The sequence below is a fragment of the Neoarius graeffei genome, chromosome 18 (assembly GCF_027579695.1).
Source record: "Neoarius graeffei isolate fNeoGra1 chromosome 18, fNeoGra1.pri, whole genome shotgun sequence".
NCBI lineage: Eukaryota > Metazoa > Chordata > Actinopteri > Siluriformes > Ariidae > Neoarius > Neoarius graeffei.
The window spans coordinates 20458710-20530239 of NC_083586.1; the positions used below are offsets into that span (position 1 = coordinate 20458710).

General features: G+C 44.7%; 4 protein-coding genes and 1 long non-coding RNA gene across 6 annotated transcripts; 2 read left to right on the top strand and 3 right to left on the bottom strand.

Moving 5' to 3' along the window:
• Positions 1-14835: 14835 nt before the first annotated feature.
• Positions 14836-19810, bottom strand: LOC132866644 (uncharacterized). 2 transcript variants are annotated; one of them, XR_009650608.1, is made up of 6 exons: positions 19434-19810; positions 19276-19330; positions 18995-19030; positions 16881-17020; positions 15513-15619; positions 14836-15113 (listed from the first exon to the last, which is right to left on the bottom strand). It is a non-coding gene; the product is annotated as an uncharacterized LOC132866644 (long non-coding RNA). The 2 variants fall into 2 exon arrangements; XR_009650607.1 differs by having other exon boundaries at positions 19276-19808.
• Positions 19811-22620: 2810 nt separating this feature from the next.
• Positions 22621-25580, top strand: LOC132866645 (histone-lysine N-methyltransferase 2B-like). Its single transcript, XM_060899432.1, has 7 exons — positions 22621-22697; positions 23075-23214; positions 23387-23491; positions 23674-23757; positions 24254-24456; positions 24756-24915; positions 25439-25580. The coding sequence occupies exons 1-7, from the start codon at positions 22630-22632 to the stop codon at positions 25576-25578; spliced, it is 900 nt and encodes a 299-aa protein (XP_060755415.1). The 5' UTR covers positions 22621-22629; the 3' UTR covers positions 25579-25580.
• A 6538-nt stretch (positions 25581-32118) lies between these two features.
• Positions 32119-38644, top strand: LOC132865728 (interferon-induced protein 44-like). Its single transcript, XM_060898256.1, has 7 exons — positions 32119-32129; positions 32403-32598; positions 33444-33593; positions 33802-33967; positions 34340-34440; positions 36573-36758; positions 38342-38644. Exons 1-6 carry the CDS (start codon positions 32119-32121, stop codon positions 36735-36737), a joined length of 789 nt encoding a protein of 262 aa, XP_060754239.1. The 3' UTR covers positions 36738-36758; positions 38342-38644.
• Positions 38645-44428: 5784 nt separating this feature from the next.
• On the bottom strand, positions 44429-54407 carry LOC132866646 (interferon-induced protein 44-like). Its single transcript, XM_060899433.1, has 8 exons — positions 54318-54407; positions 54055-54142; positions 53524-53557; positions 53056-53251; positions 52072-52221; positions 51697-51862; positions 51224-51324; positions 44429-45367 (listed from the first exon to the last, which is right to left on the bottom strand). The coding sequence occupies exons 2-8, from the start codon at positions 54107-54109 to the stop codon at positions 45188-45190; spliced, it is 882 nt and encodes a 293-aa protein (XP_060755416.1). The 5' UTR covers positions 54110-54142; positions 54318-54407; the 3' UTR covers positions 44429-45187.
• Positions 54408-61882: 7475 nt separating this feature from the next.
• On the bottom strand, positions 61883-63697 carry LOC132865729 (general transcription factor II-I repeat domain-containing protein 2A-like). Its single transcript, XM_060898257.1, has one exon. It carries the CDS (start codon positions 63695-63697, stop codon positions 61883-61885), a length of 1815 nt encoding a protein of 604 aa, XP_060754240.1.
• Positions 63698-71530: the final 7833 nt, after the last annotated feature.

Genomic DNA, 71530 nt, shown 5'->3' on the forward strand with positions numbered 1-71530 from the left:
AATCACCAGGAACTCTGGTGAATGAATCAGATGCAGGGATATTTCTTCTTTGTGAGCTTGAGACTGGAGAAAGACTGGAGAAGTAACTTGGGTGACTCTTCCGTCACCTAAAGCTTGGCCATCGAGGGCAGACACAGACTGGGGGATTTCAAGAGGAGCAGTAGGGACATTGATACTTTGGGCGAAGTGGATATCCATAAAGTTTCCCGCCGCACTGGAGTCTAACAAGGCCTGACAAGAGTGGACGGACTCACCCCAGGAGATGGAGACCGGGATGTAGACTCCTTGGCCAGGGAGAGAGGGTAGGCCCCGTCACAACCCTCCCTCGGCTGGACAGGGCGGTCCTTTTCCCGAGAGCTCGGGACATGATGCTCGGAAATGGCCAGGCTTGCCACAGTAGATGCAGCACTTGTCCCTCCTTCCGCGCTCCCTGTCAGCTGCAGAGAGATGAGTACGGCCAACTTGCATGGGCTCTGGACAGTCACTTGAAGAGGTAGACGGGCTCCAGGTCGAGGCAGTGAGGCCAGGGAAGCTCAGGACTCGGCGGCGCTCTCTAATCCTGTTGTCAAGATGAATAGCATGTGAGATCAGGGTTTCGGGTCACTTGGGCATCTGATAGAGGCCAGGCTGTCTTTGATGGGGTCAGACAAACCATGGTGAAAGGCTGAAACCAGGGCAGCCTCGTTCCATCCACTTACTGCTGCGAGCGTCCGGAACGAGATGGCATAGTCTGCAATGCTTCCTCCTTGCCGGATGGACATGAGCTTTCTGGCTGCGTATTTACTGATGTCCGCCTCATTGAAGACACGAAGCATCTCTTCTGTAAACAGCTTGAAATCAGAGCACTCGCGTCCCTGTCTCTGCCAGATGGCCGTGGCCCAAGCTCGTGCCTTACCAGCTAACAAGGTTATCACAAAGGCGATCTTGCGGCGATCCGTAGTGTAGGTGGTAGGCTGGAGCTCAAAGGTGAGTTGGCACTGGGTAAGGAACTCCCGGCACTCACCATGCTTGCCGTCATACCTCTGTGGTGCAGGAAGGCTGGGTTCACGAGGTGAAGGAGGCAGCGTGGCGGAAGGCACTGGAGCAGATGGTGGAGCAGGAGCCGGATCAGGATGAGGAGATGCGGGCAGAGGAGTCAGCTGTGCCAGGGTTTTCCCAATTTGTTGAAGCAGTACCTCGTGGCAAGCAAGGGCCTCACGTTGGCTTGCAAGTGTTCGTCCATGAGTGTCCATGGTAGCTCTGAAGTGTGTTAAAGAAGCCATAATTCCCTGAAGGTTAGCTAGGTAGACTGTTGAAGACGCCTCTGCTGAGTCGGTCATGACAGAGTCTTTCTGTTAGGGTTTTGCTGGGAATCGAACCCGGATCGCTGGTGTAGTGATCCAGCAAACCCCCACTAGGCCACCAGGGGAATGACTCAAGTGCAGAGGCGTGAGGCGAAAGCAGAGTATCAAAAAACAGTTTATTTACAATATATACAATCCAGGGCAAAAAAACAAAAAGTATAATCCAAAGGTTCAAAGTCCAAAAAATGAGAAAAGAAGAGGCCAAATGCAAAATGCTCAGAAGATCCAAAAAGGTAGTACAAAGTCCAAAGAAAAGAAAAGGCAAAATGCAAAATGCTCGGAAGATCCAAAAGGGTAGAACAAATCCAAAGAAAACAAAATACCAAAAAATACAAGAGCATAAGCAATAGGGCTGTAACGATACACCCAACTCACGATTCGATTCGTATCGAGATTTTTGACCCACGATTCGATACACCCACGATTTTTTTAAAATGTATTTTTAAAGTAGTAAATTTGACTTATTAACATTTACTTACTTACATTAACTATTTAATAACAAATAATTCAGACCACTGCAGAGAATGAGTAATATGTATGCAAAAATGAACAAATGTATATCCAAAGACTGTTTTATTTCTCAAAATAATACTGTTGAGCCGGAAGCTCTGTTTTTTTCGGTTCTGAAAAAGTAATTTTTGAGCAATTCCAGCGTTATGGACGTGACACTTGAACTCAAAATGGCAACAAATGACCCAGTGCATGTTTTATTGTCTCCCAGTATTTAAACAGGTGTTGCATATTTTAAGGCTGTACCATACTGGAGAAGTGATAGAACAAGAACAATTCCCATAGTACAGGGGTGCCCAAACTGATCCATAAAGGGCCATGTGGCTGCAGGTTTTCATTCCAGCCATGCAGCAGCACACCTGATTTGGCTCATTCAATCAACTGAACTGTCTTCACACAGTCAAATACTTGCAGCCACACCCACCCTTGATTAAAGGGTGGGTGTGTCAGTTGATTGAATAAGCCAAATCAGGTGTGCTGCTGCATGGCTGGAATGAAAACCTGCAGCCACACGGCCCTTTATGGATCAATTTGGACACCCCTGCCATAGTACATCTAGGGCATGCCAGAAAACGCCAATAAAAGATGCGTTATGGATGTGACAGAAAAAGTATCACTTTTCTTGGGTGACTGTACATTTTTATCAAACTCTGTGAAATTGTAAACCTAATGTCGAAATGGAGATATCCATTTGATAGAGGGGTCCAAGGTGAATATTAAAAAATCTTTGTTTAAAATATTTTGTATTTCATGCAGAGTTTCGGAAGGAAAAGTCAGCGTTATGGATGTGACGAAATTCCGTTATGGATGTGACGCGTCTGAAATAGACATGGCATATGTTTAGAAAATCAGCAATTTAACCACCATAACCCTTTGAAAAACTCTCTAAATATCAGCTAAAACTATCAAAGTTCTTAAATAATATTTAGGATGGCTATTGTTTTGCTGTTTTGTGGATTTTAGCATACATTTCTGTGGCTTGTGGCAATAATATAGAATTGTACATGATCAACGTTGATTTTAGCTTGGGTTTTACATTATAAGAAAGAAAGACTGACAGTGACATATTAGGTTGGTTACAGATTGGTTCAACTTATTCACATCTGTAAAATACAGGCCGAGGTGATATCTCTGAGTGGTTTTGATGTATTACATGTTGCTTTATTTTTGCACGGTGAGGTTGACATTTACATGGAATTGCCCTTTTCCAAATCGTGTAAATCCGTTAAGATTTTTTTTGGGGGGGGGTGGCTCTCTCACTGTCTCACTCTCATAGGGCCAATGATTTTCTGTGATTGCGGAAAACAGATAGAAATTACGGAATTTTTATAGTGAAACATTGCTCGCGTGTCAAAATGTAACTACCGCAGAAGGCTTCCGCCCAAGCAGGCATGCCTTCAGTGTTGCCAGATATTGCTAACGTTTTCCACCCCAAAATATGTTCAAAACCAGCCAAAAAGCACCTAAACCCACCCAATCTGGCAACACTGCATGCCTTTCCGGTCAAGTGATTGTGATTGGCTTGTGGCACACCTAGCCAGCCAATGAGCTGCTTGTTTACAAATTCGCTCCCTGCGTCGCAACCAGAATGGCGACCGCTTAAAAGAAATGAATGCTCTGCCAGTGGCGAGTGTGGACGTTGCGTGACTCGCAGAAGATTGTCGCAGGTCGGCGAAAAAATTACTTACTAATAGATATAAAAAATAAAAGTAATTTAAGTAAGTTTAAAATGTAATTTAAATAAAAAGTAAAGTATTCATAAATTAAAGTTTGGAAGCACCTCTGTTTTTGGGCTGAGGAGGTTTGAAAGGGTGTACCGCGATTCTGCCTTCTTGTATCGCGACACGGATCGTGGCTCTGCGTATCACGATTTCGATTTCGATACGCATATTGTTACAGCCCTAATAAGCAAGGTACACGGGAAAGAGGAAACAAACCATAGGTAGCACAAAGACTCTGACTAGGGACCAAACTGAGGGGGTATATATACACAAAACTAAATGGGAAACAGGTGACACTAATGAGAACAAACAGGCAATCAACACAAACACAAAACACAGGAACAGTGGCGGCCTCTAGAGGCCAAAACAAACAAGACAAGATAAGGAAATAACAGCGGCCTCTAGAGGCCAAAACAGTCCCAGTCCTAACAACTACAAGCGTGGCCCGTATCATGGCGGCATAATTACCGTTGCTATGGGGTCACTTGACTGTGCAAAACCTCTATTCTGGAGATTTTCAAACCAAGCTAAAGGGTGTGCCCCCCGCTTTCTCCTCACACAAGATTAACCCTTCATCTTCAGCGCAGTTATCACTTATGCCAGTGTTTCTCAAACACGGGGCCGTGGCCCATTAGTGGTCCGCAAAGCGCCATTTAGTGAGCCGTGAATTTTTTTCAAGTTGAAGTTAATTTTTTATTCGTAGTCGAGTATAATTGCTGGGTTGCCTTCAATGTCACATCCACCTCATTAAGCTACGGTCACACTGCAGGTCGTGATGCTTTGCAGTGGGTTATCAGTGAAAATGAGGCATTTTGGTGACAATATACAGGTGAGCTAAAAGTTGTGGTCACACAGTAGGTGAATACTTTACTGTCACGCCTTTGCGCGCTTGAGTCTGGCACAGCTCGAGCTGCTGCGCACATTCACGGAGTGTTTCGTGCATGCGCTTGGGACCCGATCATTATGGGAAAAAGCTGGTACTTATTTGAGTGCAATCAGCAGATACGTACGCTGTTTTCACAGAGGCTTTGCAAAGCATCATCACTGTCATGTTTGTTTCTTGCCATGTTTATTAGATTAGATAACTTTATCGATCCCTTTGGGAGGGTTCCCTCAAAGAAATTAAGATTCCAGCAGCATCATTACAGATAAACTGAGAAAAGAAATAGAGAAAAACTTCTAGATAAATTAAAATAAATTTAGTAGTTAAGTATTAACGCTGTTTAAATATTTTGCTTTCTGTTTTGCTTTTGTAAATATCATGCCTGCTAATAAACACTCTTCCTGCACTTAGATCTATCTACCGCCATCTATCTTGTAGTGTCCTGATCTCCAGATCTTTACCCCAGCACCATTTAAAAAGTTGTACACTTCTTCCAGGTTTTCATTTGTTTATTCATGTAGAATGATTTCTGCAGCACCAGGTACCATAGTTTGAGATATAAGGGAACTCAACGGATGGATAATTTTCCAACTCATAGGAAAAATCCTTCTTTGTTAGCATGTAAGGATCTATCCCACTGAGGGTCTTCTATATTCACTTCTTTTAAGTGTACTTCTTGGCTTTAATAACTTGCTTGTTTGTTGTACACAAATATGGCAACAAATTCTTGTGTTAATGGACCAGACTCCACTTCTGGATCATTAATCCCTTTTGATTGAGAATGCCCTGCATGCATGGTTTTATGTTGGCTTCTGGCACATCCATACAGTTTTAAATACAATACCTACAAAAAAAAGTTTGTTTTTATTACATTTATTCAATTCCTGGGCTCCCATCTGTAAATGGGACTGATGGTGCATTCCATTAATACATTTAACAGTAGATTATTAGATTCTAATAGAATAGATGAGCCAATTTTTTTTTAAATGGGCCCTGACTCGTTACAAGAATGAATAGGTGGGCCTCAAAGTGGAAAAGGTTGAGAACCCCTGACCTATGCAACTTTACATTGTTATGCAAATGTTGAGTACAGGTCACTTTTCCATTATCCATAACCACTTATCCTGTGCTGGGTTGCGGGCAAGCTGGAGCCTATCCCAGCTGACCATGGGCAAGAGGCAGGGTACACCCTGGACAAGTCACCAAATCATCACAGGGCTGACACAGTGAGACAAACAACAATTCACATTCACACGTACAATCAGTTTAGTCACCAATTAGCCTAACCTGCATGTCTTTGGACTGTGGAGGAAACCAGAACACCCCCATGCAGACACGGGGAGAACATGCAAACTCCACACAGAAAGGCCCTCATTGGCCACTGGGCTCGAATCCAAAACCTTCTTACTGTGAGGCAACAGTGCTAACCACTACATCACTGTGGCACCCAGGCTAACAGCAGTCAGCTAAAACTAATATGATATATAAATGAGCAGGAATTGCACTAAAGACAAATATAACTACATAATATATTGCAGGATATTATCTAAATAATCACTGGTTTAATTTAACAATACAGCTTATACACTCATTATTCAGCAGCGCATAAAATAGCACTTGATCCAGCACATGCTTTTATTATTATTATTATTATTATTATTATTATTATTATTATACTTTATTAACATGAGGTCATAAAATTGTAATGTGTGCCTGTGATGTTGGTTAAATTATAGCTAATTATTTGACTATTATTATAAATGATATATCTCATTATATATATTATAAATCATTTGCTATGCTAGAGCTCACATCTTCATAATTGTATTCATAAATAAGTTTTGTGAGAAAAGCAATGTCTCTGATCAAGATACAGCCTAATATCCCTTCTATCACTGCATCCTGCATGATAAACATATTTTTGTGGACTTTAAAGTGATGATATTAATAATGAATGAATGAGTTAGCATTATGTTTGGCTTTGATTAGCCATTCATGTTTTTGTTTTATTGTATTTACAACAAAAACTTTTTTTTCAGGAGAATTTATTCTGGTATCATGTTACATTTTTTTCCTTTTCTTTTTCATTGTCACACCTTGTACAATTCAGCAGTGTCTTATGTAATTTGATATTTTGCTTATTCTTCTGTGAGCTGGAATTATTACATCAAAACATTTTAACAGATTTTTGTACTCTTTTAAATTTATATTAAACTAAATATGCAACATTTATAGTACATCTGTAAAAGCCCAACTGTTTTTTTTTTTTGTAGTAATAATATATCACCATTAATACAGTATGTGACATGGAGGTTGTTAGTATATCACCACCAATATATAACATGGAGGTTGTTAGTATATCACCACCAATATGCAATGTGGAGTTTGTTCTGAGCAAGAAAAGAGGAGAATTGGTTAGCAATAGCATGTTCAAGCATCTTGGATAGATGACAGAGGGGTGAAAGGTGTTTTTTTTCAGCAGTGGGGTGATGTGGGTCCATTTAAAGCTGGAGGGAAAGTATCCGGAGGACAAGGAGGAGTTGACAAGTCGGCTTTTTTTTCATATCATTGTGTTATGAATGATAGAGTTCTTGAGTGATGGTTATAGTCAGGTGTATATTTGTACATTTAACATTTGTCTCTGAAACTTATAATCTTCTGTAAAGATACCTTGTGACAATGTCCTTTGTCAAATGCACAAATAAAATAAAATTGAGGTGTCCATTTACTTTTGGCCACATAGTGAAGCTGCCTGTCGTCCTACTACAAGTACTACTTCAGTCTTCTCAGAATTAAGTAAGTTAAATTTACTCAGCATTCGGTGTCTAATGTCCTTACACATTCCTCAACATTATTAACACTGGAGCAGAGGCTTTTCACCATCACGTCACCCCCATAGCAATGGTAACTACGCCACCATGACAGGAGGCAAACTTGTAGTGCTTCATTCAGATGAGTTAGTTGTTATTAATCAATATGGGAAGGTTTTGCTGCATTTTTGGATGTACAAGTTGTTTTGAACGAAACAAAGCCATCAGATTTTTTATTTACCAAAAGTAATTGATCACTGGAGAAAAAAGCTAGAGAGATTTCTAAACGTAGAAGGGAAAAAAATGGGGGAAAAAAACATTCAGTGGGACTTGGTGTCAAACGGAGAGGTCAAATACCCAATGGTATGCTCAATTAATTTCCACATAGGTAAGAATAATAAAAAAAAAAAATTATTTCACAACTGCAGCAAGGTGCTCATTCTTATACAATGAAGTGAACATGAGCCTAAACACAGCAGCTCAGCAGAGCCTCACTTTCACCGAGATTTAAAGTGCATTTCCATTTGGGGATCCTTCGGACCACGTTGTGCATGTGCTTGGGACCCAGTCGTTATGGGAAACACTGATGCTGATTTTAGCACGATTAGCACGCGCATATAAGGACGCAATTTTCACAGAAACTTTGCAAGTATTGTGTCAGGTATGCAGCAGTAGACAGATCTAAGTGCAGGAAGCATGTTTATTAGCAGGCATGATATTTACAAAAACAAAACACAAACAAAACTGCAAGTAGAGTCATAAACATGGCTCGAAACAAATGTGACAGTGGTAATGATAATACTTCAAAAACCCTCTGTTTTCTTTCTTTGTGCGTGCTGATTGCTCTCAAATCATCATCAGGTGTTTCCCATAATGACTGGGTCTCAAACATGTGCATAACGCACTCTGAAGGATCCCTGAATGTAAATGCACTTTTTAAGTCTCTGTGAAGGTGAGGCTCTGCTGAGCCGCTGTGTTGCTCCTGTTCACTTCACTGTATAAGAATGAGCACCTTGCTGCAGTTGTGAAATTATTTTTTTTAATTCTTACCTTTGTGGAAATGAAGAAGAAGAAGAAGAGGAAGAACAGCAACAAGAACTTCATTCATCACATGCTAGTGAAATTCGTCTCTGCATTTAACCCATCTGTACATCAGTATTGCAGATACTGAGATATGCCTGCCATTTTTTTGTTTCATTAATAAGGTTTCAAAAATCAACAAAATAAATCATTATATGGGATTGAGCTGAAGAGTTTGTCATAAATTTATATTTGATTGTAAGTCTTAGCTTCGTTTTTTTTCACTCGTGAAATGAACGCAGTGAACAGCAAGCTGGGCGAGTCCTGTTGGATTTTAATGGGGCACAGGAACTTCGTACATCGACTTAATAACATACTGTATTCCTGGACTGCACTGTAGGCTACATGTAAAGGGTGTGTGCCATCCTTTTATGTTTATGGTATCATTAACATGCATGTTCACAAGCAAAAATGAGAAGATGCTGAAGCAGGTTTACACACGTGTTGGCTGTCTGGCTACTGCTCGTATTCATTAATAGGGTATCCCTGTACTCACTATACCTTGTGTATGTACATGGTACACATGCCGTTTTGGGAGTGAACCTCACTTTGATTTTTACAACAGTGGCTGGATAGGTCTGTGAGAGATGTTGATTTTTGCAACAGCTCTGAAGAAAATCTGTTTGAAATCCCCGGAGTCTTGGAAACTAAAACTTATGATAGGACTTATTCACATGCAACTCACACAATCATTGGTTAGTTATCTCAGTCTATTAGACTCAGGAGCTCAGACTGCAGTTACTGACTTTGTATTATAGACATGCAACACTTGCAGTCTTTGTTTAAAGTTATCTTGGTATTAAGCTCTGTCTTAAGTGGCCACTGACATTCCCTCAGTTTGCTTGGATATATTCACTGTCTTATATGTAGATTGACTGTTCTGAGCAGGAGCTCAGATTGCAGTTGCTAAAATAGGAATAATTTATTGATATAAGGTGTTTTGTGGTCAGCGTGCTATACTGTAGTGTGTCATGTGGTAATGCATAATATGACAATGCAACTTTCATAAATACAGTGGTGCTTGAAAGTTTGTGAACCCTTTAGAATTTACTATATTTCTGCATAAATATGACCTAAAACAACATCAGATTTTCACACAAGTCCTAAAAGTAGATAAAGAGACCCCAGTTAAACAAATGAGACAAAAATATTATACTTGTTCATTTATTTCTTGAGGAAAATGATCCAATATTACATATCTGTGAGTGGCAAAAGTATGTGAACCTCTAGGATGAGCAGTTAATTTGAATGTGAAATTAGAGTCAGGTGTTTACAATCAATGGGATGACAATCAGATGTGAGAGGGCACCCTGTTTTATTGAAAGAACAGGTATCTATCAAAGCCTGATCTTCACAACACATGTTTGTTGAAGTGTATCATGGCATGAACAAAGGAGATTTCTGAGGACCTCAGAAAAAGCGTTGTTGATGCTCATCAGGCTGGAAAAGGTGACAAAACCATCTTTAAAAAGTTTGGACTCCACCAATCCACAGTCAGACAGATTGTGTACAAATGGAGGAAATTCAAGACTACTGTCACCCTCCCCAGGAGTGGTCAGCCAACAAAGATCACTCCAAGAGCAAAGTGTGTAATAGTTGGCGAGGTCACAAAGGACCCCAGGGTAACTTCTAAGCAACTGAAGGCCTCTCTCACATTGGCTAATTTTAATGGTCATGAGTCCACCAACAGGAGAACACTGAACAACAAAAGTGTGCATAGCAGGGTTGCAAAGAGAAAGCCACTGCTTTCCAAAAGGAACATTGCTGCTTGTCTGCAGTTTGCTAAAGATCACGTGGACAAGCCAGAAGGCTATTGGAAAAATGTTTTCTGGATGGATGAGATCAAAATAGAACTTTTTGGTTTAAATGAGAAGTGTTATGTTTGGCAAAAGGAAAACATTGAATTCCAGCATAAGAACCTTATCCCATCTGTGAAAAATGGTGGTGGTAGTATCATGGTTTGGGCCTGTTTTGCTGCATCTGGGCCAAGACGGGTTACCATCATTGACGGAACAATGAATTCTGAATTATAACAGTGAATTCTAAAGGAAAATGTCAGGACATCTGTCCATGAACTGAATCTCAAGAGAAGGTTGGTCATGCAGCAAGACAACGACCCTAAGCACACAAGTCATTCTACCAAAGAATGGTTAAAGAAGAATAAAGTTAATGTTTTGGAATGGCCAAGTCAAAGTCCTGACCTTAATCCAATCGAAATGTTGTGGAAGGACCTGAAGCGAGCAGTTCATGTGAGGAAACCCACCAACATCCCAGAGTTGAAGCTGTTCTGTATGGAGGAATGGGCTAAAATTCCTCCAAGCCAGTGTGCAGGACTGACCAACAGTTACCGGAAATGTTTAGTTGCAGTTATTGCTGCACAAGTGTGTCACAGCATATACTGAAAGCAAAGGTTCACATACTTTTGTCATTCACAGATATGTAATACTGGATCATTTTCCTCAATAAATAAATGACCAAGTATAATATTTTTGTCTCATTTGTTGAACTGGGTTCTCTTTATCTTCTTTTAGGACTTGTGTGAAAAGCTGATGATGTTTTTGGTGATTGTGGCGGTGAGGGCGTGGTCAAGCGTCGGTCTGTGACCGGAGGGCGGAGTCAGGGAAGGTAAGTGGCAGAATCGTGCCTCAAAGGCACCACCATCATCCCGGTCCCAAAGAAGCCGTCTCCCTCCTGCTTCAATGACTACTGTCCTGTCGCACTCACTCCCATCCTTATGAAGTGCTTCGAGCGGCTAGTCATGCGGCATATCAAGTCTGCCCTCCCCCCTGCCCTGGATCCTTTCCAGTTTGCCTATCAGTCCAACCGTTCGACCGATGACGCCATCTCCATTGCCCTCCACTCAGCCCTCACCCACCTGGAGACAAAAGATTCGTATGTTAGAATGCTGTTCATAGACTTTAGCTCAGCATTCAACACAATCATTCCTCAGCAGCTCATTCATAAACTGGACCAGCTGGGACTCAACACCTCCCTGTGCAACTGGCTGCTGGACTTCCTGACGGGGAGACCACAGGCTATACAGGTCGGCAGCAACTTCTCCAGCACCATCACATTGAACACGGGGGGCCCCCCCCCAAGGATGTGTGCTGAGCCCCCTCCTCTTCACTCTGCTGACCCACGACTGCACACCAACATCCAGCTCTAATCTCTTCATTAAGTTTGTGGATGACACGACTGTGGTGGGTCTCATCAACAATAGCGATGAGACAATCTACAGGAGTGAGGTGAGCCGCTTGGCCATGTGGTGCAAGGACAACAGTCTCCGCCTGAAAGTGGAGAAGACGAAGGAGATTGTTGTGGACTTCAGGAGAGCGCACACCCAGCATGCTCCACTATCTATCGATGGTGCTGCAGTGGAGAGGGTGAGCAGCACCAAGTTTCTGGGTGTGCACATCTCTGAAGACCTGTCCTGGAGCAACAACACCACATCACCTGCCAAAAAAGCCCAACAGCGTCTGTACTTCCTCCACAAACTGAGGAGAGCAAGAGTCCCGGCCCCCATCATGCACACATTCTACAGAGGCACCATCGAGAACATCCTGACCAGCTGCATCACCGTGTGGTACGGCGCCTGCACCGTGTCCTGCTGCAAGACTCTGCAGTGCATTGTGAGAGCAGCTGAGAGGATCATTGGTGTCTCTCTCTCTCTTCTCTAATGGATATCTATAACTCCCGCCTCACCCGCAAAGCCATCAGGATTACAGGTGACCCCACCAACCCATCTCACAGCCTCTTCAGTCTGCTGCCGTTGGGGAGGAGACTGCGGAGTCTCCGGGCCAAAACCAGCAGACTCAAGGACAGTTTCTTTCACCAGGCGGTCAGGAGGCTCAACTCCCTCCCTGTTCTGCCCCTCCTCCCCCCTCTGCCCCCTGCCACAGATTCTGTTCGCACAACCCCCTAGCAAACAAGCCTGTACGGGGCCCGTGTGGGCTTTCCTCGGGCAGTGTGGGCTAGGGCCAGCCCTAACCTAGCCCACACAGGGCCGGCGAGGGCTTGCCCACGTCAGAACCCCAGCCACGGGCTAGCTGTGGGCTGCCCGCAATTACCCGATTGCCCCAGGAATACCACTACTGGCCCAATGCGGGCTAGCCCATTTGGGCCCATATGTCGTTTCTTAATTGGGCCGATGTGGGCTTTCTGTGGGCAGCCCACAGGCGAATCGTTTGTGACGCCATTGTTTACATTTTGACACATTCCATCACAGACAAGAAGCAGAATACAGACTGACTTATGATTTTACATAGCATAGCAGCTACATCGATTGTTTTGCAAGTTTAACTATGTCGACTGTTCACTGTTGCTGTGTGGTTTGGTATACACCCCTCCTGACATCAACAACCTTCAGACAACGATTAGAGCGGTATTCACAAACAGCCTGATTATGGCCGCTATGCAACACAAAGGCGCCCAGACAATTCAGTAAGCCTCATTAAATCAATTTCCAAGTAAAACCAGTGATGGCTTTCTGAAATAAAATACTTACATTTGCTTCAACTGATAATGCCACAGCAAGAATTTCAGCACTATAGGACATTGCACACTAGGCTACGCGGTTTCTTCAAGTAGTCCTAGCTGAAGAAATGTAGTCCTAATCCCTATAACCATTGATGCCGATGTATAACATATTCTCACCCTTTAACGGTGTCTTCGCTCCTTTCTTGCAACCAGAACCCGTGAATGCCTCCCATTTATTTCTTTCCATAGAACAGACTGATATCTATAGAAAAAATGTCACCAAACTAAGTCATACTAATTGCAATTTGTTTCACCTTACTGGTAGCGTAATAGGCATCATTTGTGGACGTGAATGGGCTGCAGGTTAACCCTTTTGGTGGCTATCAATATATCACCTTGGTAAATTATTGCCGTGTTTAGTAGTGTGCAAGTAGGCTTTTATCTCTGAGCTACGTCATCAAATGGTTCAAACATTTTCAAACTCATAATAATGAACCAAAATGACATGTGTTTAGACAGTACCAATAAAATCCATTTTAGATGAAGATTTGAATGGAGTGAAATTAAATCACATGACTTCACCACACTAATGGTCATCTTCCAGAATATAAAAAGCATGGTCATTAAACTTACATTTTCAGGTGAGTGAATAAGCCTTTTCAGACTGCCTTAAAGTGTCTGAAATTTCCATACCTGTAAACCTTGCTTTGATGCTACCCACTATTTCAGTTTTTCTACTTAAAATAATTTCAAATAACCTCTTGAAGGTACAACACAATACAAAAATAGTTGTGCATGGGTTTTTATTATTAAATGTGAAATTGTGTGTTGAAGGGGAAGATGAGTATGTCTTTCTGCTGGCCTGAGGGATCCTTAAAAAAAAAAAAAAAAACTGACTTTTGAGAAAACATTTGATTACTAACAATAAGAGGGTTGATGGTATGACCTCAGATGGTGACTATGAAAACAGTGACTCAGAGGATGTTTGTGAAACTGATGAAGATAGTGAAGATGAATGTTCAAAATTGACAAATGTTCTTTGTGACTGGGATCTGAGGAACGATGCGCCACAGAACACCTCTGATCTTCTTAGTGTGCTACAGGAGTTCCATCCAAGCCTGCCAAAGCAAGCTCGAACCCTGCTAAAAACAGCTAAAATAGCAGCCTATGGAGCGGAATATTTACACATTTGCATTCCTAAACACCTCCAGACAATACCAACAGATGCCCTCCACAATGTTAGCGAGTTGATTGGTTTACAAGTTAATGTGGATGCTTTGCCCTTGTATAAGAGCTCAGCTTTGCAGTTGTAGCCAATCTTCGGCAAAGTGCCATTTGATACACAACCATATGACTTTCCCTAAGACAGCTGTGCCCCGCACAGATGACCAGTTTTTGAGAAAAGTGGATGAGGACCACCACAAGGGCGACTCCCCCCTTACTCGAATTAATCTAGGCATGATAACAATGTTCATCCTGGATTACATGCATCTCGTTTGTCTAGGCGTCACTCGAAAACTGATGCGTTTTTGGATGAAAGGAGATCTGTTTTGTAAGCTGGTTTCTCAGGCAGTGATGGCTATGTCTGCAAGACTGGTGCAGCTAAGATAACACATCCTAATTGAATTTCAAAGCCAAGACGTTTGTCAGAAATTGAGTTCCTTCTGTGCCCAATTGTTTTGTAAGGCATCGTTCCATCTTCCCAATGCACCAATTTCCTCAATCTCTTTATTACCAATCTCAGTCCCATTTTTTGAATGAATTTGAACAATTATATGGAGCAAATGAATTGGTGTATAATGTGCATAATTTATGCCATCTAGCTTATGATGTCAGGAGATATGGAACATTGAATGGAGTATCAGCCTTTCCATTTGAAAACTACACGAAATTAAAAAAAGTTTGCAGGAAACCCCAATTGGTTTTACAACAACCGGCACATCACATTGGAAAGAGCCTTCATGAAACCCAGAAAACTCAGACAATATTGAAAATCAAACATACATGTGGACCAACAATTGCCACCTTGCCTCACTCGCGATGAGGGAACACAAAAAAAACGTACATAACTTTTTAGGAGGTTTTTGAAACTAGTCACTGTTCTTCAGCCCCATGGACTCAAAGGACATTGGATTTTATAAAGCCAGTCATCTAGAAAATACAGATCAAATGTATCACTTGTCAGATGTCGCCAAAAATATGTTTTGATACCAATGACATCAGATATGGAGCAATTACTGTCTTAGGTGAGTAAAAAACAAAGCGTGGCAAATCCAGCGAAGACCAGCACCTGTGAAACGAAGCACAAAGAGGGGATTGCTTTTCCATCATTTCCTTTCTTGGACAACGTTGGATAAAAAGGCACACAAGGGAGGGTAAGTGTAAGTTTCAACCATTCTTTTTCGTTGTCATTACATCATTAAAGATAATCATTTCTAACTTTCTTAATCCTATTTTAAGAGGAAACAATGCAGTTTTAAGCCTGTGTACTTTGATTAAACACACATGCTCCTCACACCACACACACACAATAAGAGCTCTTCCTGCAGGTAACAGGATTTACAGAAGAGCTGATTCAGCCTCCTACAGAAACAAGCAAGTGAACAAAGACTGCACAAGTGTGGCCTTGAAACAGGAAGTAGATTAGTCAGCCTCCAGGTTAAATCACATGGCTGTGCGTGTTACCTACCATGGCACTGCTGCTGCCGTTTGCCCAGCAGGAGCCACAATACTGGGGGATGTGCTGACGTAGTTGGTGCCGTTTATGTTCTACTAGTCCCACGCCTTAGGTACGTCCTGAGAGAGAGAGGAGGAGAGTGCAAATTGAATGAACACACGTGAAATCAGATATGAAGTAAGAGTCATAACTACATAAACCAGAAAGGTAGAGCAAGCCAGGTGGTGATGGGCGATTCACTGAATTTCTCTTAAAAGAGGATTACGTTGGCGACAGTCGGACACGAACCTGTTTTTAAAGTGAGAATTAACTTTTCACCAGCCATTAACTCCTTTGATGCCAATGACTCAAAAATGCGTCATTACGAATGGTAACGCCCCGTGCTAATGACGCGTTATCGAGTCAATTGCGTTTTTTTATAGGGGAGGTGGGGTAATCATCTGATCTAGCTTGTGTCAAAAAAATCCAAGTTGTAATCACAAGGGAACCCATTCTGTGGGCCGCAGTAGCAGTATGAGTGTGAATATGTGATCATCTAACCTTGTCTGAAAGATGTCTGATTGACATAAACAGCCTAGAGACTGGACCTGGCTTGCTGCTGGGTTGCTCACAGATAGTTAACACACTGCTAGCCCGATACAAAAAACAAGTCAGCGTGTATGTTGACAATCAGCTCACACTGGATCAGCAGAACATAGTGTAAATTTCGTTCCGCGACGTTAGTTTTTTTTACTATCCCTCCTGCCCCCCATGGAATACATAGCTTCTCCCTCCGCCACTTGATCAGAAAGTTTATATTACGCAGCAACAATCAAGGCGGCATTTGTTTTAGTGCGAGTGGCATGTGATCAGAGAAAAGGCGAAGAAGACGCACTGTCTATATAAGGAAAACACAAACAGCATATGTGTCAGACAGCATGACAAGATAACGCGCTAATAAGGGTGAGCCATCGAGCTACCTAAAACAATTAGGCCTATAATCAAAGACAGTTTCTGCTTGAAATGTTGCTTGTTACAAAAGGCCGATTTTCTCAGCATTTTGGTCAGAAATCAGCGTTTAGTTAAACCCACCCATGTTCTCCAGGCAATTACTAAAGAATGGAAAGAGGTACAAACAAACGTTTTTTTTTTTTCTGGTGATAAGGAAAGTCTGAAGTTTAGTTTGGTATGTTTGTTGTTGACATGAACATAGAACTGAATTTTCTGTGGGTCTTGGAAAAACACTGAAATGCTCAAAAAACCCTGGCACTGGGACGTGACCAAATTTGAAAATGGCTGGCACTGAATGAGTTAAGGGGAAAAAGAAATTACAAACTGTTCGGATTGATGTTTGCATTCAGCATTATTTTCAATTCTTGAAAAAAAGAAGTAAAGTCCTACCTGCAGTGCCCAAAATTACAATGGTGTGGGTGGTCCACGATGGTCCAAGGACTTCATGCATCAGTAATGCCATTTTGATTGGGATCTGCATAAGATGGCCAGAAGGCCATGGAATGGTCATCAGTAGTCCAGGCAACATTCTAAATGCAGAAGGATAAAATACATATTATATAAAATTAATTTTGTACTCCATGAACTTTAAAACTCAAGACAATTATTTAATTATTTAAATACATCTATGCAGCCTAACACACCCAGGACCCCCAGGGGTTGAGAGGAGAAGAGACCTTATGAACGTTGAATGCTTCCACATAATGTAACCATTCCATTCCATAAATTGATAACCTATTTATGGGTAATGACTGTTTACATTAACTGTGATTTTCACATCAAAATTTAGCAATAATTCTGCTTTGGGTGCCTTATAGATCTTTCCCATACATAACTGGAGCAACCGATGGAACATGTTCATGATAGAAAACAGACAACTAATTATAAGTGATATAAATTCACTGAATTGTAAATTTCTCTCTCCCTCACTCCCTCATCCCCCCCCTCTCTTTCTCTCCCTCCCTTCCCGTGGTTCGTTAAAATGCACTTGTAGATGAGCTCTGTATCCTTACTGCATTGTATGCCATTGCTTATGTCCTTGATTGTAAGTCGCTTTGGGTTTAAAAAGCATCTGCCAAATGCCATGTAATGTAATGTTAATGTAATGCTATGTACACATATTTTGCATCTCTGACTTTGATCTTAAACGCCAACATTAACATATAGAATGGACAACATGAATATAACCTAGATCATATGAATAGCTCTGTCAGGTAAGTAACATAAGGCCACATACACAGCACACCACATGTGTCTCTCTCTCCCCCTTGTTTGCTCCTCCTTCCTGCCCCTGTGCCTCCCATCTCTCCCCTCTCTTTCTCTCCCTCTCTTTCCGTGGTGCGTTTAAATGCACTTGTAGATCAACTATTTTCACATAATTTAATATACCATTGAATGCCCTATGTAAGCTCTACAATGGTACCAAACGTACGTTGTACATGCTCTGTCCACCAGACATTTTAACACGGTAAAGGACGTCTGAAAGCACTTTCACTGCCCCGTCATGACGTAAAATAACAGAAAAAGGGCTCGTGCTCACCTGTACAGTTTAAGACTCGTAACCAGGTGATAGTTTAACTGTTGGGTATCCAGAGTCGAGACGGAGACGGTCGATTTGTTAGTGCGTTAGTTAGCGGTTTTGATACATTTCATAATTTCACTGTATATATTTAGAATTAGTTTTAATCACTAGTAATCATTTAGTTCTTAGATTTAGTAAATAGGTTAGTTTTTTTGTATTTCATAGTGTAGTTTTGTCACAGTGTTTAGTTTTAGATAGTTGTACAGTTGTAAATAATAGTAGTTCTAGTGATTCAGTTGTTGTAATAATAGTAGTAATCGTAGTTTTAGTGTAATATAAGGCGAATAGTTAGGTGTAGCTTTCCATCGATTCGTCTCTGAGGTGAGTAAAAAATTAAACTATTTTTTTATCTCATTATAAAGAATGAGTTGACGTTGTTGTCAAAGTGAAGGTTTTGAAAACCTACGTTTAGACGGAGGATAAAACTATTGTGTTCAGCTTGGATTTCAATAATTGCCAACTATATTTATTCACAGCGATCCGATATTGTCTCTATAAACATTTAAGATGTCCACAGCGATAACCACCATTGTATCAACGCATTCGTTGGCGGTTAGCCAACTCTGTTACTGTATGCTAGCCTGACTAGCTAATGTCCAGCAAAGAGGGCACGCGCGCACCCCACCTTTCACCCGTAGTTACATTCGATCCAAGCCGTAGTAACCTACTGAGAATATTGACGGCTGTGAGTTCAACAAATCTGCTTGTTAAGTAGTCACCCTGCCTGGCTCCCTTAAAATGAAAAACCATTTGAATTTAAAACCCTAAATAAGTGGTAGCCCTACACAACAGAACACAGATGAAGCCAACGGTTATCAAAGGGGTAAATGGCTATCGGAGCCACCCCGGGGACATGTCGGTCCATGCTACGTTGTTATCGACGTCTTAAATATTCTACTTAAGCTTAAGAAAATGAACTTACCGATCTGAAACCTGTCATTGTCCATCATCCATCAACCTGTATAACACATTACAATTGATAAGGCATTAGCGACAGCCCGAGGCTAGGCCTGTAGCTGGCTACTGGCTTGTTGCCATGTGATAACTCTGCTGGCTAGTTACTCAGCCATGTGGTGTTGATTCGACATTAAACCACCGACCATCGTAGAAATTACACAATACAACAATATTACATTAGTGGATTGTTTCCAAATTCCGTCTACGTGTTATTGCTTACACAACTAAATAATAAGCATACTTTACCGTTTGGCTGAATAGGATGCCGTTATGCTTAGTTCGCCTCTGGTTGATGGTCCGCCTGAATTTTGACGAAAAATCCCCAATTAAAATTTACCACAGTAATATATTAACAGTGCTGAGGTTACATGTAGGCTAATTGAAGGATAATCAACAGAACTTACCGTTTCAATGGTTCAGAAGCTGCTTTGTGCGCTGCCTGAGCATAGGCTCGTGTCTGACTGTCGCCAACATAATCCTGCCCAAGAATGAGATGCACGACGCACTAAGCACTGACTGTACACTTCAACCTCGCGCCAGATGATGATGCGTCATACCTGATCTAACCAATCGCACATTTCCCTGATCCCCAGTAGCAAGAAGTGGAACTTGCGCACTCAAGCAAGCAGTGCAAAAAGTGCCACCAACAGTGAAAAAACATTTTCGGTCACCAGCATTCTCCATACAAAACAGATATGCATGTTGACCGAATATTTAACCCCTTACATTCCAGGGATTATTCAACAATGGTTTTAAATTGCTAAGGCCGAACCACAAAGGAGATATTCATGAAAAAACCTCAGCTGTCCCACTTTACCAGTGGTCCCACTTTACCAATGTTCACCCCAGTGTATAACCTATATATAAGTATATTGTATACTAGTAGGCCAAGCTAGCACACAGACAGAAATAGGCTGTTTTAAACACGATGTGAATCTCAATTGAAATTATGAAAAGTGCATTAAACATAAATGTTGTCATATTACAGTGTATGTCTGAAGGAATGGGATTGGAATGGTGCTGCCTATGATGATAGTCCTATAGCCCAAATTTGATCTGCTTACAGGAACATGGCATCCAGGAGTTATTGGACTAAACGCAGACGCACATTAAGAATCCTTCAGTCTTTTGAGTCACATTCTGACAATGGAGGAGATATTTTGGATGCTGTTGACCGTGACATCAGTCAGGCCCCGAATGACAGTGCTGAGGAGGAAGACGATGTTTTCATGGACTGCACAAGTTCATTTGATGACTGTAACGATAAGAGAGTTGATGGCATGACCTCAGATGGTGACTATGAAGACAGTGACTCAGAGGATGTTTGTGAAACTGATGAAGATAGTGAAGATGAATGTTCAAAATTGACAAATGTTCTTTGTGACTGGGCTCTGAGGAACAATGTGCCACAGAACACCTTTTCTGATCTTCTTAGTGTGCTACAGGAGTTCCATCCAAGCCTGCCAAAGCAAGCTCGAACCCTGCTAAAAACAGCTAAAATAGCAGCCAATGTAAAGAACATAAAAGGAGGGGAGTATTTACACATTGGCATTCTCAAATACCTCCAGACAATCGCAACAGATGCTCTCCACAATGTTAGTGAGATGATTAATTTACAAGTTAATGTGGATGGTTTGCCATTATATAAGAGCTCAGCTTTGCAGTTGTGGCCAATCTTGGGCAAAGTGCCATTTGATAAGGATCCCTTTGTCATTGGAATGTTTTGTGGCAAGACAAAGCCTCTAGATTTAGAGGAATATTTGCATGATTTTGTGGAGGAGGTAGCACAGCTTGAGAAGGGGTTTCACATGGCTGGAAAGACCTTCTTTTTAAGAATTGACTGTTTCGTCTGTGACGCTCCCGCGAGGTCATTTCTAAAAAACATCAAAGGGCACAATGGGTATTTTGGATGTGAGCGTTGCACTCAAGAGGGAGTCTATGTCCACAACCATATGACTTTCCCTGAGAAGACAGCTGTGCCTCGCACAGATGACCAGTTTTTGAGAAAAGTGGATGAGGACCACCACAAGGGCGACTCCCCCCTTACTCGAATTAATCTAGGCATGATAACAATGTTCATCCTGGATTACATGCATCTTGTTTGTCTAGGCGTCACTCGAAAACTGATGCGTTTTTGGATGAAAGGAGATTTGTCGTGTAGGCTGGGTTCTCAGGCAGTGATGGTGATCTCTGCAAGACTGGTACAGCTAAGACAACACATCCCAATTGAATTTCAAAGAAAGCCAAGAAGTTTGTCAGAAATTGACAGATGGAAAGCAACTGAATACCGCCAGTTCCTTCTTTATACAGGCCCAATTGTTTTGCAAGGCATCCTTCCATCTTCCCAATACACCAATTTCCTAAATCTCTCCATTGCCATGTACCTCATGCTCTCCCCTGCTCTCTGCAAATACTATTGTGACTTTGCTGACGCTCTAATGTCTCATTTTTTGAATGAATTTGAACAATTATACGGAGCAAATGAATTGGTGTACAATGTGCATAATTTATGCCATCTAGCTGATGATGTGAGGAGATATGGAGCATTGGATGGAGTATCAGCCTTTCCATTTGAAAACTACATGAGGAAATTAAAAAAAGTTTGCAGGAAACCCCAATTTGTCTTACAACAACTACACCGGCACATCACATTGGAAAGAGCCTTTATGAAACCCAGAAAACTCAAAAACTCAAAGACAATACTGAAAATCAAACATACATGTGGACCAACAATTGCCACCTTGCCTCACTGCACCCAATACAGAAAGGCGGTTTTTGAACTTTTCAGTGTTGCCACAACTGTTGGTGACAACTGTGTCATGGCTCAAGGCAATCTGGGACTTGTACAGAACATACTCTGCGATGAGAGAACACAAAAAACGTACATCATTTTTAGGAGGTTTTTGAAACTAGAGTCACTGTTCTTCAGCCCCATGGACTCAAAGGACATTGGCTTTTATAAAGCCAGTAATCTAGAAAATACAGATCAAATGTATCGCTTGTCAGATGTCACCCAAAAGTATGTTTTGATACCAATGACATCAGAGTGGGCAGCCATTCCTCTCCTCCACAGTAATTAGCCACCCCCCCACCTGACAGTTTTTTTTATCTTTTTTTTATTATTATTATTTTTTTACTTTCAGGCCAATCATGTATTTTGTTGTGGAGTTCCTTGACAACTCTGTTGGGATTGTAAGCAACAGCTGGACTAATGGTGACAATTCGATGACCTTCTGGCCACCTTATGCAGATCCAAATAAATTTAAAATGGCTCTATTAACACATGCAGTCCCTGGACCAGCGTGGACCACCCACACCATCACAGTTTTGGGCACTGCAGGTAGGACTCTCCTTTTTTCAAGAATTGAAAATAATGCTGAATGCAAACATTAATCTGAACAGTTTGTAATTTCTTTTTCCCCTTAATGGTTGGTGAAAAGTTTATTCTCACTTAAAAAACAGTTTATCCATTTTTCCACAGGGTTACAACAGGAATGTCAGAAGCAGTGATGCCTGATGAATTGATATGGTATATAAATTTGGGTCTGACAAACTTTTGCCTTTACAGATGACTATGAAAAGGCAAGAAAAAAGGCCAAAATGGCAGAAACACATTTAGCTGTCGCCAGTGAGCCTGAGGAGTTGGAGAGATGCCAGCGTTCAAGACAGTAAGTTTGAGTTGTGCCACTGTAGAAGACATTGGGTTAAATTGTGCCAATTATTGAAGTAGATGATAATAATTCTGTCAGGACCATTAAAGTCTGAACACACTTTCTTTATTGAAAAGTTATGAATTAGATTTGGTTAGGCTTTGTTCAGAGGAGCACCGTGAAAAAGCAACCAACCAATTTAAGATTTGGAGAGCAAACATTCCCCTCATTAATTTAAGCAATAAGCCACGAGAGGCCGTGGGTTTACGCTTGATTTACAATGGCTGGGGAGTTGGAGCACGACGCCTATGCCATGTTATTCACAACAAGGAGCTGGGTAGGTAAATTATGAATGAGAAAACAAACAACTAAAGTTATCCTGTTTCTTTGTGCAGACCAACGAAACGTTACATCACCCTGCCTGAGCCTGGACCAAGTAGACCATTGCCACCAGTTCCACCAGCAGCGATGAACCTGACTCTTATGAGCCCACCCCCACCACCTTCACCAGTGAGGCAGCCATCATTGTCCTCATGTAGGTTATGCACATTTACACATTTTCCCCATAAACTCTAGGCCTATAAATCTCCCTCATGCACACACAAAGAAATGTCTTCTTTAATATCTGTGTGAATGACTGTAGTCGCATCAAAAGACAATTCTCTGAGGCACAGTGTAACAGAAACTTTTTTTTCTCATCTTTGCAGCAAGTTCACACTCAGGCCAAGCCCATCACATGGACACCCAGCTGTTGAGCCCACCTCAACCCCTCCCAATTCACCCCCCTTTGAGGCAGCCATCATCATCCTCAAGTAGGCATTATTTACAACTTTTTCCCATACCCCACGCCCCAACACACACACACACACACACACACACACACACACACACTCAAAAGATATGTATCATCTTGTTTAGTGTGACTGACTGCAACCACGTCAAAAACAATTTTGTTTGACACACATGTGTAACAGTTTTTTTCTCATCTTTGCAGGAAATCCATCTGAACAAGTGGACGACCAACTTAGTCCACCCCTCCCTATTTACCCACCTGCAAGGCAGCCATCATTATCCTCAGGTAGGTTATGCAGATATACCTTAAGTGTTCAACTGGTATTGAGTCCAAAACTTTTACTGCTATTGCATCCATCAAGCCACTTAAATGTCCCTATAGCTGTCTATATCAGACTTAACTTGGATTGAGAATTGAGCTCTGATGGACAGTGAAGCAGTGACTGAAGTTATTTTGGATGCAGACAGTTCTAAAAATAGAAATGGTTTGATGGATTCAAGATCAGTTAGGAGTTTGGAGAAAACTGGAGGGTCTTTTTTATTGCATATTCATCCGTTTGTACACATTTTATATTTTTCCCCTTACATTCTGTATTATTTATCATAGCTCATTGAAAATTGGTGTTCATTTGTCTATTCGCATTTGGATACAAAGCAAAAGACATAAATCATGATACCTTTTGAAAAATCTTTAGAAAACATGTTAGCATGATAGCACTATCCTGACTGTAAGCTTCTCTCAAGCACAAAAGCCACTCAGTTCAGTGTCTTTTTCCTTTCAGGCCTTGAGAGATATTTGGTCTCTACGCTGGAGGAGATTAAGGATAGGCTGTCTGCATTGGAGCGGACGGTGACAATGTTGGCCAGATCAGGCAGCAACAAACACGCAAAGCTGCCAGACAACTTGGAGCTACCTCTCCAGAACTTCCAGGACCTCAATGGACTGGAGGAAAAACTGGAGGACAGCCCCTACCAAAAAGAATTGGTATGTATATTGGTTTCTAAGTTGCAGCCCCTTTAAGTTCTTTGAAAAGGTATTGTAAAGGTCTGAGGTGAATTCCTCTCTATGATCAAGAAGTTATAAGTGATGATATATGGAGTTACCTTAACTGATGGCGTGTGTTATGATGCTTTTGAAAAATGTGCACAAGTGGGACTTTTGATTCAGTAGTTTGTGTTGTATCAGCTTGTTTTTTTTATGTCCACATTAAATCTATGAAAATGGCTTATAATGTCCATTATTGTGGGAGCAGATGAGCTAATCTTTACTTTTCTTTCCTTTAGACTGCTTATCTGGGGACAATTGGTGGTGCCACTGTCCAGGCCACAACCAGGAGGGTCCTGGCCACCGTTTTCGGCCATTCATTGGCCATGACCATCAATTGGAATGGGTGCAATGACAAAAGGGCATTCCGGGACCTAAAATTAAAGAGGGTAGTTGTAGGTAAGTTTTTTTTAATCTCCTACGATAAAATTGGCTGATCATCACTCTTTGACTGGCACTTAAGACACTGGATTCTCTTCATCTACAAATTGGATTCCAAAGTGAAATTTTATTTTGTGAATAACAACAAAATAATTTGCCGTCACATTTTTAAAAATCTGTTGCATGTATCAAATAAATGAATACATATTTCCCACGAAACAATATTTTTTCCTCCATCTTATGTGTAGATTGAATGTTTAAAAAGTGTTTTGTTTTATTCACAAAAATTCCAATTGTCCCAACTTTTTAGAATCTGTCCTGTACAATGTGCATTTTAAGTAATTCCTACTGTGCTTGTTCTCTGTTTATCTAGCACCCTGGTCCATATTGCACTCACTCTTCCAGTTTTAAACTAAACAAACTGCTAAAATTACACGCTGGACCTTTGAAATGAACTTCAAATCAAATATATCAAAAGTGCTGATTTTGCAAATAACCAAACATTCCTCTTATCTTGAAAACATTTTGCCCATCTATACAGATGCTGTTAGGAGAGGCTCAATGGACTCCCCACCAGCAGCACAGATTGAGGACGAGGTGAAGGTGTGGTTCCGGAATGCCCGAGATAGGGCGGGTGGCCGTAGGCAGCGGTACATTCGAGTTGCAGCACAGGACGTTTAATGTGTGTGTGTGTGTGTGTGTGTGTGTGTGTGTGTGTGCGCGCGCGCGTGTGTGTGTGTGTTGTTAGTGGTGGAAGATATTCTTTACTTTTGAATGACAACCTCACTGGGATGTTAACCTATATACGCACCTGTCAATTTACAGAGGTGTGCAAAAGCGTTTGATGAACTGTATGTATTTGTTCAAATTTATTTATTTATTTATTTATTCATTTATTTATTTATGTGAAATTATTTATTAAAACTTGGACTCTGAAATTTTGACTATTTCACATTTTTTAAACATTATTATGTATTGTCAGAAACACAGTAAATAATAAACACTATAGAAATTACTATTCAAACACACACATTTTGATATTGATATTGTATGGGTCTAGGAAGGACAAAGTATTTATCAAGTCAATTATAGAATTCTTTAAATAATCTATACATTTTTTAAGTTTTTGTGTGCACACATTGTAGAATGAAATATCATAAATATTAATATATATAAAAATATCAATGTGTGTTTTCTGCGGGCCAGGAGAGGGCTATGCTTAGGGCAGAGTGAGGGCAACCCATTCAGGACCTGTGTGGGCTTATTTAGGGCTAGGTGTGGGCTGCCCGTATGGGGCCCATACTGAGGGGCCAGTACTTTGCCAATGAGCAAAGCCTCACGGGCCCTGTGCGGGCAGCCCGCAGGGGGCCCCTAATATGGCCCATGGTGGGCCCAAAGGGGGCCTGCACGGGCTTGCTTGCTGGGCCCCTGCCCCCCCTTCAGCATCTGACATGTCACCCTCACAGTCCCCCCCAACACACACACACACACACACATACTCTCAACGTTCATTAACACACTGAACTCAGGGACTGCACATTTCACTTTACCTCGCTCATTTGCACTATTCCGCACTACCTCACCTTAACAGCTATTAGTTTATTGTTTATACTGCTTATTTCATGTTTACCTGCTATACCTCAAGTGCCCTTAACTGTTTATTTGCTCCAATAAATAAATATATATATATATATATATATATAGTGCAATGCAATAATGAGTACACCCCCCCGAAAAACGACATTTTTCACAGTATTAAAATGAACACAAACAATATGTCCCAAACAGTTCCTTGATGATGTTTATTGCACTATGTTCTTACATTATAACTCAAGCAGAAAGGTGAAAAGATGCCTTAAATTACATATTTTTCTGTTTCCGTGAAAGTGGGGTGGAGCAAAAGTGAGTACACCCCACAACAAACTCAATTACATCCAGTACATTTAGTACTTTGTATGGCCTCCATTATTTGCAATGACAGCCCCAAGTCTCCTTGGCATGGAGTGCACAAGTTGACAACATTTGGCTACATCAATCTTTTTCCATTCTTCAAGGATGACATCTTTCAGAGCCTGGATGTTGGATGGAGAGTGATGCTCAACTTGCCTCTTCAGTATTCCCCAAAGATGCTCTATAGCAGGGGTGTCCAAATTGATCCATAAAGGGCCGTGTGGCTGCAGGTTTTCATTCCAGCCATGCAGCAGCACACCTGATTTGGCTTATTCAATCAACTGACACACCCACCCTTTAATCAAGGGTGGGTGTGGCTGCAAGTATTTGACTGTGTGAAGACAGTTCAGTTGATTGAATGAGCCAAATCAGGTGTGCTGCTGCATGGCTGGAATGAAAACCTGCAGCCACATGGCCCTTTATGGATCAGTTTGGGCACCCCTGCTCTATAGGGTTCAGAATTTAGAGGTCTGCGCGGGTCGGATTTTTCAGTCCCGCTCCCGCCCGCATTGTGCAGTCCCGCTCCCGCCCGCGCCCGCAAAGAATTATGATTTTCAGTCCCGCTCCCGCCCGTGCCCACAAAAAAATTATGATTTTCAGTCCCGCTCCCGCCCGCGCCTGCCATATTTTGTCCCGCTCCCACCCGCAAATCCCGCATGATACAGACGTTCGCATTATTTCTCAGGAAAGTTCTTGTCTTTACACAGCGTGATGGTGCCTCGCCCCTTACTGTGAGTGGATTTCAGCATAAATATCTACAGCTCATGCTGTTATTTACCTTGTTTCAGAATTCAGTGTCTCTAATAATAATTAGTGTTGTCAAGCCATTAAAATATTTAATTGCGAATCATGCATTTTTATCACATGAGAAACCATTGTAATTCTCTGATCAGCATAAAAAAGTCAATGGGCTTGCTTTGCAATAATGGTGGGAGAACTTTTTTTTTTTAATATAAAGCAGAGCTAATAAGAGAAGTGAAGTGATTTACGGCTTGCGTTAGTCTACAACTTTAGTCAGAGAGACATGTTACACAGTGACGGTAGGCTTGACTCAATGCTATCCCAGAAATCCTTCCTGTAATATGCAAATTTGGCCGCCTCTGATTGGACAGCCAAATTTGCATATTACAGGAAGGATTTCTGGGATAGCATTGAGTCAAGCCTACCGTCACTGTGTAACATGTCTCTCTGACTAAAGTTAAAGACTAACGCGAGCTGTGAATCATTTCATTTATGGTTCTCTTGCTAGCGGGGTGTGAACTGCGAGTCATTAGAGTGATCAAAGGCAAATTTAAAATGCTATTTCTAATTCTTTGCAAGTTTAGGTATCTTAAAACGTTTTTATTAATGCCAAATAAAATGTCCAGTGCAGATTATATATGATAGACATTAATTAATAATTTATGCATTGTATTTTGAACACATTTTTAGTTAGCGGGGCTGCAGCTTATCACCGCTCCTGCCCGCGCCGCATATGTGCACTTCCGGTCCTGCCCGCGCCCGCAGTGAGCTTTCAAAATTTGTCCTGCGAGTCCCGCGGGACTCCCGCGGGAGTGCAGGGCTCTAGGGCAAAACTCTCGTCTCATCAGATTTGGGCAGTAATTCTGGCCCGTAGCCAGGGGGGATCGGAGGGTTCGTTCGATCCCCCCCGCGACACCGCCCCCCGGACACACACGCCCCTCAAGATTACTCAAGATTTATTCATTTGTTCATGTCCGATGAATATACATTGATTCACATTTAAATTTACAATATTAAATCCAGACTAATCAAAAAAGAAAAGTAGACTAAGTGAGGACGAGTTAGAAAAACGGGTTCATTTCTCCTATGTTTATGTTTACACATTTTGTTCAGACTGCTTTACACCCCAATCCAGTGGGTGGCGGTAATGCCCCCATTAGACCCCTTTCACTGACGTCACCCGAAACCGGAAGTAGACAATCCCTGCGCCATATTGGAAGACCAACAAACTCGTGATTAGGGGGAAATAACGGCAGCGTGCGGTATGTGAACCCACGAGGCACTTGGTTCATCAAAAACCTACAATGGTAAACTTTTGTGCTGTGTTAGGGTTCTAACAAAGCTGATGGGAAAGGTGAAAAGAAGTCTTTCTACAGAATACCAGCTGTGATTGAGACACAAGGGGAGCAAACCAAGGAGCTTTCTGCCAGGAGACAGAGAGGATTTAGCTGCTTTATGCAGAGCGGATCTGAATACTTTAAGTCTATTTTGTTACTGGTAAGTCACTAGGCTAGAGTGTTGTAGAACATTTTTTTAAAATGTTTACTGAATAAAAACATCCTTAATTTTATCAAATATTCTCTACTCTATATTTCATTTCTTTCTTTTGTTTTAATTTTCCTCCCTCCATCCCTCTTTGGATTTTAAATATAGTTTTTCCCCATGTCCAAATAATTCAAATATATATAAATAAAAACAGATAAGTAGTAAATTAAAAATAAATTATGAAATAAAAAAATCCATTCTCCCTTGCCCCGAGTCTTATCATATGGGTCAAACCCATCAATCACAGCCAGTTTCTCCACATACCGTGCCCTTTCTGCAGCTGGTAATGTACTCACATAACCAGAATTATCAGCCATCATGTCACTTTACTCTCGCTCGTACTTTGTTTTATATTGTGAGTATGTATGTATGCATGTACTTGGTCTTCCAATATGGCGCCCTAGCACAATCTCGCGGTACGGTGACGTCATGCGGTAGCCCTGGATAGAAGAGAAAATGGGGGGAAAAAGAAGATAAAGACAGAAAACGCAAGAAATCTGCTGCTACTTTGTCCCAAAATATTGGCACCATGTTCCAAAAAAGGGCCAAAATGGGTAAGGTGCTGAGTGCAGGACTTTGTTTTTCTTTTGTTTACAACAGTAGTGGTAGATCGATCTGTCAGAGTGATCAGTGGGGGGTAGCGTCAGCCCGTCCGTCAGTCTATGTGTGTCAGTGACACACGCACACAGATGAGTTAGGTGGCTAGGTACTAGTAGCGTCGGACCTGGGGCTGCTTTTATTTTTTTTTCAGCTTGGGAAATCGGAGCTGTGGTGTGGTGTGAAGACAGTAAAATGCGAGACTTTAAGAGCACGTGTTTTTCAGTCGTCATGGTAACATGGCATCATGGTAACATGACGCCCTGTCAGTGGTTTGGCATTTGGATCAGAGTGAAAAGAAACGTGTGCACTAGCTGAAAAATGAAAATGTTCAGACCAGTGTGTGTGAAAACACCCACTGTTGCTGCATTTGGGCAATTTTAAATTAATTGTCCTTATAGGGCTGTGCGACATTATTTCAATCTCAGGATTACTTGAAACATTTATCTCAATTAGAAATTGTTGTTTTTTATGCTAAAGCATGGGCAGATCAGGAGTGTTCTGATGCCATAAACAACAACTGAAGTGAGCAACAGAGACAGACAACAACAGACAGACAGACAATGAAGGAGAGAGCAACAACAGAGACAGACGATGAAGGAGAGAGCAACAACAGAGACAGACGATGAAGGAGAGCGCAACAACAGAGACAGACGATGAAGGAGAGCGCAACAACAGAGACAGACGATGAAGGAGAGCGCAACAACAGAGACAGACGATGAAGGAGAGCGCAACAACAGAGACAGACGATGAAGGAGAGCGCAACAACAGAGACAGACGATGAAGGAGAGCGCAACAACAGAGACAGACGATGAAGGAGAGCGCAACAACAGAGACAGACGATGAAGGAGAGCGCAACAACAGAGACAGACGATGAAGGAGAGCGCAACAACAGAGACAGACGATGAAGGAGAGCGCAACAACAGAGACAGACGATGAAGGAGAGCGCAACAACAGAGACAGACGATGAAGGAGAGCGCAACAACAGAGACAGACGATGAAGGAGAGCGCAACAACAGAGACAGACGATGAAGGAGAGCAACAACAGACACACGATGAAGGAGAGCAACAACAGAGACACACGATGAAGGAGAGCAACAACAGAGACACACGATGAAGGAGAGCAACAACAGAGACACACGATGAAGGAGAGCAACAACAGAGACACACGATGAAGGAGAGCAACAACAGACAATGAAGTCACAGCACAGTTGTAGGAAGATAACAATAATAAGTTAGACAACAGAGAACTTATAACGAATAAAAAAATGTCTAAATTAGAAGATTTGAAGTGTGCTCGTGTATTTGGGGGGTACGGGAGTAGGGGGCCACATGAAGTCCACTTTTGGGGAAAAAAGATCACCCCCCCCCCCCCCCCCCCACCCCCCCTCCACAATGCTGGCTACGGGCCTGTTACTGGGTGGACCCCCCACATTTTCAGGGCTCTGCCCTTGTAAAACAATTTCACTTTCAGTTTACAGTAAACCATGCTCTTCCAAGAAAGAGCTTAATCAAATTGTGTGTGTGTGTGTGTGAGAAACAAATTATAAAAGTGGGACTGAGGGAAGCTGCTCTAACAGTCAACCCAGCCAGAAGCTGTGAGTCTGTCTTTACAAATTTGTGAATTAACAAACAACTTAAATTTTTGGAGCATAATATTTTTAGAGTTATTTCTGGAATATTTCTTTGTTTGTGTGACTGCATGTACAGAATTATTACTTTTTTTGATGGAACCCTACATGAAACATTTGTCTATATTTTCTACTTTTCTCATTAGTATTGTTCATCTGGATTCATTAAATTGAATAAAATGGGAGGGTCCGGGTCCACACCATCTCCTCCTCCTTCTCCTCCTCCATCTCTAGGTGAGTTTTTTGAGCAGTAGGACGAATACCTGTTAGTCTCATAATATCTGTCAGATTAACTGTTTCTTTACTTACAATTAGGCCTAGTTCTTTTTTTTTCTAATTATGGGAGTTGATCTACGAGGAAGAATGTGCAATTCACAAGTCAGTGATATGATCTGACTAAACTCATGAATCACAAGTGTAGAATTAACTTTATTTGGTGCAGGTTTAACACCACACCCTCCTGCGGTGATCATTTGTAATGCATTCTAGACACAATTTCTGGGATTGAAACTATCCATCCATAACAACAAAAGTTAATTGAGAAATCTTTCCATTAAAAGTACAGTCACAAAGTGTATGAATCTAACAGTCAGATCCTTTTTTAAAACTTTGCTTCTGCATCTCATGGAAAATACAAAGTGTTCAGTGTATTTCATTTATTTAGAAACATAGAGGTTCACTGTATTTCATACATAAGTGCAAAACTGTAACCAAGGTAACTTTTGTTTTTGAAGAATTTGAGAAGCCATGGAGGACGATGCCTTGGGGGTAAGTTGCATTACCATCCATAAAAGACATCGATAGACATTTGATCATTTAAGCCTTTGTTTAATTTCAATCTGAACATTTATGCACTTGTTCTTATTTCAGCCTCAAAAACTGAAAAAAAAAAATCATGCTGATGTTTCAGTTTGATTTTCTGATTTTATTTGCCTGTTGACTACTTTAAAAAGTTTGTTCAAATCACTGACCACCAGGAAATTAAATGGGAGGATGTTACCTTCCTTTTGTGAGTTTTTTTATTTTTTTATTTTTTAATAGGAGAAAAGCTACTCTGGAAGACAATCTGAGGAGCTTTACTCTCAGCACTACTCATGTTAGGTTTGTCAGGATTCTGCTTGTTGGTGAAGTTGGAGCAGGAAAGTCCAGCTTTATAAATTCGATCAATAATGCTTTCCAAGAGCGAATCACCTCTGGGGCTCTTGCTGGAGTTGCTTCAACCAGTGTTACCAAAGTAGTAAGTGCCACAACATACTCAATGTTTGTTTGTTTGTTTGTTTGTTTTTTTTGTTTGTTTGTTTTTGAGGAAAATACATGCTTTATAAAGAGTGAAGAAGGCGTTCAAATGTAAAGAGAAATAACTGAAAAATTTACAACTTTCATCAGACTGGAACTCTGTCCAGTGATCGTGAAAAAGGTGCATCTTGCTGTGACCTGCATGACTAAAATGATCTTCATATACAAGACAAATGAGTCTCATTCGTAGGTATTCCAGCATGATGACATGCTGTGCACTGAAAAAGAAAAGCACTGTTCTTCTTTGGAATTGCACAAATGATCCATAGTTGGAAAGAATTATTCGATGTAAATGGAAACTCCACCCAGAAATGAGCCAAGAACTGGCCCTGGGTGCAGATGCAAACATTCAGGCAAAGTCTGATGGGGACTTAGACACACACATGCACGCGCACACACAGCATTTATGTGAACCGTGCTCCATTCCATTCGAGTGGAATCCTCACATTATCTCCACCTGAGTGCAGTTCTGTAGTCAGATGAGGACACAGAAACCACATTGTGGTCCCAGAACATCAAAGTAAGGTGGTATTGAAGCAGAAAAGTGTTTCAAGTCTGAATTGATGGTTCCTCAGTCTAACAATCTAGTCGAATAGCAAATTAGTCAAATGTAATCATTTTTGACCTGATTCATACTCTGCTCATAGACTACCCGATGTAGGGTGTCGACCTCATGTCCTAAAGAGGCAGAGCACTGTACAGTTCAATGTTATGTTTAATGTGGACTATTTGATCTTGCGCCAAAATTTTAGTACATCTTATACAATTTGTGTCTTTGTCTTACAGTACAAAACCCATTATATCAAAGGGAAGGACGGCTTAAATTTACCTTTTGTCTTCAATGATATCATGGGACTTGAACGTGGAGACAGCAGTGGTGTACACATACAGGACCTTCTCAAAGCCATAAATGGGCTTGTCAAGGAAGGATACAAAGTGAGGACAACATATCACATTCATGAAATGAGACAAACAATTCCTTCTAACATGTTAAAACTTAGAGATCATGCTTCTATCTGTTACACATCCATGAATATTAAGTAACCAATGTAATAGTAGTTCTGTAGTACGCTGGCCACATTTTTTTTAATGTGTAAAATAGTAGACTAATGTGACCAATATCTAATTTTTTACCAATTTTCAGTTTAATCCTGTTATGCCTGTGTCTGGGAATGACTGCAAAAGCAATCCCAGCACTGGTGATCAAGCCTTCTGTGTGGTCAACATTCTACCAGCAGACAAAGTGTCACTCATGGACAAAGAAATTGTTCAAAAGTTGAAAATGATCCGTGAGGAGGCTTCAAATCATAGTAAGTCCTGTTATTATAGTTCAGAATCATCTCAGAGTTATTCCTCAAAAACATATCATTGTTCAAGTTTTGGTCAAAAGGTGTTGATTGTTTTTCTATAACAGCAGCCCTGACAATAGTTCTAACTGTCAAGCAAATCAGTTTTAGATTAATCCACTCATTCTAATAGTAACAACTCACACAAGGATTTGTTTTTATGGAAGGACACGTTTATGGAAGGAGTTTTCAGTCAGAAATACTCAAAGTGTGCACAAATAATCTTTTGGGTGGTAACAGTTGTAGTTACTCAGGTTTATCACACCACCCTGAGGTTGATGATTTTCCTATAATAGCACACTCTCCAAATATTAAACTATTCATCCTTTTGTATAGATTTGCCTCAAGTAGTCATCATGACAAAAGTGGATGAAGCCTGCCCACTGGTTAAAGAAAACCTAAGAAAGGTCTACACCAGCAAGAAGATCAAAGAAAAGGTAATTGTGTAATTAGTGTTATATACTAGAAACATAACTGGTTACAATATTGAGATTGAACAGATATGTTCTAAATGAATATAAATAGAGATATGAATAGAAGGCACCTCTATTTATTTGTTTGTTTGTTTTTAATTGTAGTGATCCATATCACCATATTTTGGTCTTCAAAAATAATTCAATTAATTTTAGAATACTAACTTGTACATTGTTGTTTGTCATTCATAAATGAATATTCTACATCATTATTACAAGACAATCCTCCTGAAAATCAGAAAGGCATTAAAATGAAATAGACCCCAGTCTGACTCACAGCAGCACTGCTTCTTGGAATCGGAGCGGATTCTGATATTGAGTCCAGTGACTTTTTTTTCAATATTCCTGGAATGTACAGTGGTGCTTGAAAGTTTGTGAACCCTTTAGAATTTGTTTCTGCATAAATATGACCGAAAACATCATCAGATTTTCACACAAGTCCTAAAAGTAGATAAAGAGAACCCAGTTAAACAAATGAGACAAACTATACTTGGCCATTTATTTATTTAGGAAAATTATCCAATATTACATATCTGTGAGTGGCAAAAGTATGTGAACCTCTCGGATTAGCAGTTAATTTGAAGGTGAAATTAGAGTCAGGTGTTTTCAATCAATGGGATGACAATCAGGTGTGAGTGGGTACCCTGTTTTATTTAAAGAACAGGGATCTATCAAAGTCTGATCTTCACAACACATTTGTGGAAGTGTATCATGGTACGAACAAAGGAGATTTCTGAGGACCTCAGAAGAAGCATTGTTGATGCTCATCAGGCTGGAAAAGGTTACAAAACCATCTTTAAAGAATTGGGACTCCACCAATCCACAGTCGAACAGACTGTACAAATGGAGGAAATTCAAGACCATTGTTACCCTCCCCAGGAGTGGTGAACCAACAAAGATCACTATAAGATCAAGGCATGTAATAGTTGGTGGGGTCCTTTGTGACCTCACCAACAGAACACTGAACAACAATGGTGTACATGGCATGGTCGCAAGGAGAAAGCCACTGCTCTCCAAAAAGAACATTGGTGCTTGTCTGCAGTTTGCTAAAGACCAAGTGGTCAAGCCAGAAGGCTATTGGAAAAATGTTTTGTGGACAGATGAGACCAAAATAGAACTTTTTGGTTTAAATGAGAAGTGTTATGTTTGAACAAAGTTAAACATCGCATTCCAGCATAAGAACCTCATCCCATCTCTGAAACATGGTGGTGGTAGTATAATGTTTTGGGCCTGTTTTGCTGCATCTGGGCCAAGACTGCTTGCCATCATTGATGGAACAATGAATTCTGAATTATACCAGTGAATTCTAAAGGAAAATATCAGGACATCTGTCCATGAACTGAATCTCAAGAGAAGGTTGGTCATGCAGCAAGACAACGACCCTAAGCACACAAGTCATTCTACCAAAGAATGGTTAAAGAAGAATAAAGTTAATGTTTTGGAATGGCCAAGTCAAAGTCCTGAACTTAATCCAATGGAAATGTTGTGGAAGGACCTGAAGCGAGCAGTTCATGTGAGGAAACCCACCAACATCCCAGGACTTGAAGCTGTTCTGTACAGAGGAATGGGCTAAAATTCCTCCAAGCCAGTGTGCAGGACTGACAAACAGTTACTGGAAATGTTTAGTTGCAGTTATTGCTGCACAAGGGGGTCACACCAGATACTGAAAGCAAAGGTTCACATACTTTTGCCACTCACAGGTATGTAATATTGGATCATTTTCTCAATAAATAAATGACCAAGTATAATATTTTTGTCTCATTTGTTTAACTGGGTTCTCTTAATCTACTTTTAGGACTTGTGTGAAAATCTGATCATGTTTTAGATCATAAGTATGCAGAAATATCAAAAATTCTAAAAAGTTTACAAACTTTCAAGCACCACTGTAACAAACCCCAAAAACTGAAGTAAATCTAATAATAAAATATGATAAGGTGGTTGCTTTCATCTTTACACAGCAAAAAGCTTGCCAGAAAGTTCCATGGGGCATCAAGTTAAGAAGTGCAATAAAGTTCTGTTCTGCAACTTCTTTTCTGCACAGTGGTGAATCTATTAATTTATCAGTTAAATAAATGGCTTGATTTTTTTTTTTTCAGATGCAAAATTGTAGTAATCTACTGGGTATTCCAATGAACCACATCTTCCCTGTCAAGAACTACCATGAGGAGGTGGACACACATGATGACATGGATGTTCTGATCCTTAAAGCGCTTGAACAGATTGTGAATCTTGCCAATGATGCTCTGGAAAGCCAAAATTGATTGATTTTACATCTCTAAAAGGTGCAATTTTGTCTATAGATTGCAAAAATAATAATTTAAAACAATGCCAAGCCTGATCAACATCTTTACATTGCAACACAGATGACCAGTTTACTTCATTTAAACAATTTATAAATGCCTCTTTCCTATACCTTTTCATAGATCTAATTTTTATGGTATTGTGAGCACTAAATACTGTTTTCTTTACTTTTCTGGTGCAAAAAAAAATCATAGAATGGTCACTTAACCCGTAGTGTATTACCCCACTGTTTATAATTCTTGATTTGTCAGAAACTAGAACAAGATCAATCGTGGTTTGAGTAGAAATGCAAAACACGCATCGGTTCTTTAATCAGCTGATGTAGGTTAAGACTACTACTACTTTTGGGTAGGGACGCTAGAGACGTGTCCCTACCAATATTCAGCCACTACTGTGTAATCACGATCAATAAAACAGATGTCCTAACCTGAGCAATGATTATATGGCACACAAAGGGTTAAATGTATGACACTGCTAATAATCCCCCCTCTAACGTAGATATCATTCTCTGATTAGCTACCTGTTTCTCGCTAACTTACATGGTTGGCTATCCCAGCTGTCACTCCATCTGCTGTAAAAGTAGCACACTTCCCACAGCAGCAGTGACTGCCCGCCCATCAACCCCCCGTATCTCACACGTACACACCTGACCTACCCCACGCACCCCCCACTCTCCGTCAGCCTACAAATTGAGCTGGACTTCGATGTCCATGCATGCTTGCATGCTGACTTGAGTATCATGGATGACGGCCCCCCTCCCAAGAAACGAGACATTCGTTCATTCTTCTTCAAAGTCAAGAATGTAAGTGCAGGGTTTCCATCGAGCTTTAAAAACTCAACAAAATCCTTTTGATGTATGGAAACCCTTCATAAAAGTATTGCTGCAGCTCCTTAGGGTTTAGCAACGTGACAGGATGCATCAGAGCTAGGCTACTGCATAGCTGCAAAGAAAAGGAATGCTGGAGCAATGTAACTTGGTGTTAGATAATATCCTCGATGAATGAATGTTAAATTTATAGACCTAATGGTTTTACAGAATGCAAGTAGTCAGATGTAGGCTACTGCATGGCCATGCAGATGTGCGACTTGCATTTCAGAATCAACAGCGTGACAGCTGCTGAGTCTGTTGCGTTCACCGTTTTACAGAGACCTCTTTCTACTACTAGGCTAGGCACAACAAATCCATGGTCCTTTACTGCCACCTACAGACGAATATTGTAACTGCAGCATGTTTGGTTCTTTCAAATAGGAGCAACCAGTGTAAACTAATTTGCTTGTGTTTATGTTTGACAGGGTTTCCCCAGGTTTGACCACCATAAATTTAAGACTTTTTTAAGACCTTTTTAAGACCACTTAAACGAGAATTAAGACCTACATCGCACCCATTATGCGGTCGTAGAACACCAGATCAAATTCCCAATAATGACAAATGTTTCAAGTAAAAATACTTTTATTATAAAGGTTATATACTTAAAAGTCATTATGTGCATTGCTTGTCGAATCTTCACATTCAAGACAAGCAAGACCGAATTTTGTTATGTAAGACATTTTGTTTTTTCCACAGGAGAATGTTGTTGCAACTTCCAAGTCTGGGAACACAGCCTTAAAGAGTTCGCTCATGCCCTCATTCGAGCTGTACAAGTGGTGTCCCGTAATTGTTTTTAAAATCCAGAGCACCTCTGCCCGAAGTGTCGGGGTTCCACCGACACCCATCATGCCCTTGTGTTGTTGCTAGCCTTGCTGATGATGTCTGGCTTGGCTGATGCTGCTGACGTTCGACAGTGGTGCTAGTGCCAACTCCAGGTGCATTCGGAGATTGAACCGTGCAGAACTGAGCGATGGGCTGGTGGCAGTGGAGGAAGGGCTCTACACCAACTTTTTTTTTCAGGAGCACACATGCTCCTAAGTTAAAAATTTTAGGAGCACAGGGAAAAAAATGGGGGCACAAGTAGGTTTTCATTTTAGAGGTTTATTGCAGCGCAAACCTTAGACACACCAACACATAAAACGCAAAATTCAATTGAGAATGAAGGAATGAACGAATGAATAAAATGAATAACGAACAACTGAATGAATGAACAAACAGTAGCTAAACAGAGAGCAGAGCTCAGCAGAGCTAACATCATCATCAAGGACAGCTCCCACCCTGGCTCTGAGTTTTTTGACTTGCTGCCCTCAGGCAGGCGTTACAGGTGCATCAAAGCAAGGACCAACAGACTCAAAAACAGTTTTTTCCCCACAGGCAATAACCACCTTGAGCAATTAGCCTTTTTCACATTATGTCACTTGCAGGGGAATTCATATCCGTTTTCAGCCTTTTGAATGGAAGAAGAGGTATACGGCGGCAACATGTGTTAACAAAACTGTGTCATTCACAGATCTCATCTCATCATCTCTAGCCGCTTTATCTTTCTACAGGGTCGCAGGCAAGCTGGAGCCTATCCCAGCTGACTACGGGCGAAAGGCGGGGTACACCCTGGACAAGTCGCCAGGTCATCACAGGGCTGACACATAGACACAGACAACCATTCACACTCACATTCACACCTATGGTCAATTTAGAGTCACCAGTTAACCTAACCTGCATGTCTTTGGGGGAAACCGGAGCACCCGGCGGAAACCCACGCGGACACGGGGAGAACATGCAAACTCCACACAGAAAGGCCCTCGCCGGCCCCGGGGCTCGAACCCAGGACCTTCTTGCTGTGAGGCGACAGTGCTAACCACTACACCACCGTGCCGCCTCATTCACAGATAAGATTGATAATAATATTGTGCATTGTTTATCATTACGTATTGTTAGCGACCATTCCAGTCACCTATCTGCCTTGTTTTGGAGAGGAAGTTTACTGACTTTCTATGGTTGCTACTTGTTAGCCAGCAGATTAGCATGCCACCTCTTCTTCCATTCAAAAGGCTGAAAACAGGTGTGAGGTTCTTCTGCAAGTGACGTAATGTGAAAAAGGCTAATTACATGCACTGACTGATGCCACTTCTGGCAGGTGCAACAATGCACCAACAAGGACCTAAAAGGACAATATTCTCACACTTACCTGATACAGTGCAATACTTATTACAGTGCAACCTCACAGAGCAACTTTTTAGTTTTTATAGCTTTTGTATATTTTATATTTCTACACTTTTACATCCATACCCAATACAGTTTTGTAGCCGAACTGAGTTTCTATAACTAATGTGCAGTTAACATCTGCAACTCAACACGCCCAGTTGTATATATATTCTTTGTTTTTCTGCTGTGTTGTGACATGCACCATTTGTATATACTGTATATTATTTGTTTTTCTGCTGTGTTGTATGTTCCAATCTAAATGTTTGCACTGGGGTGTGTGCTCTCCATCTCATTATATAATTTTCCCGCACCTTCTCCCGTCGTTCTAGCTTTCGGGGGCGTGTCTGGGGGGGGGCAGTGCCCACCCTGAGATAAGCCTTGCCCACCCTGATAAATTGGTTGCCCATCCTATAAAAAACGCCTGTGAATATCATCACAATATGCGCGATTTTGCTCGGAGGTGGCGTCTTGTGTTCTCCTTTAAATCCATTTTGCACTCTACTGCTTTCTCATTGGCCATTTCGAAAGGGAAGGGGAGGGGGGGTGCCCTGCCCACCCTATATATAAAAAAAGCTGTGTGCGTGCTCGCTCTACGCACATGCGGTAGTAGCAAAGTCAGTGTGTACGGCAGTACTGTAGATTCTGAGTTAATAGTTAACAGTAATACATTGCTTACTTTCCCTTCTGATAGTCATGCATAGGTTTCTCATTAAAAAGCAGACACCCTCACCCCCTGTGCCCAGCACTTTCTCCGATACTGAGGACCTTTCTCAGCCCAGCACCTCTGCCCTCAACCAAAGTTGCCTCAACACCGTGCTAAGCGCTGCATCTTTGTCGGTGGATGCTAAAATCGTACATGTCTCTGTTCCCGTTGACGCTAGCACCTCTGCTACAACAGATATTACCGATAAAGATGCATTGCTCTGCACAAACGTTACAGGCATACAGTCTTCCGTTCCCCTTGATTTAAACACAGATAGCCCATCTCAGCCCATTCTAAAAATTTATCCAAAACGCCTTTTTGGCCAAACCTACCGGTCATTTAGTGCAGGCTGGTTTCAGTCACGGCCATGGTTGGAATATTCAGTCTTGCAAGATGCCAGCTTTTGCTTTGCCTGTCGCAAATTTAGTTTAAATTTGGACAACATATTCACCAAACGTGGGTACACTAATTGGAAAAAGGCTCTGGAAAAAGACGGTGGCTTTAACAAGCACGCTTCCAGCCTTGTGCACATTAGGGCGATGTCCGCCTGGCAGGAGTGTCAACGCCGTGGAGAGACAGGAGAAAGTATCATTCACCTTCTCGGTCAAACTCAGATTGAAAAGAACAGATACTATGTGAAAAGTGTAGGTGAAGTCATACAATTCCTCGCAGTAAATGAACTGGCTTTTCGGGGGCACACTCACAGGGCTGAGAATGAGGAAGGGCTTTTAATCCGGCTGTTCGAGTATACACTCCTCAAAGATCAAAAACTGAAGGATATCGCAAAATGCATCCCCGAAAATGCTAAATACACGTCTAACACCATCCAAAATGAGATAATTGAAACTCTGGCAAAAATGGTTCTAAAAGAAATCAAAAGGAAATATGATGAGGCTGACACCCCTGGCATGAGCATCAAGTGTGATGGCACCAGGGACCGCTGTAACATTGAGAACCTGTCAATAATAATTTGATTTGTCCGGAATTCCATTCCAGAGGAACATTTAATTGGCTTAGTTGAATTGGACCAGCTTAATGCTGAATATATGTGCAATCAAATCCTTTCACATTTGTCTGATCTGGGTTACAGTGCAAATAATTTGGTCTCCCAATGCTATGATGGTGCTTCTGTTATGTCAGGAGTGAGGGGTGGTGTCCAGGCCTTGCTACAGAGCAAAGTTGGCAAAGACATCCCTTATGTCCACTGTTACAATCACCAACTACATCTGACAGTGGTACATGCAATGCAGTCTGAGCCTCTAGCAAAGAAGTTCTTTGACTGGTCTGGTGCAATGAACACATTTTGTCACAGACATTATGTTGTACATAGATATGACACCCCCACACTGAAAAGACTCCTTGAAATCCGATGGACCAGTCATCATGATGTCACAAAATCAATTGTTGACAATGAGGATGCCATCAGGCAGCTTCTGTCTGAGGTAGCAGACGATAACACTGCTCCTTTTGACCTCTGTACAGAAGCATGTGGTCTTCTGATCCAGCTGAACTGCCTGAACTTCTTTGACACTGGTAGATTTCTCCTTCGTGTGCTTGGTGCGCTGAAGCCAGCCAATTCAATTCTCCAGTCACAAACAGTAGATTTATGCACTGCAGGAGAGTTGGTGGCAGCCTCACTGAGTACACTGAAGGAGTTACGTTGCGACTCCTTCTGGGAGGAACATTTCTCTCACTGTGGAAGCACTCCTAATCCACCTAAAAGGAGACGGACAGTTAACTCCCAGCTTGATGGTAGCATTATTTTGTCAAGTATAGGGCATGGTGACTCCAACAACCTAGCAAGTGCTCCTAATCAGGCATTTAAAAGGGCTATGTACAACATTCTTGACAGAGCTATTGTGGAAATGGAGACAAGGTTCTGTCAAAAAAATGTTGACTTAATGAAGGCGACATCATTCCTCCTGCCCAAATCTGTGTCTTTTCTTGACCCCTCTCTCCTACAGCCACTTCAAGTGCTTGCAGGCCAGGAACTTAATGATGTGGGCTTACAAAATGAAATTGCTGTGGCAAAAACACTGTTAGTCAATAATCTAAGCACAGACGCTAACATCTCTGAAGTGTGCAAATGCATCCAGCAGTACAAGGAGGCCTTCCCCATGCTGCATAAACTGTATGTCACCGCACTCATCATTGGTGTGTCATCAGCTGCATGTGAAAGCTCTTTTTCTACTCTGACTCGCATTCTCACACCTCTCCGAAGAACAATGCTGCATTCAAGGAAGACACATTTAGTCATTCTGGCACATGAAAAACAAATAACAAAGAATTTGGATATGAATGAATTTGTTTTAGAATTTTCCAAATCTAACCGCAGACTAATACTGTAGATATTCCAGGTTATACACTAGAAACTGATCACTTATCTAACTAGATTGAGAGCAATTTTCCACTATTCTTGTTCTCTAGTAGGTATAGTTCTTTAATACACCTATATTGCAGCCTATAAGTTCTGTTTGTATTCATAAAAAAGGGAAAAAAATATTGATATAAAAATGTTCCATTGCTTCTATTAATCACGCAAGTCCATGTAATGACAGGTCCTTTCCTTTTATCACTAGATGCAGATATGGTGCATAATGAAGCCCAACCTTTTTTTCATGTGTCTGTTTTTTTTCGTGTTTGACCCTCTGAATGTTTATGTGTGAGTATGGATCTCAACTTACACTACATTCCAAATTATTATGCAAATGACTTTTTTCACTGATTTTCCTGAAGAGTCAATAGAAATGACAATCGTCCTAATTTTCAAGTCATCAACCGTCAGTGTACAAATCAACTGTTTTTGAACGAACCTTCCAATGCTAACTGTATTTTTTTAAATTAAAAAAAAAAAAAAATGGACTGTTCCAAATTATTATGCAAAATAGAGTTTCAAAAGATTTTTGTTCTTGTAAAGAACTAAAAATGGCCATTTGTGAAATTGGAAGCATTAGTAGGTGATAATTACTGGAATCAAAACCTAATTCAATCAAAACATCTTATAGTTCAAATTGCATTACTGGATTTGTAGCAGATTCAGAGCCCAGTGGGGCTACCCAACTCCCTGGGGTCAAGCAGATGATGGTGGTGAGGACGATGATGATAAAAAGTAGCAAATGTCACAAGAGCAATAAACAAAACCTCTTCCAAGCAGTGCAGATTTCCCACCATTATGTTATTTTATCCACTTTGCTTCAACCAATCACCAGCAACTATCATTTAGGAAATCTTTGTCCTATTAATTTGCTCATACCCGTCTGAATGCGCTATTAATCATGGGAAACACGTCTGATCACGAAAATGGGGGACTTATACACACATACACTACAATAAGAAATGTAATTTGTTGCCCCCCCAAATAAACCAAATGCCCACCCAAGCATGACATCCTGGCAACGCCTCTGCTAGCTTTCTTCACTACACTTTCTTCCTCGCCCGTTCTTTTATTCTTGTTTCCACCATCATTGCTTTTAAAAAACGCCGTTATTCTCTGCATAGCGAATATATTTCTCAGCTCGGTCCGAACCAGCTCTCAGTTATCTCTCAGTTGAATGATCTGATGAATTCCTAAAAAGCACTTTTCCCACCTAATACCACACCCACAACATACAACCGTGGGAAAGAGGGGCAATCACAGAAAGATGTGGCAGAACGGCAAAAAAAAAAAAAAAAAGTAACTTTTTCACTCCCCCCCAGCTACCATGGGAACCACCGCAGGTGCAAAACAGGGGCAATGCACGCAACTACAGACAGGGAGCAAGGCGCAGGCAGAACACACACACACGCGTACACAACACTGAACACACAAGTGAGCAATGAGCACACACACACATACCCAGAGCAGTGGGCAGCACACAGTAAAAAGAAACTCAAAACGGTTATGAGTAAATGAAGAAATTACTTTTACTTTAATAGCAATATCAACATTACATGCTATCCATGACAGTGTTTTTCTTAATGTTCCAGTAGTTGTTGGTCTGTTCATCTTGTCCAGGATGTTGTGAGCTTTAGCATACTTTACAAACAGTTTCATGTTATCTTAAGGCCAGTTTATACTTCTGCATCAAATCTACAGTGTAGGGTATGGCATAGCCCCATACCCTACATTATAGCCTGACATGCAACTCTCCAGAAACGTAACTGCACATCATGGTGACGCAGACTGCAACATTGGTCTGCTTGGTAACATCATATCTCCTCCTGAGCATTTCCAGCTGCTCATTCTTCTTTGCAAAAATTGTAAATCAATTATCATGATATTGTGTTTAATTGTGTTCAGCTGTATAAATACAGTTGTGGTCAGAGGTTTGCATGCACGGACATGAATTTCATCATGACACGAGTGTCATGGCAATATTGGGTTTCCAGTGATGATTTTATTTTATTTTTTTAACTGTTCTTTTTCTGTGGCAGAATGATTGTACAACATCTATCTTTAATTGAAAAAAAAATTTGTTGAACAAGTTTTAATTTAGTTTGGGTTTTCTGAAATCAACACAGGGTCAAAAATAAACATTATAAATCAGTAAAAACTCATGTGTTTCATGCAACAGATTTTTTTGCAGAAGTAAAAATCTGCCTTTTTGCCTTTTTTTATCCTCACACTCTGAACGAGGATAAGAGATAAATAAAAGCCTTCACCCAGTTTCATCACAATTTTGGCTTTCCAGAGCATCATTGGCAAGATTCACAATCTGTTCAAGCGCTTTAAGGATCAGAACATCCATGTCATCATGTGTGTCCACCTCCTCGTGGTAGTTCTTAACAGGGAAGATGTGGTTCACTGGAATACCCAGTAGATGACTACAATTTTGCATCTGAAAAAAAAATCAAGCCATTTATTTAACTGATAAATTAATAGATTCACCACTGTGCAGAAAAGAAGTTGCAGAACAGAACTTTATTGCACTTCTTAACCTGATGCCCCATGGAACTTTCTGGCAAGCTTTTTGCTGTGTAAAGATGAAAGCAACCAACTTATCATATTTTATTATTAGATTTACTTCAGTTTTGGGGGTTTGTTACAGTGGTGCTTGAAAGTTTGTGAACTTTTTAGAATTTTCGATATTTCTGCGTACTTATGATCTCAAACATCAGATTTTCACACAAGTCCTAAAAGTAGATAAAGACAACCCAGTTAAACAAATGAGACAAACATATACTTGGTCATTTATTTATTGAGGAAAATGATCCAATATTACATACCTGTGAGTGGCAAAAGTATGTGAACCTTTGCTTTCAGTATCTGGTGTGACCCCCTTGTACAGCAATAACTGCAACGAAACTGTGGCAGGGGGGCGTGGTCAAGCGCCAGTCTGTGACAGGAGGGCGGAGTCGGGGAAGGTAAGTGGCAGAATCGCGACACCTGAGGATAATTAACCTGTGTTTTGTGTGTGTTTTCCCCAGTAAGGGAGAGCGGAAAGGAGCTTCGTCCCCAGCAGAGACGACAGTGTGTGTGCGTGCGTGTCTCTGACTGTCGGTTTATGTTGTTAGACTGAAAAGTTCGGCAATAAAGCCTTCTGGGAACCTTGATCTCTGTCCTGCCGTCCTCTGTGCTCCACCCACACGCTATTCTCGTTACAGTGGTGCTGAAACCCGGGAAGGTGGAGCATCAGTCCTGCAGCCCCATGGAATCCTCCCCGTTCGCGGACTTGGTCCACGCCCTCGCCACGGCTCAGCAGAGCCAGCACCAGGCACTCGTCACGCTCCGGAAGGAGCAGGAGTGCCGCTTCGAAGCCCTGGTGCTGGCTCAACAGGAAGATCGAGAGGCGTTCCGGCGTCTCCTCGCGTCGGCGGGGTCCACCAGCGCCCCGGCCGCGGGCCCGTCTCCCCTCACCTTAACTAAGATGGGCCCGCAGGATGAACCCGAGGCTTTCATCACATTGTTCGAGCAGGTCGCCGAAGCCTCGGGGTGGCTGATGGAGCAGCGCACGGCGCGCCTCCTCCCCCTCCTGACGGGAGAGGCGCAGCTGGCCGCACTACAGCTCCCCGCCGATCGCCAGCTGGCCTACGCCGACCTTCGCCGGGCTGTCCTCCAGCGCGTGGGGGGCACGCTGGAGCAGCAGCGCCAGCGCTTCCATGCGCTGCGGATGGAGGAAGTCGGCCGGCCGTTCGCGTTCGGCCAGCAGCTCCGGGACGCCTGCTGGCGGTGGCTGAGGGCCGACGATCGCGACGCCGAGGGAAACGTTGACCAGGTGGTGCTGGAACAGTTCATTGCCCACTTACCAGCAGGAACCGCGGAGTGGGTCCAGTGCCACCGCCCGGCGTCGCTGGATCAGGCAGTCGAGCTGGCGGAGGATCATCTGGCGGCTGTCCCGGCGGCAGGACAGCAGATGACATCATCTCTTCTCTCCTCTTCTCTCTCTCCCCCTCCTCCTGTGTCCCGTCCTCGCCCCATTCCCCCACCGCGGAGGCGGGGGCTGGCACCACCCCAGCCGGCCCGCCGCACCCGCGGTGCCCTCCCGTTTCTCCCTTCTGTGTCTGTCTCTCCCCCACCTCAGGTGAGTGAGCCCCAGATCACCGGGGCAGAGGGAAAGCCCGGGCCGGTTTGCTGGCGCTGCGGGGAACCGGGCCACCTTCAACAGCAGTGCACAGCAATGGAAGTGGGCACGGTGGTTCGGATCCCCGACGCACCAGAGGCCGCCCTCGATCGGGCCGGAGCGTATCGCATACCGGTGAGTATCCAAGGGGCTACATATCAGGCGTTGGTGGATTCTGGTTGTAATCAGACCTCAATTCGCCAAAGCCTGGTTCAAAACGAGGCATTGGGGGGAGCACAAGGGGTGAAGGTGTTGTGTGTGCACGGGGATGTTCACCGCTACCCTTGGTGTCAGTCCACATTATTTTCAGAGGGGAAAAATTTATAGTGAAGGCGGCGGTTAATCCTCGCCTTACCCACTCTTTAATTTTGGGGACTGATTGGCCGGGATTTCGGGGTTTAATGACATGCCTAGTAGAGAGTGGGTCCTGCCAGTTGACAGGGGGAGGTCCCGGTGTCGCTTTGGCGGGAGCAGCTGTCGCAGAGCCGTCTACGTCATTTCCGCGTCAGAGTGAGGAGCCGCCGGCTCCTCCTCTCTCTATTGGGGAATCCCTCGCGGATTTCCCATTAGACCAGTCGCGAGATGAGACTCTGCGGCATGCGTTTGACCAAGTGAGAGTAATCGATGGTCAAACGCTCCCGCGGAACGCCACCCCGTCCTTCCCCTACTTCGCGATTATGAAGGATAGATTATACCGAGTGACGCAGGACACTCAAACTAAAGAGCGAGTCACGCAGCTTTTGATTCCAAAGAGCCACCGGGAATTGGTATTCCAGGCGGCTCACTTTAATCCCATGGCTGGACACTTAGGGCAGGATAAAACACTAGCCCGAATAATGGCCCGATTCTATTGGCCGGGGATTCGCGGCAATGTCCGTAGGTGGTGTACGGCATGCCGCGAATGCCAGTTAGTAAATCCAGCGGCCATTCCAAAAGCGCCTTTGCGCCCTCTACCGTTAATCGAGACCCCGTTTGAGAGAATTGGGATGGATCTCGTCAGGCCATTAGATCGGTCAGCACGAGGGTACCGCTTTATATTAGTTCTGGTGGACTATGCAACGCGATACCCGGAAGCAGTGCCTCTGCGCAATATCTCAGCACGCAGTATTGCAGAGGCACTCTTCCGCGTCATCTCCCGAGTTGGAATCCCGAAAGAGATTCTGACTGATCAAGGCACTATGTTTATGTCACGAACACTGCGCGAACTGTATGGGTTATTGGGGATTAAGCCGATCCGCACCAGCGTATATCACCCACAAACGGACGGTTTAGTGGAACGGTTCAACCGCACCCTCAAAAATATTATTAAGAAATTCGTAAGTGAGGACGCACGTAATTGGGATAAGTGGCTCGAACCCTTGCTGTTCTCAGTGCGAGAGGTCCCCCAAGCCTCCACAGGGTTCTCCCCGTTCGAATTATTATATGGGCGTAAGCCGCGCAGCATCCTGGACGTGCTGCAGGAAAATTGGGAGGAGGAACCTTCACAAAGTAAGAACGAAATTCAGTACGTTATGGACCTGCGCGCAAAACTCCACACGCTCACCCACCTAACTCAGGAGAATTTGCGGCAGGCCCAGGAACGGCAAGCCCGCCTGTACAACAAGGGTACGCGCCTTAGAGAGTTCACACCGGGAGATAAAGTACTCATACTGTTGCCCACGTCGAGCTCCAAATTGATCGCCAAGTGGCAAGGACCCTTTGAGGTCACACGGCGAGTCGGGGACGTCGACTATGAGGTGAGGCGAATGGACAGGGGTGGGGCGCTACAGATTTACCACCTCAATCTGCTTAAACTCTGGAATGAGGAGGTCCCCGTGGCGTTGGTGTCGGTGGTTCCGGAGAAGGCGGAGCTGGGGCTGGAGGTTCAAAAAGGGACATTGGCATCACGTACCTCTCCGGTCCCCTGTGGAGACCACCTCTCCCCGACCCAACTCACGGAGGTCGCCCAGTTGCAGACCGAGTTTTCGGATGTGTTCTCGCCCCTGCTCGGTCGCACTAACCTCATAGAGCACCACATAGAGACGCCCCTGGGGGTGGTAGTGCGTAGCCGCCCTTACAGGTTACCCGAACACACAAAAAAGGTGGTTCGGGAAGAACTTCAGACCATGCTCGAAATGGGCATCGTCGAGGAGTCCCACAGTGACTGGAGCAGCCCAGTGGTCTTGGTACCCAAGGCCAACGGGTCGGTCCGGTTCTGTGTGGACTATAGAAAAGTCAACGCGGTGTCTAAATTCGACGCATACCCAATGCCTCGTATTGATGAGTTGCTCGACCGACTCGGCACTGCTCGCTTTTATTCGACACTGGATTTGACGAAGGGATATTGGCAGATCCCCTTGACTCCACTATCCCGAGAAAAAATGGCCTTTTCCACACCGTTTGGTTTACACCAATTCGTCACCCTTCCGTTTGGGCTGTTTGGGGCGCCCGCTACGTTTCAGCGGCTGATGGACAGAGTCCTCCGCCCTCACGCCACTTATGCGGCCGCGTATTTAGATGACATTATCATCTATAGTAATGACTGGCAGCGGCACCTCGAACATCTGAGGGCCGTCCTTAGGTCGCTGAGGCGAGCGGGGCTCACAGCCAACCCAAAGAACTGTGCGATTGGGCGGGTGGAAGTACGGTATCTGGGCTTCCACTTGGGCAACGGGCAGGTGCGTCCCCAAATTAATAAGACGGCAGCAATTGCGGCCTGCCCGATGCCCAAGACCAAAAAGGGGGTGAGACAGTTCCTGGGGCTGGCTGGCTATTATCATAGGTTTATACCTAATTATTCGGACGTCACCAGCCCGCTGACTGATCTCACTAAAAAGGGGGCACCAGATCCGGTCCAGTGGACAGAGCAATGCCAGCGGGCTTTCTCAGAGGTAAAGGCTGCACTGTGTGGGGGGCCACTTCTACACTCCCCTGACTTTTCTCTCCCTTTTATGTTGCAGACCGATGCATCGGACAGAGGGCTGGGGGCGGTTTTGTCCCAGGAGGTGGAGGGGGAGGACCGCCCGGTCCTGTATATCAGCAGGAAGCTGTCAGTGCGTGAGGGGCACTACAGCACAATAGAAAAAGAGTGTTTGGCCATCAAGTGGGCGGTTCTTGCCCTCTGGTACTACCTGCTGGGGCGCCCTTTCACCCTCTGTTCGGACCACGCGCCCCTCCAGTGGCTCCACCGCATGAAAGATGCCAACGCGTGGATCACCTGTTGGTATCTGGCGCTCCAACCCTTTAATTTCAAGGTGGTCCACAGGCCGGGGGCGCAGATGGTCGTGGCGGACTTCCTCTCCTGTCAAGGGGGGGGGGAGTTGGCTGCAGGCCGGACAGCCGCCCGGCCTGAGTCGGGCGGTGGGGGTATGTGGCAGCGGGGGCGTGGTCAAGCGCCGGTCTGTGACAGGAGGGCGGAGTGAGGGAAGGTAAGTGGCAGAATCATTACACCTGAGAGCAATTAACCTGTGTTTGTGTGTCTTCCCAGTGACCGCGCCCTATATGAGGAGGGAGAGCGAGAGCGGAGAGAGCTCATCCCTGAACCAGACGCCGGTTGTATGTGTGTCTGTGCTAGTTTTGGTTATTGTCAAAACTGAAAAGTGTGGCAATAAAGCCAAGTGACAAACCTGATCTCTGTCCTGCCGTCCTCTGTGCTCCACCCACACATAGGGAGTCCTACACTCAGAAATCTCCTTTGTTCATGCCATGATACACTTCCACAAACATGTGTTGTGAAGATCAGACTTTGATCGATCCCTGTTCTTTAAATAAAACAGGGGGGCCCACTCACACCTGATTGTCATCCCATTGATTGAAAACACCTGATTCTAATTTCACCTTCAAATTAACTGGTAATCCTAGAGGTTCACATACTTTTGCCACTCAAAGATATGTAATATTGGATCATTTTCCTCAATAAATAAATGACCAAGTATAATATTTTTGTCTCATTTGTTTAACTGGGTTCTCTTTATCTACTTTTAGGACTTGTGTGAAAATCTGATGTTTTAGGTCATATTTATGCAAAAATATAGAAAATTCTAAAGGGTTCACAAACTTTCAAGCACTACTGTATATTCATTTAGAACATATCTGTTCAATCTCAATAATGTAACCAGTTATGTTTCTGGTATATAACACTAATTACACAATTACCTTTTCTTTGATCTTCTTGCTGGTGTAGACCTTTCTTAGGTTTTCTTTAACCAGTGGGCAGACTTCATCCACTTTTGTCATGATGACTACTTGAGGCAAATCTATACAAAAGGATGAATAGTTTAATATTTGGAGAGTGTGCTATTATAGGAAAATCATCAACCCCAGGGTGGTGTGATAAACCTGAGTAACTACAACTGTTACCACCCAAAAGATTATTTGTGCACACTTTGAGTATTTCTGACTGAAAACTCCTTCCATAAACGTGTCCTTCCATAAAAACAAACCCTTGTGTGAGTTGTTACTATTAGAATGAGTGGATTAATCTAAACCTGATTTGCTTGATAGTTAGAACTATTGTCAGGGCTGCTGTTATAGAAAAACAATCAACACCTTTTGACCAAAACTTGAACAATGATATGTTTTTGAGGAATAACTCTGAGATGATTCTGAACTATAATAACAGGACTTACTATGATTTGAAGCCTCCTCACGGATCATTTTCAACTTTTGAACAATTTTTTCGTCCATGAGTGACACTTTGTCTGCTGGTAGAATGTTGACCACACAGAATGCTTGATCACCAGTGCTGGGATTGCTTTTGCAGTCATTCCCAGACACAGGCATAACAGGATTAAACTGAAAATTGGTAAAAAATTAGATATTGGTCACATTAGTCTACTATTTTACACATTAAAAAAAAATGTGGCCAGCGTACTACAGAACTGCTATTACATTGGTTACTTAATATTCATGGATGTGTAACAGATAGAAGCATGATCTCTAAGTTTTAACATGTTAGAAGGAATTGTTTGTCTCATTTCATGAATGTGATATGTTGTCCTCACTTTGTATCCTTCCTTGAGGAGCCCATTTATGGCTTTGAGAAGGTCCTGTATGTGTACACCATGGCTGTCTTCACGTTCAAGTCCCATTATATCATTGAAGACAAAAGGTAAATTTAAGCCGTCCTTCCCTTTGATATAATGGGTTTTGTACTGTAAGACAAAGACACAAATTGTATAAGATGTACTAAAATTTTGGCGCAAGATCAAATAGTCCACATTAAACATAACATTGAACTGTACAGTGCTCTGCCTCTTTAGGACATGAGGTCGACACCCTACATCGGGTAGTCTATGAGCAGAGTATGAATCAGGTCAAAAATGATTACATTTGACTAATTTGCTATTCGACTAGATTGTTAGACTGAGGAACCGTCAATTCAGACTTGAAACACTTTTCTGCTTCAATACCACCTTACTTTGATGTTCTGGGACCGCAATGTGGTTTCTGTGTCCTCATCTGACTACAGAACTGCACTCAGGTGGAGATAATGTGAGGATTCCACTCGAATGGAATGGAGCACGGTTCACATAAATGCTGTGTGTGTGTGTGCATGTGTGTAAGTCCCCATCAGACTTTGCCTGAATGTTTGTGTCTGCACCCAGGGCCAGTTCTTGGCTCATTTCTGGGTGGAGTTTCCATTTACATCGAATAATTCTTTCCAACTATGGATCATTTGTGCAATTCCAAAGAAGAACAGTGCTTTTCTTTTTCAGTGCACAGCATGTCATCATGCTGGAATACCTACGAATGAGACTCATTTGTCTTGTATATGAAGATCATTTTAGTCATGCAGGTCACAGCAAGATGCACATTTTTCACGATCACTGGACAGAGTTCCAGTCTGATGAAAGTTGTAAATTTTTCAGTTATTTCTCTTTACATTTGAACACCTTCTTCACTCTTTATAAAGCATGTCTTTTCCTCAAAAACAAACAAACAAAAACAAACAAACAAACAAACATTGAGTTTGTTGTGGCACTTACTACTTTGGTAAAACTGGTTGAAGCAACTCCAGCAAGAGCCCCAGAGGTGATTCGCTTTTGGAAAGCATTATTGATCGAATTTATAAAGCTGGACTTTCCTGCTCCAACTTCACCAACAAGCAGAATCCTGACAAACCTAACATGAGTAGTGCTGAGACTAAAGCTCCTCAGATTGTCTTCCAGAGTAGCTTTTCTCCTATTAAAAAATAAAAAAATAAAAAAAACTCACAAAAGGAAGGTAACATCCTCCCATTTAATTTCCTGGTGGTCAGTGATTTGAACAAACTTTTTAAAGTAGTCAACAGGCAAATAAAATCAGAAAATCAAACTGAAACATCAGCATGATTTTTTTTTCAGTTTTTGAGGCTGAAATAAGAACAAGTGCATAAATGCTCAGATTGAAATTAAAAAAAGGCTTAAATGATCAAATGTCTATCGATGTCTTTTAGGGATGGTAATGCAACTTACCCCCAAGGCATCGTCCTCCATGGCTTCTCAAATTCTTCAAAAACAAAAGTTACCTTGGTTACAGTTTTGCACTTATGTATGAAATACAGTGAACCTCTGTTTCTAAATAAATGAAATACACTGAACACTTTGTATTTTCCATGAGATGCAGAAGCAAAGTTTTAAAAAAGGATCTGACTGTTAGATTCATACACTTTGTGACTGTACTTTTAATGGAAAGATTTCTCAATTAACTTTTGTTGTTATGGATGGATAGTTTCAATCCCAGAAATTGTCTAGAATGCATTACAAATGATCACCGCAGGAGGGTGTGGTGTTAAACCTGCACCAAATAAAGTTAATTCTACACTTGTGATTCATGAGTTTAGTCAGATCATATCACTGACTTGTGAATTGCAAATTCTTCCTCGTAGATCAACTCCCATAATTAGAAAAAAAAAAGAACTAGGCCTAATTGTAAGTAAAGAAACAGTTCATCTGACAGATATTATGAGACTAATAGGTATTCGTCCTACTGCTCAAAAAACTCACCTAGAGATGGAGGAGGAGAAGGAGGAGGAGATGGTGTGGACCCAAACAATCCCATTTTATTCAATTTAATGAATCCGGATGAACAATACTAATGAGAAAAGTAGAAAATATAGACAGATGTTTCATGTAGGGTTCCATCAAAAAAAGTAATAATTCTGTACATGCAGTCACACAAAGAAATATTCCAGAAATAACTCTAAAAATATTATGCTCCAAAAATTTAAGTTGTTTGTTAATTCACAAATTTGTAAAGACAGACTCACAGCTTCTGGCTGGGTTGACTGTTAGAGCAGCTTCCCTCAGTCCCACCTTTATACTTTGTTTCTCACACACACGCGCACACACACAACCTAATTACACTCTTTCTTGGAAGAGCATGATTTACTGTAAACTGAAAGTGAAATTATTTTACAGGGGTGGAGTCCGGAAAATAGGAGGGGGGGTCAAACCAGAGGCCACCGGAAGCTCTGCAGTTTTAATGCCTGGAGATGCATTGAGCTGTCAGAGACATCTTATAAATGAAATCTCTTAAAGAAAATTACCATGTCAAAAATATGTTTTAAAAGTAGGAACTTTCAAAACCATTTTATTAGTCACTGGAAATGATATTGTCAGAGTTGCAGGTATATGCATAGAACATAATTACTATATGATAATATTGATTAAAGTTGCGTTGTCATAATCCATTACCACATGACACACTACAGTGTAGTACACCAGTGGTGTAGTCTACGTGATACGCAGGTATACGCCGTATGCCCACTGGAAAAGCTCAGCGATTTCCGTATACTCACTGAAGAGCTCAGTGATTTGCGTATGCGCATGCGCCTACCGAAAAATATATTCGTTATTTGAACTGGCCAAACCAACGTCAACATTGTCAGACGAATGTTCCACAGTTCCATTCCTAAATGCCTGTGTCCACCAAACGCGCTTTAGCGCTACAAGCGCCTATTCAATTCAAATCCTATGGGCTTCATTTATTAGACGCTGACAGAGCCCGACTCAGCACTCAAGGCGTTGCGAGTTGATCCAAGAGCAGAGAATTGACCCTTCCGGGAGCTCCGCCCCCCTTAGCAACTGTTGCTACGTATGTCAGTCAAGCCAGCCGTCCCCCTTCGCAGTAAACGTCATTCATACGTAAGAGGAAATTGCGCGCGCAGCCTGGACCCAAAAAAGACTCAGCGACGGTAGAGACGAGAAGAAAGATTTGGAAGAAATGCCGAGTTGTTGTGTTGTCGGGTGTCAGAATCGTAGCAGTGATGGGGTTAAAATGTTCAGAATTCCAGCAGGATCTCACCCATTCCGAAAAAATCGCCGACGTCTATGGCTACAAGCCATCAAACGTGTAGACTGGGATGAAAGCATCAAAAATGCGCGGGTTTGCAGCGCCCACTTCATCCCATCTAAAAAATAATGGGGCCAGTACCGGTTCTTCAGGGCGATGCCATAGAAGAACCTTTTTCAGGGCTTCAAAGAACCATTCATGCAACAGTTCTTTAAAGAACCATTTATTGAATGGTTCTTCAAAGACCTTGTTTTAGTTCCATGAAGTACCTTTTCAAAAGGTTCTTCCAAGAACCTATTCTTACAAGGATCTTCAAAGAACCAGTGAATCTAGTTCAGATCTAGTTCATCAAAGAACCACTTAAGGTTCACTTTATACAGCACTTTATTTTATGTTAGTTACTTTTTTTTTTTACACAATCAATTTATGCTTTTGGAGAAAGAAGACTGACAATGCTTAACACTTTTTGTCATTTTTATGTTTATTTAAAATTATGCTTAGTTCATTACAGTGATCAACTATATAGATGGGCACAGCCAAAATAGCAATTTTATTATTTTGATACAAACAGGTGTGAACACACACATACCGCAAGTTTTATGAGCAACTGATCCAAGTGTTATTAACTCAATGAACTGATTACAACATACACACCTGCACTACCACACTGACCAGTCAATTGTATTTTACACACAGATGCGAACACACACACACACACACACACACACACACAAATCCAACCCTAATCTGAAGTCACAACAAGACATTAACAGTCCACCAGTCACAAGACCTCCTTAAACTACACTCCTACTTAATTTAGTGTAGAAGATCCAGAAATGTTGAACTAGTGTGAATATTTTTTTTATTTTTTAATCACATTTTTAAAATATATTTTAAAATAACTTCAATGTCTTCTAAACGCCAAAGATTGTCCAGATAATTATGTAAAGCAAAGTAGCCTAGGCTATTAGCATCAGCTCAGTTCAGAAGAAACTGCAAGACTTTGGAAAAGTATGTGGCAGCATAACAATATCTACATAGTATATTTAAGGAAGAAATACAGATTAATGTAACTTTATCCAAATGATGTATGTAAGCCCTTGGCCCTAACTTGTCAGCCTGAACGATTAGCTCTATACAAAGGCAGTCTGCCTGTGGGGCCAGTTGCCTCACACCAAATCACATTTTTACTGTAGTTAATAAAATGCAATATTTTAGACATGAAAAGCCTCCTGTTTTCCTGCCATACATGTTTGAAATTATGTGGCCTTCCTTCAACCAGAGTGTAGCGCGGACAATGAGTGGGTGGAGCACAGAGGACGGCAGGACAACGTTTGGAGGTAGTGACAACGTATTTATTAGTAAACTTTTCAGTCTAAATATTCGCAGCACACAGACACACACACAGCCTCCAATCCCGGGTCGCGCTCCCTCTGCTCTCTCTCAGCCTCCTAAAATAGGGAGCGGTTTACTGGGGAAACACACACAAAACACAGGTTAATTACAGTCAGGTGTAGCGAATCTGCCACTCACCTTCCCCGGCTCCACCCTCCTGTCACAGACCGATGCTTGACCATGCCCCCGCTGCCACATACCCCCACCGCCCGACTCAGGCCGGCCCGCAGCCGACTCCCCCCCCCCCCCCCCTTGACGGGAGAGGAAGTCCGCCACGACCATCTGCGCCCCCGGCCTGTGGACCACCTTGAAGTTGAAGGGTTGGAGTGCCAGATACCAACGGGTGATCCGCGCGTTGGCATCCTTCATGCGGTGGAGCCACTGGAGGGGCGCGTGGTCCGAACAGAGGGTGAAAGAGCGCCCCAGCAGGTAGTAACGGAGGGCGAGGACCGCCCACTTGATCGCCAGGCACTCTTTCTCAATGGTGCTGTAGCGCCCCTCACGCACTGACAGCTTGCGGCTGATGTATAGGACTGGGCGGTCCTCCCCCTCCACCTGCTGGGACAAAACGGCCCCCAGCCCTCTGTCCGACGCATCCGTCTGCAACAAAAAAGGGAGAGAGAAGTCAGGGGAGTGTAAGAGTGGTCCCCCACACAGTGCAGCCTTTACCTCAGAGAAAGCCCGCTGGCACTGCTCCGTCCACTGGACCGGATCTGGCGCCCCCTTTTTAGTGAGGTCAGTCAGCGGGCTGGTGACGTCCAAATAATTAGGTATAAACCTACGATAGTAGCCAGCCAGCCCCAGGAACTGTCTCACCCCCTTTTTGGTCTTGGGCCTCGGGCAGGCCGCAATCGCTGCCGTCTTATTAATTTGGGGATGCACCTGCCCGTTGCCCAAGTGGAAGCCCAGATACCGTACTTCCACCCGCCCAATCGCACACTTCTTCGGGTTGGCAGTGAGCCCCGCCCGCCTCAGCGACCTAAGGACGGCCCTCAGGTGTTGCAGGTGCCGCTGCCAGTCATTGCTATAAATGATGATGTCGTCTAGGTACGCGGCCGCATAGGTAGCGTGCGGCCGGAGGACCCGGTCCATCAGCCGCTAAAACGTAGCGGGCGCCCCAAACAGCCCAAACGGAAGTGTGACGAACTGGTGTAAGCCGAACGGTGTGGAAAAGGCCGTTTTCTCTCGGGATAATGGAGTCAAGGGGATCTGCCAATATCCCTTCGTCAAATCCAGTGTCGAGTAAAAGCGAGCCGTGCCTAGTCGATCGAGCAGGTCATCAATACGAGGCATTGGGTACGCGTCGAATTTAGACACCGCGTTGACTTTCCTATAGTCCACACAGAACCGGACCGACCCGTCGGCCTTGGGAACCAAGACCACCGGGCTGCTCCAGTCACTGTGGGACTCCTCGACGATGCCCATTTCGAGCATGGCCTGAAGTTCTTCCCGAACCACCTTTTTTTTTGTGTTCGGGTAATCTATAAGGGCGGCTACGCACTACCACCCCCGGGGGCGTCTCTATGTGGTGTTCTATGAGGTTCGTGCGACCGGGCAGGGGCGAGAACACATCCGAAAACTCGGCCTGCAACTGGGCGACCTCCGCGAGTTGGGTCGGGGAGAGGTGGTCTCCACAGGGGACCGGAGAGGTACGTGATGCCAATGACCCTTTAGGGACCTCCGGCCCCAGCTCCGCCTTCTCCGGAACTAGCGACACCAACGCCACGGGGACCTCCTCATTCCAGAGTTTCAGCAGATTGAGGTGGTAGATCTGTAGCGCCCCCTCCCTGTCCGTTCGCCTAACCTCATAGTCGACGTCCCCGACTCGCCGTGTGACCTCAAAGGGTCCTTGCCACTTGGCGATTAATTTGGAGCTCGACGTGGGCAACAGGACGAGTACCTTATCTCCCGGAGTGAACTCTCTAAGGCGCGTGCCCTTGTTGTACAGGCGGGCTTGCCGTTCCTGGGCCTGCCGCAAATTCTCCTGAGTTAGGTGGGTGAGCGTGTGGAGTTTTGCGCGCAGATCCATAACGTACTGAATTTCGTTTTTGCTCTGTGAAGGTCCCTCCTCCCAATTCTCCCGCAGTACATCTAAGATGCCGCGCGGCTTACGCCCGTATAATAATTCAAACGGGGAAAACCCCGTGGAGGCTTGGGGGACCTCTCGCACTGCAAACAACAAGGGTTCGAGCCACTTATCCCAGTTACGTGCGTCCTCACTTACGAATTTTTTAATAATATTCTTGAGGGTGCGATTGAACCGTTCAACTAAACCGTCCGTCTGTGGGTGATAAACGCTGGTGCGGATCGGCTTAATACCTAGTAGCCCATACAGTTCGCTCAGTGTTCGTGACATAAACGAGGTGCCTTGGTCAGTCAGAATCTCTTTCGGGATTCCAACCCGAGAGATGACGTGGAAGAGGGCCTCTGCAATACTGCGTGCTGAGATATTGCGAAGAGGCACCGCTTCCGGGTATCGCGTTGCATAGTCCACCAGAACTAATATAAAGCGGTACCCTCGTGTTGACCGATCTAATGGCCCGACGAGATCCATCCCAATTCTTTCGAACGGGGTCTCGATTAATGGTAGGGGGCGCAAGGGCGCTTTTGGAATGGCCGCTGGATTTACTAACTGGCATTCGCGGCACGCCGTACACCACTTACGGACGTCGCCGCGAATCCCCGGCCAATAGAATCGGGCCATTATCCGGGCGAGTGTCTTATCCTGCCCGAGGTGTCCAGCCATGGGATTAAAGTGGGCCGCCTGGAATACCAATTCCCGGCGGCTCTTTGGAATTAATAACTGGGTGACTCGCTCTTTCGTCTGAGTGTCCTGCGTCACTCGGTATAATCTATCCTTCAAAATGGAAAAATAGGGGAAGGACGGGGTGGCGTTCGGCTGGAGCGTTTGACCATCGATTACTCTCACTTGGTCAAACGCGTGTCGCAGAGTCTCGTCTCGTGATTGTTCCAGTGGGAAATCCACGAGGGATTCCCCAATAGAAAGAGGAGGGGCCGGCGGCTCCTCCCCCTGTCGCGGAGATGACGTAGACGGCTCTGCGACCGCCGCTCCAGCCAAAGCGACACCGGGACCCTCCCCCGTCAACCGGCAGGACCCACTCTTTACTAGGCGTGCCATTAAACCCCGAAATCCCGGCCAATCGGTCCCCAAGATCAAAGAGTGGGTAAGGCGAGGATTAACCGCCGCCTTCACTATAGATTTTTCCCCTCTAAAATATATGTGGACCGACACCAACGGGTAGCTGTGAATATCCCCGTGCACACACAACACCTTCACCCCTTGTGCTCCCCCCAATGCCTCGTCTTGCACCAGGCTTTGGCGGATCGAGGTCTGATTGCAGCCTGAATCCACCGAGGCCTGATATGTAGCCCCTTGTACACTTACCGGTATGCGATACGCTCCGGCCCGATCGAGGACAGCCTCTGGCGCGTCGGGGATCCGCACCACCGCCCCCACCTCCATCGCTGCACATTGTTGCTGCAGGTGGCCCGGTTCCCCGCAGCGCCAGCAAACCAGCCCGGGCCTCCCCTCTGCAGCTGTGTTCTGGGGCTCACTCACCTGAGGGGGGGGAGAGACAGACACAGAAGGGAGAAACGGGAGGGCACCACGGGTGCGGCGGGCCGGCTGGGGTGGAGCCAGCCCCCGCCTCCGTGGTGGGGGAATGGGGCGGGGACGGGACACGGGAGGAGGGGGGGAAGACAGAGAGAGAGAAGAGGAGACAGAAGACGATGTCATCCGTTGTCCTGCCGCCGGTACAGCCGCCAGATGATCCTCCGCCAGTCCTACGGCCTGATCCAGCGACGCCGGGCGGTGGCACTGGACCCACTCCGCGGTTCCGGCTGGTAAGCGGGCAACGAACTGTTCCAGCGCCACCTGGTCGATGATTCCCTCGGCGTCGCGATCGTCGGCCCTCAGCCACCGCCAGCAGGCATCCCGGAGCTGCTGGCCGAACGCGAACGGGCTGCCTGCTTCCTCCATCCGCAGCGCGCGGAAGCGCTGGCGCTGCTGCTCCGGCGTGCGCCCCACGCGCTGGAGGACGGCCCGGCGAAGGTCAGCGTAGGCCAGCCGGCGGTCGGCAGGGAGCTGTAATGCGGCCAGCTGCGCCTTTCCAGTCAGGAGGGGGAGGAGGCGCGCCGCGCGCTGCTCCATCGGCCACCCCGAGGCTTCGGCGACCTGCTCGAACAAGGTGATGAAAGCCTCGGGGTCGTCCTGCGGGCCCATCTTGGTCACAGTGAGGGGAGACGGGCCCGCGGCCGGGGCGCTGGTGGACCCCGCCGACGCGAGGAGCCGCCGGAACGCCTCTCGATCTTCCTGTTGAGCCAGCACCAGGGCTTCGAAGCGGCGCTCCTGCTCCTTTCGGAGCGTGACGAGTGCCTGGTGCTGGCTCTGCTGAGCCGTGGCGAGGGCGTGGACCAAGTCCGCGAACGGGGAGGATTCCATGGAGCTGCAGCACTGGTGCTCCACCTTTTCCCGGGTTTCGGCACCACTGTAGCGCGGACAATGAGTGGGTGGAGCACAGAGGACGGCAGGACAACGTTTGGAGGTAGTGACAACGTATTTATTAGTAAACTTTTCAGTCTAAATATTCGCAGCACACAGACACACACACAGCCTCCAATCCCGGGTCGCGCTCCCTCTGCTCTCTCTCAGCCTCCTAAAATAGGGAGCGGTTTACTGGGGAAACACACACAAAACACAGGTTAATTACAGTCAGGTGTAGCGAATCTGCCACTCACCTTCCCCGGCTCCACCCTCCTGTCACAGACCGATGCTTGACCACGCCCCCGCTGCCACACAGAGCATAGCAAGTTGCTTGCACAAGGGCTTATTTGACAAGGGCTATTTGATATGCTTTGCTTAGATAAACTCTCCCTGCTAGGACCAATGTTGTATCAAGTACCTAGATCAGGGGTCGGGAACCTTTTTGGCTGACTGAGCCATAAATGCCCATTTTTAAAAAATAAAATTTCCGTGAGAGCCAAACCATTAAAAAAATGAATACAATTAAATGTAGGCCTATGTATTTTTAAAAAGACCAAACAATTTTAGAGTGTACGAATGTATTATTTTTAATTGCGTTTTTATATTGAAGCCAAGAAGGGGAAAAAAACCACTTCTCACCATTAATGAGACTTCTGGGACTGCATCGTTTTACTGATGGCTTTGTAATCTGGCTGATATGCGGTGAGGTTGAGCTTCATGCAGGCGTTGAGGCTTTCATCAGTTAGACGCGATCTTAGGTTGGTCTTGATGTGTTTTAGATGAGAGAAGGACTGCTCACATGTATACGTAGATCCGAACATGGTCAACACAGCAACGCTCACTCGCTGCAGTGTATGGTATGTGACTGGAAGCGCGTTCCATGTTTTCACAATCAGTTCGTCTGCATGTGGAAGTTTTTTCATTTCTGTCCACTTGTGTTGGCTGGCCAGTTCTGCTTGCTGCCGTGCAAGTTTCTCCAAATCTTCATTCAGCAATTTGAACTTATTCACCCACATGTCCGAGGCCTTCAGATCAGCAACTTCAAGCTCAAATTCTCCGGCAGACACAGCAGGGATGTAACTGAGCTCCGCTGCATCCAGTACGCACTCGTGTGGATGAGTGATGAATTGAAAGAGACGGGTGTGCTGACGAAAATCTCCAAAACGTGCTTTGAACGACTGCAACAGATTTGATGTCATGCTAGCTAGCTGCTGAATATCAACATGTTGAGCGGGGTCACTTGCTGTGCAGGCATTTTTGAATTCCCTCAGTTTTTCAAAGTGCAGTAAACGGCCCGTTTCAATATCTGTAATGAAGAGCTCCAGCTTGTTCTCGAATGCAAAAACAGCTTGCTGAAGGGTTGCGACGGTATTTCCAACACCTTGCATTTTCACATTGAGTTGGTTTAGATGTGCAGTCATGTCCACAAGGTAGTAAAACTTCAGAAGCCACTCGGTGTTGTTTAGCTCAGGATGCTCGACACCTTTAATGTCCAGAAAAGTCCTGATTTCATTCAGGCAAGCCGCGAAATGGCTGAGCACCTTCCCTCTTGACAACCAGCGGACATTGCTGTGCAGAACCAGACCAGGGTATGCATTTCCAACTTCATCCATCAGTGTTTTAAACTGGCGATCATGTAAAGCTCTGGCAACAATGAAGTTGACCACCTGAATGACCAGCGACATCACCTCACCAAGTTGCTCGCCACACATTTGCGCACAAAGCGCTTCCTGATGAAGAATGCAGTGAAGACTGAGGATAGGTCTGTTTTCATGTTGACAAAGAAGGGCCACGAACCCTCTGTTTTTCCCCACCATACATGGAGCGCCATCGGTACACAGAGAAATGAGTTTATCCATGGGTAGATTTTTCTCCTGGGCAAACTCCATAAACGCCTTGAATAAATCTTCCCCTCTCGTTGATCCCTTCATTGGCAAAACAGCAAGACTTTCTTCACACAGCGTGTCACCGGCAACATATCTTGCAATTACACTGAACTGGGATACATGGCTTATGTCGGTTGATTCATCCAAGGCGAGGGAGAAGTAGACTGCTGTGTTAATGTCCCTCACTTGTGTTTCCTCCACTTGATTTGCCATCATAATGGCACGATCGTGAACGGTTCTTGCTGACAGAGGCATGTCTTTTATTCGCTTTATGATCTTTTCTTTATCAGTGAAGTCGTCAAAAAGTTCATTAGCCACATCAAGCATTAATGTTTTGGCAAACTCGCCATCAGTAAATGGCTTTCTGTTCCTCACAATTGCTAATGCGCCAGCAAAACTAGCTGAATTGAAGTCACCTTGTCTGGTCCATACACGGAGCTGCTGCTGACTAGCTTGGACTTTCCTCTGTAGCTCTTCGCATGCCTTCTTTCTGCTGTCCCCAGCTGGATATTTGGTTGTAAATGCAGCATGTCGTGTCTCAAAGTGGCGCTTGATATTCGAGCGTTTCATTGAAGCAATTTTGTCATTGCATATTAGACACGAAGCCGAGCCTCCTCTCTCCACAAATGCGAATTCTTCTGTCCACTCATTTTGAAATGTTCAGTAATCGTCATCCTTTTTTCTCTTCGCCATCTTCTTTGTTAGTTGTGCATGCAACAGGTAGCTAGCTGGAATTTTAAATAAAGCGGATGTAATTTTACCTCACACGACCCCGTAGGCACCTTATTGTCCAATAAAAATCGCGTTTTTTTTTTAATGTCTGACGTGTCGCCTGCTGGGATTGGCTGATCTGACGCACCCGTGAACTTCAGCGGTGAAAAAAACCCCAGATGGAATGGATTGCAAATACGTGATCATATTTTATATTTTGAAAGCTAATTTAACATTTAGATTTCAGGAAGTCATTTTTTAAACTTTGATAATATATGCCTAACAAAATTATTTTTGACCAACTGTTAACAAATGTCAGATTTGTCCGCGAGCCAGATGCAGTCACCAAAAGAGCCACATCTGGCTCGCGAGCCATAGGTTCCCGACCCCTGACCTAGATGCTCATACACACACACACACACACACACACACACGTACACATACACATGCGCGCACACACACACACCCAACCCTACTCTGATGCCAAGCTGTCACCCAGTACACACAGACACACACACACAGTACACAAATATCACAAAAATCACTCGAGTGAATTGAATAGTTTCTGAACTGTTAGAGGAACACTAGTTTTCATCAGAAAGACGAAGGCCTCGAGAAAGGCCATTGTCTTTCTGATTTGTTTTGGATAATGGATTTGGTAGACATGGAAAATAGTAAAAGAAATGGCCAAGGCCAAACTGACATCAATGCTACCATCATCTAAAATCATCTCAGAGCCATCCATCTTCACTGTTATGTCTGTGCTGGTCAGGGGGTTGGTGCCAGTCATCACAATGGTGGGAGTGGGAGAAATGGGTTCCTGTAAAATTAGACTGCATGTTACAAAATATTACAAACAGTTTAACCAAATACAAGCAGGCAAACCAACAATGAACCAGCTTTCTTGTAATACATTATCAAATTCTATCATGTGCTCTACCAGTTCTACCATGTGTGACCACAGTGTTCAGAGTAACGTGAAAGCAAAAGTATTACATGAAAATAGCATATTAAAGCGATAAGGTAACAAAATGCTACGGCCTATTTTTTAAGGAGGCATTACCTGGTCGTTGACAAAAAGGAATGCAGGATTTTCTTTGAAGAATGATGGCAGCAAGACAATGGCTGCATTGACCATATGGGCTATAACAAAACAAAATAAAAAACAGACATCCTTTCAATTCCAGAACCCCATACTGTTTAGTCACTACATAGCATTCTGCTAAATAGAACTCACTTTACTTTTAAACATTACATTACATTATCAAGGTTCCTTGATAATTATTGTATACATTTTGCATTAGGTTTCATTTGCATACTTGTACACAACATTTCAGAAAACTGGTAATACAAAAGATGTCAATGTGAATAATCAGATAAGGTTTTGTGTGGATATCTATAAGTTGAATTATAAACTATTCCCCTCTAATATAGCTCTCCATGGATATATATACTGTATTATAGACATAAACCTCCTGATAAAACATTAAAAGTTACGCTAAATGCAATGCAAACATCGAGACTCACTGCCCTTTAGTGGTACAGATGGGCCAAATTTGGGCGTCTGGCTCAAGGACTAGAAGTTTCTACAGCGAAAACTGCATAGTGTTCCTTAAATGAAAAACATACACACCTTTTCTTTCCTGCTCATCTTCACATGATTGCAGTGTCTGAAGGCAGGTGTCTTTTAAAGCACCTGTAGAAAATCAGTGATTCAGAAATCAACAATGCTAAATGGTTTGAAAACAAGCACAATTTATATGTCAGTTGCTGAATCCTCTCTAATCCTCTCTAAGACCTGAGCCCTCACAGACTTCACTGGCTCACACTATTGTGATTGAATTTGTGCTCACTGACCACAGTTACATGCAAGGACTATTACGGTTTTAAACAGAATACTGGCGACATTTGGGTTATGCCAGATACCAGAATACGGCCAAACCGTATTCTGGTATTTGTAATTGAGTGATGTCAATCAATCAATTGAGTTTACATGACTTCTGTGCAAACCGAATATCATCACTATTAGTTTAGATTCGGAATAATCCCTGCATGTAACTGTGCTCAATGGCTACACATTTTTTTAAGGGAAAAAAACGAGGGTTATGTATATAACCGCGGTTCTATGAGTTTCGGATGACCGCCAGAGGCGGTGCTTTCAGCACATGGATATCCATCACACGAACGTGCAGGTCGAGTAATAGTAACAACAAAGTCACGTGTGACCTGGGTGACGTCACCCCGTGACCCCGGCATAAAAGACCGGTAAACCCAGGAAGTGACCTCTTGGCAAATCTTCTCGTGTACACTCCGAGTGACTGCCAAGCTCTGGTGGTCATCCGAAACTCATAGAACCGCGGTTATATACATAACCCTCGTTCTATTTCGTTTCTACTGACCGCCAGAGGCGGTGCTTTCAGCACATGGATGACTAATACCAACCAGGTCATGAGGAGTGCCTACCCGTACCCAGTGCTGCTGCGACGGGCCTGGAATGACAGCCGTCGCCACAGGATTATGTGGGACGACATTAAGACGGTAAAACCTGGTGAAGGTGCAGCTGGAAGCCCAGGAGGCTGCGCTGCATATGTCTGAAAGGGGCACGCCCTTCAGTGATGCCCATGAGGCCACCACGCCCCATGCAGAGTGCGCCCTGACAGCCGGAGGAATCGGGAAGCCACTGTGCCTGTAGGCATGTAATATGGCCTCGACTATCCACTTGGATAGCCTCTGCTTAGAGAGCGCCAGACCCCTCGTCGGTCCTGTGTGGCACAGAAACAGGGCGTCACTCCTACGGAAGCCCTCTGTACGCGACACGTACACCCTGAGGGCGCGAACTGGGCACAAAAGTTCCGACCTCTCACCATGGCCCGCCTCGAACGCCGCAAGGCTAAGGGGCTGGTTGACGAAGTTAGCAGAGAGGGTCGTCGGGAGGAAAGAGGGGTTAGGCCACAGGGTGACCCCACTGTCGCCGGAGTGCCACTGCAGGCACTCCCCACTGACTGACAGCGCGTGTAGTTCCCCGACGCGCCTCGTCGATGTAATGGCCAGAAGAAAAGCAGTCTTCAGGGAGAGCCATGAAATGTCTGCCGTGAGCAGGGGCTCAGAACGGTGCGTCGCAGAGAGCCTGCAGCACCAATGAAGGTCCCATGTGGGTACCCGGCTCCGTCGGGGGGGTCTCAACCGGAGAGCACCCTTCAAGAAACGTGCCACCAAGGCGTGGGACCCCACGGTCCTTCCCCCAACTCTGGCATGCTGAGCAGAGATGGCAGCTGCATAGACCTTGATGGTGGCAGGGGTAAGACCCTTATCAAAGCAGAGACTGGCGGAACAGTCGAATGGTCGGCAGGGGGCAGCATGTAGGCTCCTCCCCCCGAGTTAAGCACCAGTTGGAGAAAAGCCTCCATCTGTTGGCATAGAGGGCATTGGTGGGGGGTGCCCGAGAGCTTGCAATGGTGTTGACCACTGCCGGCTCACAAGGACCTCGCAGGGGGTCCGGCCCTTCAGCGGCCATACCCAGAGCTGCAGACGGGCTGGATTCGGGTGCCAGATCTGCCCTCCCAGCTGTGATAGCAGGTCAGTCCTCACTGGCAGGCACCAGGGGTCGCCGTTCAGAAGTTGCAGCAACTTGGGAACCACACTCGGCCCGGCCACCGGGGGGGCGACAAGCAGCAGCCCGTGGTGGTCCATCGCAACCCTGTGTAGGGTTGGCACGATCAGCAGCAGAGGGGGGGAGGCATACAGCAGTTGCCTTGGCCAAGCATGCGCCAGCGCATCCTGGCCCAGGGGACTGGGGCCGTGGAGGCTGAACCACAGAGGGCAGTGTGTCGACTCCTGGCAGGCAAAGAGGTCCACCTCTGCCCTGCCAAAACGTTCCCAGATGGCGAGAACCACCGCTGGGTTGAGTCTCCATTCCCCGGGATCGGGGTCCTGGCGGGACAGCAGATCCGCTGCCCTGTTGGCAGTGCCTGGCAAGTACATGGCACGCAGGCTCAAGAGATGTCGATGGGCCCACCGCAGAAGTTGGCCCGCCACTTCCAAGCACTGGAGGGACTTTGTGCCTCCCTGGTGGTTGATGTAGTACACTACCGTAGCGTTGTCCGTCCGCCCCAGAACATGTCTGCCGGTCAGGCCTGGGAGGAAGTGCTGTAGGCCGAGGAACACAGCCCGTAGCTCCAGCACGTTGATGTGCTGCTGTCGCTGCCCTGGACTCCAGTAGCCTCTGACGGTCCGGCATTGCCAGCCTGCACCCCAGCTTCCCAGGGGAGCATCTGTGGTGATGACCTCCCTCCGGGAGGGGATAGCCACCGGCGGAACACCCCGCGAAAGGTAAGCCCTCCTCCATGGACGGAGGAGCCTGAAAAAAAAAGTATCCGTCGTCTTCACGAGCCTGTGCCCGTGCAGCACCGGGTGGAGGTGGAGACCGTTGAACCACCTCTGAAGCGGCGTAAGTCCAGAAGTCCCAGCGGGACCAGAGAGGAGGCTGCCGTAAGCATGCCCAGCAGGCGCTGAAAGGTCTTCAGGGCGAGTGACCTACCCCGTCCGAAGCGGCCAAGCAGTAGGCGGATGTTGTGGATCCTGGTCTGGGAGGGAGTTACCATCAACGACCTCGAATCCAGGTGCATGCCCAAGAAAGTCGTCTCCTGGCTGGGCACCAGCGAGCTCTTATTGTAATTCACCCTGAGCCCCAGCTCTACGACATGTGAGAGCACAGTCGCGATGTTGGTGCGGGCCTGAGCTGCTGACCGTGAACAGACGAGCCAGTCGTCCAGGTAAGGCAGGACACGCAAACCCCTTGCCTGAAGTGGTGCCGATGCCGCTGCCGCACACCCGGTGAACACACGGGGTGCCAGCGATATCCCAAAGGGCAGAACATTGAACTCGAAAGCCTGGCCCTCGAAGGCAAACCGCAGGAACTGCCTGTGGTGTGGCACAATGGGAGCATGGAAGTAGGCGTCTTTCAGGTCGAGGGTGACAAACCAGTCGCCCGCCTGGATGTGGTGTAAGACATCCACTGTACGCAGCATGCGGAATCTCATGGTCCTCAAGTGGGAATTGAGGGACCTCAGGTCAAGGATCGGGCGGATACCGCTGTCCTTCGGAACCAGAAAATACCTGGAGTAGAACCCACCTTGCTGTCTCTGCCTGTCGACGGGAGAGACTGCTCCTTTCTCCAGGAGGGTGGCGATTTCCTGCCGGGGGACGAGGGACTTCCCCGGATGGCTCACGGTGGTGTGTTTGACCCCATGAAACGTGGTGGACGGCGGCAGAACTGGATGCGGTAACCCTCGGTGAGGGTCACCAGCACCCAGGGGTCAACGCTCTCCAGCTTTGGAGCTGTTCGCTGGAAAAGCGGCCGACCGCCGGCACGCTGATGTCAGCGCCGTCCAGAGCGCCCCCGTCGGTCACCATGGGGGCGACGAGGAGCGGACTGGGTGTAGGGGGCGGCACCGCGGGTCCGGGAGGTGGTGGGGCGGCGAAAGTCATCAACCCGTCTGGTCTCCTGGCAGGTGCATGGCCGAGACAGAGTCGGTGTGGGCCCCCTGAAGGACTGGGCAGCATTGCCATGGTGGTGGGCCTGGCGGGGGCCAGCGAACTGCTGTTACGCCTAGATGACCTGGGCACTCCGATCCAGGGCTTGCTGAGTGGCTTCGCCAAACAGCTCCCCGGGGACAACAGGGAGAGAGTGCAGCACACGCCGGTCGGGCTCGGCCAGAGGGGACTGTGCCCGCCATATCTGCTGGCGGCCGAGGGTGAGATACGACATCAGCCGGCCCAGTTCCCGCGATGAGTAGTCAAAGGCCTGGAGCCGCGTCACACAGCTCCCGTGATGCCGCGCTCGTCCCCTCCAGCGTCTGGGGGTCCATGACACCTGGCTGGCAGAAGGGAACTTAAATAGGGCGAGAACGCTCCAAGTAAGTAGCCCAAAATAAACTATCAGGTGGAAATAAAAAATAAACGACCGGGCGAACACACCCGTGGTCGGGAATATTAACAAGGATGGCGCCGTGCGCTACAGAACTGATAAACAGCGGCGAGAAACACCGCTTTAATTTAAATGAATGAAAACCGCTTACCTGAGCGACAACAAACCGGCCTCCAGCAGCGAGGACACGCCTCGGAGGGCTAGTCAGCTAACTCCACCGAGCGAGAGCGCTCAGCTTAACGGAGTAACAAACAATACGAATATAACACACAAGACAGCCGGCCCGTGAGCAGGCCGGAGACAAGGCTACACAAAACAAGCGGTTGATAATATTAACAAGGATAGGCACTGTGCGCCACAGAACTGATAAACAGCGGTGAGAAACACCGCTTTAATTTAAATGAATGAAAGCCGCTTCTCAATGTTGGGCATCTGCAGGAGGCCATAGGTAGGGGTGTCCTGCATTGCCGCCAGGGCCCTGCAGTCACTAGGGAGGTGGGAAGGCATCTAGGGTCCGCCCAACACCTCTGTAACTCCTCGATGTATGAGGCCGAGGGCGGAACAGACAACGAGGAAGGCTATGCGGGACCTCTGAAGAAAGCGCTCTGATGCTGGGCCACCGGGGCGTGTCCAACCCCAGACGGGCCAATGCAGCCCTCAGCGTTGGCTGGATGGATGAGCATCCGCCTTCCGACGCTGCCATGGTGCCATGGCTGGTGGCCTGGGAACCGGCCGGAGAGGTGGAGCCATGACCATCGGACCCACCGCAGTCAAAGCTCTCCGAAGCCCGGATCGACAGTTCATCCAGGCCGCATGCATCAACGGCCAGTGACAGAAGCGGTGGTGATGGTGAACAGTCGGGCTGCCAGGCAGAAGGGGTGGCTGCGGGAACACTGCCCCCTGTGGCGGAGGCTGAAGATTCGCCAGCAGGGCCTTCATCTCCTCCAGCTCGGTGGACATCACCTCCACCTTCTGAGCCAAATCGCCCGAGCGCTTCTTTTTCGCCTTAGAAGCGAAGACGTGTGGGGGAGCCCACGGCGCTTGCTGGGCCCCGCTGCTGCAGCCGACACCGTGTCCTGTCCCCCCGAGGCCCGGGGGATGTCAGACGGAGAATCCAGCCGAGCCAGCCTGGCGGTCCGCGCAGCCACGCTCAGGCACATGCAGTCTGCGCAGGCCATGTCCGTCAGCCCCTGCCGCAGGTGATCAATACCCAGGCATGAGGGGCACTCGCGGTGGCCGTCCTCCGGTTCGAGGGGGACCGGCAGTTGGCGCAGCGAGAGAATAGGTCCATGACGCCTGGCTGGCAGAAGGGAACTTAAAAAATAGGGCGAGAACACCCCAAGTAAGCAGCCCAAAATAAACAATCAGGCGGTAATGAAAAACGACCGGGCGAACACACCCGTGGTCGGGAATATTAACAAGGATAGGCGCCGTGCGCCACAGCACTGATAAGCAGCGGCGAGAAACACCGTTTTAATTTAGATGAATGAAAACCGCTTACCTGGGCGACAACAAGCCAGCCTCCAGCGGCGAGGACACCGCCCCGGAGGGCTAGTCAGCTAACTCCACCGAGCGAGAGCGCTCAGCTTAACGGAGTAACAATACGAATACAACCCACAAGACCGCCGGCCTGTGAGCAGGCCGGAGACAAGGCTACACAAAATAAGGCGGTTAATAATGTTAACAAAGATAGGCACAGTGCGCCACAGAACTGATAAACAGCGGCGAGGAACACCGCTTTAAATTAAATAAATGAAAACCGCTTA

Bases quoted from the DNA above. Each gene is read 5' to 3' on its own strand.
- LOC132866646 (XM_060899433.1), bottom strand. From the start codon at position 54,109: ATGGGATTGTTTGGGTCCACACCATCTCCTCCTCCTTCTCCTCCTCCA. The intron at 53,252-53,523 runs GTAAGTTGCATT...ATTTTTTAATAG, and splicing joins TGGAGGACGATGCCTTGGGG to GAGAAAAGCTACTCTGGAAG. The intron at 51,863-52,071 runs GTGAGGACAACA...ACCAATTTTCAG, and splicing joins TCCTCAAGGAAGGATACAAA to TTTAATCCTGTTATGCCTGT.
- LOC132865729 (XM_060898257.1), bottom strand. From the start codon at position 63,697: ATGAAACGCTCGAATATCAAGCGCCACTTTGAGACACGACATGCTGCA.
- LOC132865728 (XM_060898256.1), top strand. The intron at 33,594-33,801 runs GTGAGGACAACA...ACCAATTTTCAG, and splicing joins TTGTCAAGGAAGGATACAAA to TTTAATCCTGTTATGCCTGT. The intron at 33,968-34,339 runs GTAAGTCCTGTT...CCTTTTGTATAG, and splicing joins TGAGGAGGCTTCAAATCATA to ATTTGCCTCAAGTAGTCATC.
- LOC132866645 (XM_060899432.1), top strand. From the start codon at position 22,630: ATGGCAGAAACACATTTAGCTGTCGCCAGTGAGCCTGAGGAGTTGGAG. The intron at 24,457-24,755 runs GTATGTATATTG...TCTTTCCTTTAG, and splicing joins GCCCCTACCAAAAAGAATTG to ACTGCTTATCTGGGGACAAT. The intron at 24,916-25,438 runs GTAAGTTTTTTT...CCATCTATACAG, and splicing joins ATTAAAGAGGGTAGTTGTAG to ATGCTGTTAGGAGAGGCTCA.